At 44.9% G+C, this 72,089-nt stretch overlaps 3 protein-coding genes across 3 annotated transcripts; 2 read left to right on the forward strand and 1 right to left on the reverse strand.

The window, feature by feature from the left end:
* Nucleotides 1-17,961: 17,961 nt before the first annotated feature.
* On the forward strand, nt 17,962-19,660 carry LOC124698398 (probable serine/threonine-protein kinase PBL15). The gene is made up of 3 exons (XM_047230879.1): nt 17,962-18,473; nt 18,625-18,897; nt 19,004-19,660. The coding sequence occupies exons 1-3, from the start codon at nt 18,036-18,038 to the stop codon at nt 19,601-19,603; spliced, it is 1,311 nt and encodes a 436-aa protein (XP_047086835.1). The 5' UTR covers nt 17,962-18,035; the 3' UTR covers nt 19,604-19,660.
* Nucleotides 19,661-29,780: 10,120 nt separating this feature from the next.
* Nucleotides 29,781-37,190, reverse strand: LOC124702484 (stomatal closure-related actin-binding protein 1-like). Its single transcript, XM_047234625.1, has 13 exons — nt 36,962-37,190; nt 35,098-35,403; nt 34,876-35,004; nt 34,591-34,683; nt 33,365-33,505; nt 32,623-32,691; nt 32,460-32,543; nt 31,856-32,036; nt 31,368-31,484; nt 31,223-31,281; nt 30,792-30,926; nt 30,361-30,510; nt 29,781-30,254 (listed from the first exon to the last, which is right to left on the reverse strand). Exons 2-13 carry the CDS (start codon nt 35,383-35,385, stop codon nt 30,216-30,218), a joined length of 1,485 nt encoding a protein of 494 aa, XP_047090581.1. The 5' UTR covers nt 35,386-35,403; nt 36,962-37,190; the 3' UTR covers nt 29,781-30,215.
* Nucleotides 37,191-52,767: 15,577 nt separating this feature from the next.
* Nucleotides 52,768-55,727, forward strand: LOC124702485 (probable mediator of RNA polymerase II transcription subunit 26b). The gene is made up of 9 exons (XM_047234626.1): nt 52,768-53,558; nt 53,643-53,711; nt 53,803-53,885; nt 53,979-54,031; nt 54,143-54,264; nt 54,430-54,457; nt 54,555-54,892; nt 54,976-55,093; nt 55,279-55,727. Exons 1-9 carry the CDS (start codon nt 53,196-53,198, stop codon nt 55,413-55,415), a joined length of 1,311 nt encoding a protein of 436 aa, XP_047090582.1. The 5' UTR covers nt 52,768-53,195; the 3' UTR covers nt 55,416-55,727.
* The last annotated feature ends 16,362 nt before the right edge of the window (nt 55,728-72,089 follow it).

Raw genomic sequence — 72,089 nt, forward strand, 5'->3', positions numbered from 1 at the left:
TACTATAGTCCAACTTGGATCCTAAAGCTTCGTGTAGTTGCTTCCAGAATGCTGATGTGAACACGGATCCTCGATCCGACACGATCTTCTTGGGCACTCCATGCTTACTCACGATCTCTTTAATGTAAAGATCGATGAGTTTCTCTCCTTTATCCCGCTGATTTACCGCTAAGAAGTGTGCACTCTTCGTCAACCGGTCCACGATTACCCATATCATGTCCTTCTTTTTATTGGTCATGGGTAGTCCGGTGATGAAATCCATCCCTATTTCCTCCCATTTCCACTCGGAATAGGTAAAGGTTGTAACTTTCCTGCCGGACTTTGGTGTTCAGCCTTCACTCTCGCGGTGTATGGCATTGTGCCACATATTGTGCTATCTCTCTCTTCATATTATTCCACCAGAATAGCTCCTTTAGATCCATGTACATCTTTGTACTTCCCGGATGAATGGAGTATGGTGTTTGATGGGCTTCCCGGAGTATTACTTCCTTGATTTCAGCAATATCCGGAACACAAATTCTCTTCTGGAACCATAATGATCCAGATTCTCCGCGGTGAAATTCTGATGGTCTTCCTTCATCTATCCTTCTCATCTCCTCCATGATAAATGGATCGTCCAACTGACCCATCATTATCTCATTCTTCAAATTGACATTTAGCTCATCGGCTACTTGTAAAGCCGATAGTCCTTCATGAGCTTCTTTCTCCCAAAGTTGTATTTGGGCTTGGCTTATTTCCTTCCTCAACTCCGGTGATAACACTTGTTCCACTCCTCCAGAGTGCTCTTCCTACTCAAAGCATCTCGCTACAACATTGGCCTTCCCCGGAGTGTAATTGATGGTCAAATTATAATCCTTGATCAATTCTAGCCATCTTTTCTGTCTCATGTTGAGTTCCTTCTGAGTGAAGAAATATTTGAGACTCTTATGATCTGTATAGAGCTCACACTTGGCTCCATAAAGGAAATGTCTCCATGTTTTGAGTGCAAATACAACTGCTGCTAGCTCTAAATCATGTGTTGGATAATTCACTTCATGAGGTCCGAGTTGCCTCGATCCATAAGATATCACTTTCCGATCTTGCATGAGTACGCAACCCAATCCATGTTTGGATGCGTCACGCATACACGATGTAATCCTTGCCAACTTTTGGAACTGCTAACACCGGTGCCGTGGTGAGTTTCTCCTTCAGAGTTTGAAAACTCTTCTCACACTCCTCTGACCACACGAATGGTGTGTTCTTTCTTAATAGCTTCGTCATTGGTCCTGCTATCTTGGAGAATCCTTCAATGAATCTCCGATAATATCCTGCCATTCCGAGGAATCCTCGGATTTCCTTGACGGTCTTGGGTGCTTCCCATTCTAGAACTGCTGCTACCTTGCTTGGGTTAACAGCTATTCCATCTTTACTAATGACATGACCTAGAAATTCCACTTGATCTAGCCAAAATTCACACTTGCTAAATTTGGCATAGAGTTGATGTTCTCTTAGTGTTTGCAACACTAATCTCAAATGTTCAGCATGTTCGGCCTTGTTCTTGGAATAGATCAAGATATCATCAATGAATACAATGACAAATTTGTCTAGATATGGCATGAAAATCTTATTCATGAGATTCATGAATATTGCTCGGGGCATTTGTTAATCCAAAAGGTACTACAAGGTATTCATGATGTCCATACCTTGAAACAAAGGCAGCTTTCGGAACGTCTTCCTTCTTGATCTTTATCTCGGTGATAACCGGATCTTAGATCAATTTTGGAAAAGACTCCCGCGCCTCTAACTTGATCAAATAGATCTTGAATTCTTGGAAGTGGATACTTGTTCTTGATTGTGACATTGTTCAAATTTACGTAGTCTCCGCACATCCTTCTACCACCATCTCTTTTATCCACGAAGATTACAGAGTGATCCCCATGGTGAAACACTTTCTTGTATAAATCCTTTCTGTTCCAAGTCATCCAATTGCTCCTTAAGTTCTTTCAACTCCTTGGGCCCCATCTTGTATGGTGCCTTAGCAATCGGAGCTGTTCTCGGAATTAGGTCGATAGTGAATTCTATCTCCCTATCCGGTGGCATACCGGTAATTCCGCAGGAAACACATCCTGGAATTCATTCACTACCGGTATATCTTCCAATTTCACTTCCTTCATGCTGTTCAGCTGTAGCTCCACTTCAATCTGCGTATGTTTGTCGCCTTGGTAAATCATTCTACTTCCATCGGGGCTTTTCAACGATACCGTCTTGTTCACACAGTCGATCAATGCTCCATTAGCTTCCAACCAGTTCATACCAAGAATGACATCAATGTCCTTCATCGGTAAAATGAACAGGTCCGCGTCAAACGCGCACTTATTGATCATGATGACTTGTGTTTGTTTGGTATGGGTTACTACTATCGTTCCCCCCGCAGAAAGTATGGTTATGGGTGTATCTAACTTAGTGCAACCAATCCCATGTTTGATGATGAATTGTTGAGAAATGAATGATGTAGTTGCACCAGTATCAAAAAGTACTTTGCCAGGATGAGTGAGTATCTGGAGCGTACCTATCACCGCCCTGATCGGAGTTGACCACCTCCTCCAGACCAGGTGCGGTTCAGCTTGCCGAAGGGCTTCTTATTCTTCCAGCTCCCTCCGGTGTTTCCTCCTCGGCTTCCACCTCCTCCAGACCGACTTCCTCCGGTGTTTCTCTTGGGGCAGTCCTTCGAGCATGTGCCCCTCCGACGACAACCAAAGCATATAATCCTTGGTTTCTTGCAATCCTTGGCGAAATGCCCTGTGAGTCCACAGCTTCTGCAAACTATTTGATTTGCAGACTGGAATGCTTGGTTCTTCCTACTACCGTAGTAGTTGCTGTTGTTGTTGTTGTTGTATCTGGGCTTGAAACTCAAGCTGGTATTAGGCTTGTTACTAACAAACCTCTTAGGCTCAAACTTGGCCTTTTTCCTTTTCTCCTCCTGCAGTTGTTTGAAATCATCTTCCAGAGTGATGGCCGCATCCACCAACTCTTGAAACTCCGTCGCTCTCATCATACGGAGCTGTACTTTGAACTGGGGACTTAACCCCTCGTAAACCTTTTCTTCTTCTTGTCCTCAGTGTTGACTTCTTCAACAGCATACCGTGACAGCTTAGAGAACTCCCTGACATAGGTCAGGATGGCCTTGTCCTTTTGCTCGAGACTTTCAAATTCTCGATGCTTCAGTTCCACAATACTTTCAGGGACATTGGATTCCCTGAACTTCTTGGCAAACTCCTCCCAGGTAAATACCTTTCCAGCCGGATAAACGGCTACTATATTGTCCCACCATGATGCGGCAGGTCCACACAAGCAGGTGGGTAGCATAACGGACCTTCTCTTGGTCATTGCATCCAACGGTATTGAGCTTTCGCTCGGTATCCATAAGCCAATCTTCCGCGTCCATTGGCTCGGGCGCGTATGCGAAAGATATAGGCTTGGTGTTCGGAAGTCTCGCTAAGGTGACTCCCGGGTTCTCGGGTCTCTCTACCCGGTTCCGTTGCAGCAGCTCTTGAAAGAATTTGTTTTGCTGCTCCAACGTCACACGTTGTCGTTCCTCCACCAGCTGCATGTACTGGACGAAATTCTGCTGCGTCATGGGTGGTGGTGGTGGTGGAAACTGATTCCTGGCTGCTTCGTCAGCCTCTTCCTTTTGCTTCGCCTCGCGCTCCATGCGCTGCGCTTCGCTCTCCTCTCCTACCGGTCCCGACATAACCCCCTAGTTCTGCAACACAAGATGATACTCATAATTACTCCATGCGCAAGTTTTCTGAGCTCAACGTTGTGCACGTAACTAGTCACGCAATGGAAATCAAGAAGCAAATCCAAATCATACAAAACATATACCATATATTTACATACTTAAGTGGTCTTATTACAATACTCAAGTCGATGTGAGTATGCAAACTCACTTATTAAAGTATATGTACAAATTTCTACAAAATATTACACACTACAATACACGTGGTACTTGTGTATTGTAGTCCCGCTTCCCTTGGTAGTCTCTAGTCGATCTTCACTCCCGATACATTCCAGGCTTCCATCCGGTCGAACGTGTCGTTCTCCTGACAAAACCTGGAACATAAGGTCTCCCCGTTGGCTGGTAGTCGGAATCAGATGATGATCCTAGGGAGAAATCAGTGTTCACGAACTAATCATTCAGTGCATCGTAGTCCACCCATCGGGTATACTCCCCAGTACCTAGACCATAGGTATTTCCTACATTCGTATCCGACTCAACCTGTGTCGGATACCCTCCAACTTCTTCCTCATTTCACAGATAACTTTGGTGCTGGGTCGTGGCATCTTCATTCACCTCCCCGTCATAATACGCTGAGGTACTATGAGTTCCAGTATCAGACCCCCAACGCCAACCCGTGGAGTTCTCTATAGGAGTCACGGAACGCTGATTGTTTCCGGATTCCTCTCCGCCCTCATATCCCCCATAGGAACTTCCCAGATAGTTCCCATGTGTAACAGGTGTAGCTTCACGCTCAAGAGGATCTATACTAATGTAGTCACCTGCTGAGTAGACTGGTGTGTGCACCTCATTCTCCATAGGTTCCTTCCCCTTTGTCTCCTCCTTGGGTTCAGTAAACTCCTCCAGCATTGTATCAATTGCTTCCGCCAAATGACGGTTGAACTGAAAGAACAAGGATAGTAAGTTGCGGCTATTGTCCATGTATTTTGCTGCTTCTGCTGGTTTGCGTTTGGCATATTTGAAATGGTTAAGCATGGGATCATCGTCCTCCTCCATATGAGGAATGTGTGTGAATTTGGAACCCATAAGCTCTTTCGTCTTATGCTCCGAATATCGGTTATGGCTCTCATAACGGCTATATGGTAGGCTGTGTTCATAGTTCTGGCTTCCCCTGCTGGCATTACTACGCTCATTCCCAAAGATTCGGGAAGTCGTAGCCCTACCCTACACTTGGCCAATACGAGCACCATCATAGTACATGTATTTCTTTACTTGAATCTCGGGGATCACACCCGAATTCAAGTAACATGGCACGTAGAATATCCGCAAGTCCTCCTTCATATTCACTCCAGTGTGGAATCCATCACTTTCACGTTTCGTCCCGGACGTGAACTTGCCATTGTGGGCTGTAGATAATAGAAAGAATATAAGATTAGTAATAATGCATCATAATAGAGATAATAAAGAATTATCGCACTAAAAGATATGATTGTTGTATTCTCAATTGAATATACACCATATTTTTAGAGAATTCTTTACTAGTCCTATTTGACTCCTAACGTTCGGTCCCATTTACTAGGTTCCAACCTAAGGTCAAAGCTTTTGCTCGATACCAACCGTGGTGACCCCGCATACCACTCGCATGTTGTAGTATGCTAGTCGTTGATATAACATTCACGAAGTACCATTCCGCAAATATTACATCCCTCGAGTAGTACAACGAACATAGCAGGGTCCATAACTCATTCACTTATTATTACAAGCATCAAACATATATTGTCTTGGAGCTCCTCTTGGGTCCTAAGATGGATACCCCTAGGTTCGAGGCGAACCCACCTTAACTTACAATACGAAGTTTTACTAGGTTATACATTTATTACCACGAGCAGCTAAATACTAGGTGTTCCCACCGCTCGGCTACAACTACTACTTGGTGCTTCTAGGCTTGATCTCCACCGGAAGCCTCCCGGTTCCGTAGACTATGAGATAGTCTACGCCTTTAATACCTCCCGAGAGGTCCGGTTCTTCATAGCCGATGATCTCGGCTCCTTCGGGGTTGTCGTAGTTCTCCTCCGGACGATTCGGACAATCTAAGCAAGGGATTTAAGAGTGGGATGAGTACGAGCGTACTCAACAAGTTCATTATAGGAAAGAGGTGTTTAATGCACTAGCTACGATATTAGACCGTAAAGTCTAATACCAATGCAAGTTTTGTTAAACATTTCTTCAAGAGATTGCTTTTATTTCAAAGAGCTATGTCCGTCAGCCTTCACCGGTTTACTAGAACTTCATGGAGCTCCTTTCCGGCTGCGTTCGCAGTTCCTCATCCCGGAACAGGGAGTGACAGGTCACGGTTCTTTACACTCTGCAGAGGTGTGTTGCTTTACCCATAAGAGATCTTAACCTTGGTGCCAACCGAGTCTAGTTCTCGTCCACACTTCCTTTGGTGTGAGGCCCGGTATAAGGTCTAGCCAATCATGTTCCTCCGCTACCTCGAACACCCACCCTTTGTTGCATGCCCCGACCACGGGTCCACGCCGGTCCCATTATTCCTGTAGATTTCAAGGTGGACCCCGACCACGACGACGATGCTCGGGCTCTACCATACACTCCTACGCCGGTAGCTGCAACCCATCATAGACCGCAATACCGTGGGGACTTAGGAGTCCCCAGCCTCACCGCTTGCTCCTTCGGGCGACAAGTGTACTACGGACTATGCCGTGGGGACTTAGGACTCCCCAGCCTCACCGCTTGCCCCCTTGGATCACAAGTGTACTACGGTAAAGCGCATCCGTTGATGAACGAGAGGTGGAAACACTTTTGACTACTCCGTCCCACTCCGGATCTTATGGTTAACACGGTTATTACGGCACAAGAATCACTGGCGACATTTGTTGTTTAATCCTAGATGGATATAAACCCTTGCAATGGAACCTCCACCATATCAACACAATCCATGGTTCCATTTCCCACCACATAGTCATATTCATAGTTATGAAAGTAGTGGTTTTGGTTTTTATGCAATAGTGATAACCATAGTACTTTGCAAGTAATTTGATAGAAATACTCAAATGACATGAGCAAGTGATGAACTTGCCTGAACACTGCAAAGTTTTGCAGTTGGATGGTGTGGACTGACCCTTGTCCTCTGGTTTTAGGGTTTGTTCCTCCCTTCCGATGTCGTTGTTATTTTATGAGAGGGCAATGGTTAAAGAAGCAATTATGCATGATTCCAGTTTTAGGGTTTGTTCCTCCCTTCCGATGTCGTTGTTATTTTATGAGAGGTTAGTACTAAGATGGATTTGGAGATACTCTGTTTAGGGTAAATACAACCTTGAAATATTGTCAAGGTGTTTTGAAAGTCCAATTGCATTAATGGACTTATTTTCATTATTGAAAATAATATGTGTGATTTAAATCATTATTTAAATCCTCAAAATAGGACTTATTCTTAATTGTCTTCAAAAATTCTCTTTGATATTTTATTTAAATAGAGAATTTTATGCTGATCCTTTTTCATATTTTTAATTTATTTTTAAGAGCTTTTATCAATTTTCTATTGAATTTCAAAGTTTCATGTTTTTATTGAATTGTGAAAAGTCATTTTTGCCCCCGGGCCCACTCCGTCGGGGTGGCCCGGTGGGTTGGGCTAAACCAGCTCGGGTCCAACCGACCCGAGCGGTCGCTTGCTCACTCCCTCACCTCGCGCCGCTCGACCTAACCCTAATCCCCTCCGCTCTCACCGGCGACCGCGTCGCCCGCACCGTCGCCGGCCGATTCCGGCGGTCTCCGGCCGCCATGGCTTACGCCATGGGGCGCAATCGAACCGCCGGACGACGGCGATTCGCTCCCTCCGCGTCGATTTGGAGCCGACGCCGTCCCTCGCTCGTCATCGACCCTCACCGCCATGCCTAGGGTTTGGGATCCGCTAATCCCGTGGCTCCCCAAGCTCCGGCGTGATGGTGCTCGTGGCCGCCACGATGGGGTGGTGCTGTGGCGCTGCCACGATGGGGTGGTGCTGTGGCGCCGCCATGGCCTGGCTTGGCCTGGCGCCGCCGCGCCCTGGCGTGTGCCGCCGTGGCCGCCATGGTGGTTGGCCAGCTCGACCTCGGTACGTCCTCCACCGCTTCTTCTCTCTTATGTCCTCGTTCTTCTTCCTTTCTCGGCAGCTCTAGCCAAGGCGTTCCTCCTCATGGAGGGCCTCGCCGTGCTCGTTGCTGCCTGCTCCGTTGCGCCTAGCTTGCCGTGTGGCGTGTGCCGCTGTCGCTTGTGCTATCGCCATGAATTCTAGCTACGGTGCTGCCTCTATTCTGCTTATTAGTTAGGCTTTATTCTTGCTATCTTGATTGTGCACAGCTTCCGTGCATGTTTCGAAGCCACATGCTTGTTGAATCTTGCATATCCGGCTTGGATCCTTCCCTATGCCTCTGTTCTAGTTACTATTCTTGCTAGACACTCATGTGTATTCAATTTGGCTGCCCTGGCTTGATTACCATGTGTATTCCTTGCAATTTGCAAGTTCCAGGGCACTGGTATGTTGTCCCTTGTGCTCAATTTCATGTGTATGCTTGATTGAGCATTACTGCTGGTTTAACTGCATGATTCGATGATGAGCACCAAGTGCTTTACTAATTTATCTTGATCTAGAGGTTCATCCCGCCTTGGATGTGTTTCTCGGATACAATCATTTAATTATCTATTTATGTGTATGTGTGTGGCACGGATCGGTGTTGGTGCTTGCTCAAGCATCACTGATGCTTGCGGTGATCCTCCGGATCATTAGCATGTGTCTGTTTCATGATTTACTTGTTATTATCAATTATCCGTGTTGCCTTTATTGATTGAGTGGATAATTGATGTGAACTCGTGATACGAGTAATGATCAGCACATTTGATTGGCTTAGGCTAGATGGATGCCCACAGTGGTTGGGAACCCTAGCCCTTCTTTGAACCCAATCAGGGTGATGATAATTGTATTTGGCTTGTTGGTTTGGCTGTTCTAGGGTTTGAGGTGACCCTGGCAGTAGTCATATGCTGCCCTAGGGTAGCTCCCCTATTTGGGTGGCTTTCTGTGATGGATAGATGCTCACTGGCTAGTCACTTAGTGAATTTCTAGTAGCCTTGATGTTGATAAATAGGATAGGCACATGTTGCCTGTCAATCTGATGGTTTAGCTAGGCTAATGGGTGCTTTGTGAACCTGAATGACTACAAGGAGTAAATCCATGCCGGATTTTTCTCGGTTTTGACACTCGTGTTGTCACAACCAGTGTTCCCCGGTTTATTTTCCTTTTAGCCTTGGTTGTACTTGCCGGCACCAATTGGTTTAGTAACCAAATGATGATACACCCAGGGTTTTCCTACCCTTCTGTGCTCCTGTGATGCAAGCATGCTTAAGTATGAGCAAGATATGATCTTGCTCAGGCTCTTGTGTGGTATACCTCACTCCAGCTCCTAGAAATAGGTGTTGGTGTAGAGGATTGCTTCGTGATGCTTGGTTTGCTTGCCCTGCTCCTCCTTGCAAGCTTGTGGTGCTTTACTCCATCCGGTACTTGCTCACAGTCGACGCTTCTTGATGAATCTGTCCCCGGATGGTTTCCGGTGGCTTGTTGTTCTTCCCTGTTCTAAGTGTTCTTGCTGTTCTTGGTGAACTTACCCAGGAGCTTGTGTCGATGGAATGTTTGGGGTTTGGATGGAAAAAGGTTTTATATCATCCTCACTTTGCTCTCCCGGTCGACAGTCGAGCCCGGCACCATTTTGGTGACTCCCCCGGCTTGTGTGTGCTCGTTGTGCATGCACATAGCCCGGTGAGCTGCCCGGTTGTGTGTGTGCAAGTGCTGTGCACCTGGGCTTGATTCTATCTATGGCATGGACTCGCTCGGCGGAAACTTGAGCATATCCATCTCATTCCATTGTTTGCTAACCTGCCAAGTGGCTTTGCCACTTGGCTTAATACTTGTTTATTTGTGTATGTGTGCAGGTACCAAGTGCTGATCAGGATGAATTCAAGATCAGCAAGATCATAGAATTCATGAAAATCACTTTGTAGTTTAGTTTATTTAGATAACTTGTAATTTTCCTTTTCCTTTTTCTATTTATTCAATTCTTGTAATGTATTGTAATTCCATAATTCAAATCTGAATATTGTAAAGACAATGTATAATGTGTGTGATTATCAATAAAGCTCAAGTTTTCCTTAATGAGCTTTAAGTAATTGTTGTATTACTTATATTCTTGCTTAATGATAATTGTTTGTTAAATTATGTCAAATTTGAATTATGTGATAACCATTTAATGTTTGAATTTGAAATTCAAATTCAAAGTTGGTTTGAATTCATTCAAACAACTTAACTTGTAATTCAATCATGCAACTTAAGATTTTTAATGCAATATCACTTCTCTCTTCTCAAAAACCTAATTTTAGTCAAGTAGGAACAAGTTCATCGCACTCTCGAAACCCTAACCCTGTAAGGTGTCGAGAGAGAAACTTGTCCCCCTTTCGATGCAGTTTTTGTTTAAAAGCGCGAAATTTCCCCGTAAGTTACAATGCAATGCACATCCCTTTCTAAAATATACCCCTCGATCGTCTCTAAACCTGGGATATTACAGTAGTTGAGTTGACCAATTCATCTACTCCACTTTAGTCTAAACCTTTCATTGACATACAGAAAATAGACTTCGATGCCTAGCAGATACTTGATATGTTCCCCCTCGGGATACCATCTTCTTACATATGCATCTGTCTCTGAGGTAAGGATTAGATGTATAGTGTGGATGATGATTGTTTGCAGAAAACAGCAGAACAAGTATTGCAGTAGATTGTATTCGATGTAAAAGAATAGGACCGGGGTCCACAGTTCACTAGAGGTGTCTCTCCCATAAGATAAATAGCATGTTGGGTGAACAAATTACAGTTGGGCAATTGACAAATAGAGAGGGCATGACCATGCACATACATGATATGATGAGTATTGTGAGATTTAATTGGGCATTACGACAAAGTACATAGACCGCTATCCAAGCATGCATCTATGCCTAAAAAGTCCACCTTCAGGTTATCATCCGAACCCCTTCCATTATTAAGTTGCAAACAACAGACAATTGCATTAAGTATGGTGCATAATGTAATCAATAACTACATCCTCGGACATAGCATCAATGTTTTATCCCTAGTGGCAACAAGACATCCACAACCTTAGAACTTTCCGTCACTCGTCCCGCATTTAATGGAGGCATGAACCCACTATCGAGCATAAATACTCCCTCTTGGAGTTAAGAGTAAAAACTTGGCCGGAGCCTCTACTAATAACGGAGAGCATGCAAGATCATAAACAACACATAGGTAATAGATTGATAATCAACATAACATAGTATTCTCTATCCATCGGATCCCAACAAACACAACATATAGCATTACGGATAGATGATCTTGATCATGTTAGGCAGCTCACAAGATCCGACAATGAAGCACATAAGGAGAAGACGACCATCTAGCTACCGCTATGGACCCATAGTCCAGGGGTGAACTACTCACTCATCACTCGGGAGGCGACCATGGCGGTGAAGAGTCCTCCGGGAGATGATTCCCCTCTCCGGCAGGGTGCCGGAGGCGATCTCCTCGAATCCCCGAGATGGGATTGGCGGCGGCGGCGTCTCTGGAAGGTTTTCCGTATCGTGGCTCTCGGTGCATCGGGGGTTTCGCGACGAAGACTATATGTAGGCGGAAGGGCAAGTCGGGGGGCCACACGAGGGCCCCACACGCCGGGGCCGCGCGACCAAGGCCCGTGCCGCGCCGCCCTGTTGTGGCGGCGCCTCGTGGCCCCACTTCGTAAGTCCTCCGGTCTTCCGGAAGCTTCGTGTAAAAATAGGCCCCCGGGCATTGATTTCGTCCAATTCCGAGAATATTTCCTTACTAGGATTTCTGAAACCAAAAACAGCGAGAAAACAAGAATCGGCTCTTCGGCATCTCGTTAATAGGTTAGTGCCGGAAAATGCATAAATATGACATAAAGTATGCATAAAACATGTAGATATCATCAATAATGTGGCATGGAACATAAAAATTATCGATACGTCGGAGACGTATCAATGGGTAGCTAATCCATTCTTCCTCCTTTTGTTCATCACTCTCCTCTTCTTTTTCATCCAATGAGCTTTCAGGTTCATCAATTTCCTCCTCTTTTTCATCCAATGAGCTTTCAGGTTCATCAATTTCCTCCTCTTTTTCATCCAATGAGCTTTCAGGTTCATCAATTTCTTCTTCCACTGGTTCCTGCAAATTGTGAGTGCATTCTTGTGCATTAATGAGTCTCTCTTTATAATCAATAATATAAGGATTATTGCTGTAGCTTTCTATGCAAAAATTAAGGATAGAAGAGACATAATCTTTAAGGTCCTTACAAACAACACAAGTTTCATAATATTTAGCAATGAAGGATTCTATCTCAGAGGCTCCCATAAATATGACAAATTGTTCTACCTCTTCGAACCCAAGATGAATATAGCTATTCCAATTATAGTTCTTAATTAAAAATTCCTCACTAAAGCCACATTGAAATTTAAGATGTTTAGTATCCTGTTGAGAGCAACAGTTTATATCATGGCGTTTAAGCAAGATTTTAGCAATTGTATTTAATTTTTCTATCACAGCACTCATAACTTTTCCCGTTCTTGATTCTCTATAATTATTATATAATTCGATAAGCTCCAAATAGGTTGTAGGTTCTCCCATAATAGCAGTTTTTTAATTTTTCGATTTTTCAAATTTTTATGGATTTTCGGGTATATGAGGAAAATAAAACAAGACAAAAAGTAACTAGGCAAAAGTAAACTAAGCAAAATAATACTAGACAGAAATAAACTAAGCAAAAATAAACTAGACAAAAGTAAACTAAGCAAAACAAAATAAAATAAAACAAAAACAGAGAGAGAGGTAGAGTGTACTCCCCAGGTGAACTTATGAGTAGAGCTATGCCTCCCGACAACGGCGCCGTGAAAATAGTCTTGATAACCCACAAGTATAGGGGATCGCAACAGTCTTCGAGGGAAGTAAAACCCAAATTTATTGATTCGACACAAGGGGAGGTAAAGAATACTTATAAGCCTTAACAACCGAGTTGTCAATTCAGCTTGCACTCGGAAAAGCACTAGTAACAGGGGTGATGTGAAAGTAGCAGTGATATGAGAGCAGTAGTAACAGTAGCACATCAGCAGTAATAGTAATATGAGAGCAATGGCACCAGAAAATAGTTGATACTACTTCTAATGACATGTAGAACGAATATATGATGATGAAAGATGGACCGGGGTTCCCAGCTATCTACACTAGTGGTAACTCTCCAATAACAAGTGTTGGGTGAACAAATTACAGTTGGGCAATTGATAGGATTGAAATAGCATTAAGACAGAACATCAAGATCATTAATCATGTAGGCATGTTTTCCATATATAGTCATACATGCTCGCAATGATAAACTTGTACAACATCTTTTGTCCTACCAGCCGGTGGCAGCCGGGCCTCTAGGGAATCTACTGGAAATTAAGGTACTCCTTTTAATAGAACACCGGAGCAAAGCATTAACACTCCGTGAAAACATGTGATCCTCATATCTAAGCCTTCTCCTCCAGCTTGTCCCAATTTCGTCACTTTGGGGCCTTTGGTTCCGGACATAGACATGTGCATACAACTTGTAGATACAATCTAAGCAATAAGTATAGAGCTTAAATCTAAGATCATGCCACTCGGGCCCTAGTGACAAGCATTAAACACAACAAGATTGCAGCAACAATAACTTCACAACTTTATAGATAGACTAATCATAATGTAACAATCCATCGGATCCCAACAAACACAACACCGATTACATCAGATGAATCTCAATCATGTAAGGCAGCTCATGAGATCATTGTATTGAAGTACATGGGGGAGAGAATACCAACTAGCTACAGCTAGAACCCGTAGTCCATGGGGAACTACTCACGGAGCATGATGGAGGCGATGGCGTTGATGGAGATGGCTTCCGGGGGCACTTCCCCGTCCCGGCAGGGTGCCGGAACAGAGACTTCTGTCCCCCGAAACGGAGTTTCGCGATGGTGGCGGCGCCCCTGGAGTCTTTCTGGAGTTTCGTCAATTGGTATCGCGTTTTTAGGTCGAAAGGGCTTATATAGGCGAAGAGGCGGCGCAGGAGGGCGCCTGGGGCTCCTCACAATAGGCTGGCGCGGCAAGGCCTGGGGCCGCGCCGCCTTATTGTGTGGTGGCCCTCTGGCCCGCCTCCGACTCTCCTTCGGTGTTCTGGGGTCTTCCGGGAAAAATAAGATGTTGGGTCTTCGTTTCGTCGAATTCCGAGAATATTGCCCGAACAGCCTTTCCGAAACCAAAACAGCAGTAAAACAGAACCGGCACTTCGGCATCTTGTTAATAGGTTAGTTCCGGAAAATGCATAAAAACATTATAAAGTACAAGCAAAACATGTAAGTATTGGCATAAAACAAGCATGGAACATCAGAAATTATAGGTACGTTGGAGACGTATCAATGGGTAAAACTATGTATGTGAGATGATGTTTAAGACTATGTTGTAAGATGATGTTTAAGATTATGTTGTTAATTATTGTTTAAGAATGTTGTCAGTTGATGATTTTAAAATCGTCTAGATGGTTTAGATGATCTAAAATGGTCGAGACCTCTCGGGAAAACCTCGCGCCTTTTTTTATTAAAAAAACTAGATTCTTTAGATGACCTAAAATGGTCGACACCTCTCGAAAAAACCTTGCGGATTTTTTTAAAAAGCCTAAATGCTCTAGATGATCTAAAATGGCCGTGACCTCCCGGAATAACCTCGCGGCTTTTTAAAAATCCCTAGATGCTTTAGAAAACATAAATGGTCGAGACCTCTCAAAAAACCCAGTGGCTTTTAAAAAAAACTCTAGATGATTTAGATGACCTAAAATGGTCGACATATCTCGGAAAAACCTCGCAGCTTAAAAACCCTAGATGCTTTAGATGATCTAAAATGGTCGAGACCTCTCGAAAAACCTCACGGCTTTTTAAAAAACACTAGATGCTTTAGATGTCCTAAAATGGTCGACACCTCTCGGAAAAACCTCGCGACTTTTTTAAAAACTCTAGATGCTTTAGATGATCTAAAATGGTCGACACCTCTAGGAAAAATCTCGTGGCTTTTTAAAAAACAACACAAACTTTAATTAAACAACAACACACAGTTCAAAAACAATACAAGGTTCAACATAACAACATTGCCACTGCCCTTTTAGAAGTGCAAATTTAACTACACATAGTTCACAATACTTAGGGGTACATAGAGTTCAATGCTTGTGCAGTAACAATACTTAGGGCTACACATTAATTACCAGTACACAATACTTAGGGGTACACAATACCACTACACTATTACATCTTACCGATCACAGATCCGCTTGATCTTAACCAACTTGTCATTCCTAGCACTGCTCAACTTAAACAAATCATATAGCTGATACTCTAGCTTCTTCTTCTCCTCCTTCAACATCAAATTTTCTTTCTCCCACTCATTCTTCATCACCTTCATTTTTCTGTCATCAGCAATCTTGCCCTCCTTTAGCATACCCACTTCACCATTGACTTTCATCAGCTTATTTTCAAGTTGTGCCTTTATCTCCCTCAACTTTTCCTCCCCATTGCCATTCACTATCTTGTCATAGTTTGCCTCGATAACCTGCCTCTCAATATCATTCATGTACTTGGAAACATCAGCCATCAGGTTGGAATACTTCTTCTCCACCTTTATCTTATCTTTATTCAAATATTTCACAAGCTTGCCATTCTCAATCTTCTCATCTAGAAGTGCATTATGCATGTCATGGTACATTCCCCACAGCTTCAGGAATGTGTTCTTCATTGGTTGTGGCCAGTCATCATCTAGCCAAGAGTGGAAGCCACAATTCTCAATGTACTTCAAATAGCATGCAATTATTTCAGTAGTACTATGTAGCTAGCATGCAATTATTCAGAACTACAACAAATGAACATACATGCAGCGCTACAACAATTGAACATATTTGACCCGAAATTCAATAACTAAAATTCAGTCACTTGTTACCCACTATGTAAGAGTTCACCAACTATTTACAGAGCAAACAACTACCAACTACTCCTTCAGAGCAAGGTCACTGTTACAAACATACCCCTTGCACAGAACACATGCATGTAGAAGTGACGGCCGATGTTCGTGTCTTAAAAAGCGACGCGCTTCACCGGATCCTTCCTATGGAGGTGGCACACCTCCAGACAACCTGTCGTCAACCCGGTGAATGTAAGGTCATCCCAGGAGTATGGGCAGTAGTCCATCGTGGGGAAGTCCTAATTACAGATAAATGCATCTTCATTCCAGCTAAATCGACCAGAAATGGACGAGAAATCGAGTACAAATCGAGAATTCCAAAATCTGCCAAAACCCTAACCGTAGATGCAGCGATGAAAACGAGCCGGTACATAACCCTAGCTAGGAAGAAGCCATTCTCGACGACTCGCCGTCGTTCCAGCTGGGCATGAACGGACGCCGGCGGCTACTGGCCGAACAACGGCGACAACAGAGTGAGATAGAGTGAGCAGGCCGAGACTGAGCATGTCTGAGAGGAGAGAGAGGAATTGGTGCCTTTTGACCGGTCTGGCAACACGGGTGGGCCCTGCCATGGGTATGCCATATCGGGTCCGGAACATAGCCATCCCTGGTACGAAGCCAAGGTAGGAATAGAAGAAAGCCCACGAGAAAATCCAGATGAATCCGAAGATACTACGTTAGGAAAGTTAAGCCCATATCGGGTGAACCGACTTGTAATGTAACTCGATCTAGGTGGACTCTGAGACCTAGCCCGTTATATAAGGGTTGGGAGGAGCCACTGGGAGGGAACATATTCAATCAGACAAGACACCTTGTAACCCTAGTTCGACATAATACAATCTCGGCGACTCGCCTTTGGTCATAATATTCGTCGGCTGCCTAGTTTGGTTGACCGGTTTGTTGATTCGTCAGTGTCCTCCTTCATAGAAATCCAAGTACATCATCATGTGCATTGACAAGGTTGACTCTTTGTCAGGCCCTACGGCTGACTATTAACGGCTGTCACCGCCTTCCGTCCGGGCAATGCCACGTCAACATCTTGTGTGGGGTCTGCTGGTTAGAAATTGTGTCAATTCGCCTCCAATCGTCCATTAGCGCGTTCTGCAAAAAATCTGGCAAAATGTGGTGTTTTTTTTGTTCCGAAAATATAAAGTGGTGGTATATGGTAAAGTTTAACATTAAAGTGGTGGTTTTATGCTATTAACTATAGGAGTTTAGATTTAGGAGATCGATTCCGGCGGCCGAAGTTTAGTGGAGCAATTTTTTTCGTCGATAAACAGTGCACCGTTTTCTTCTCTAACATTTAGGAGTTCGGTGAGAGATGCTCTAAGCGCGGTCCATGGATGGCATGCTTACATGTTCTACTACTTCAGTGTACGGACGAGGGTACACATAGTTTTAGCACACGTGATACAGAGTATATTTTATACATACATCTAACAATAAAGAAAGGAAAACACTCAATAATTTAGGTTCTCGCATGCATCGATCACGTGTAACATGGTCCCGACACCTCACATATATCCTTCCATCTTTTTACTACTGAACTTTTCGTACGACCCATCGTAGATACAAATTCAGGCAGTGTACGGACCACTGTACACATGTGTTTTAGGACACATGATACATGCATTCTCTACATACTAGTATTACACGTAACAATAAAGAAAGGAAAACACTGAATAATTCAGGGTCACGTGTAACACGGTCCAGACACCTCGCATCCTTCCACCTGTGTACTACTGGACTTTTCGTACGACCCATCGTAGATACAGATTCAGGTGCGATCGATCGGAGATTTTTCGGTTTAGTAAGCGCGTTAGCGCTAACAAAACGTACGTTTAAAGGAAAAGACAAGCAGAACATGCAAAAGGCGAAGCTGGCGATGCCATAAGCCCGAGCGCGGCACTGTCAGTGCATCACTAGCCAGAGCCCAGAGGATAGCGGGAGTGGTTCGGGGCAGTTGGGTTGTGTGTTGGAACGGTTGGCCTCGCCTTCCCTTTTCGCCCGCGCGCGCGCCCCGCTTTCCTCCCCCGTACGTCGCCATTGCCACTCTCGCTATATCATCCCGACCTCACACGCCCCCCACCACAATCACAACCACTGCACATACTCCTCCATCTCCAGCTCCCCATCAAGCTCTTCGATTTCTTTTCTTTCCTTCGCTCTCTCTCCCTCGCCCGAAGTGTGACCGAGGAAGATGCCGAGGCCGTGGAGACCGGTGCTGGCGTCGGCCACCAGGTGCTGCACGGCCGAGGACGCCGTGGTGGCGGCGGGGGCCGGCAACGGGCTCGCGCGCTGCCGCCCGGCGCAATCCGAGTTCTCGCGCCGCCTCGCCTCCTTCCGCCGCTTGTCCTCCACGACCAACAGCCCCGCCACGCCGATGGACGGCAAGGACGACGACGAGGAGGTGGCGGGGGAGCTGGGCGTCGGCCCCATGCAGCTGCACTCCTTCAGCGTCAGCGAGCTCCGCGGCGTCACGCACGACTTCTCCAGCGGATACCTCCTCGGAGAGGGCGGCTTCGGCAGGGTCCACAAGGGCTTCGTCGACGCCGGCATGCGCCCCGGACTCGAGCCCCAGCCCGTTGCCGTCAAGCAGCTCGACATCGCCGGATTCCAGGGACACAGGGAGTGGCTGGTAAGCACTATACCTAGCTAGTAGTCTAACAACTCCACCTAGCTAGCTAATTTGATTCCTGCATGCGGAGTAGCTAGCTGCTACCAACTCCAGAGACTTAATTAGCTAATTCGATTCCATGTCCCCTGACCGCTCACGTGCATGGTTGCAGGCGGAGGTGATCTTCCTTGGGCAGTTCCGGCACCAGCACCTGGTGAAGCTGCTGGGGTACTGCTGCGAGGACGAGGAGCGCCTCCTCGTCTACGAGTTCATGCCGCGCGGCAGCCTCGAGAACCACCTCTTCAGGAGGATCTCCGCCACGCTGCCGTGGGGCACCAGGCTCAAGGTAGCCATCGGCGCCGCCAAGGGGCTCGCCTTCCTCCACGGCGCCAAGCAGCCCGTCATCTACAGGGACTTCAAGGCATCCAACATCCTACTCGACTCGGTATATACGCCTGCCTAGCTACCTGTTCATGTTCATTTCCGGTGTGCAATCAATCAGGGATCCATCGAATTTGTTAACTGATGGTGGATCAATGGATATCGAGCAGGAATTCACGGCGAAGCTTTCGGACTTCGGGCTGGCGAAGATGGGTCCGGAGGGGGAGGACACGCACGTGACCACCCGCGTGATGGGCACCCACGGCTACGCGGCGCCGGAGTACGTGCAGACGGGCCACCTGACGATGAAGAGCGACGTGTACAGCTTCGGCGTGGTGCTGCTGGAGCTCCTCACGGGCCGCCGCGCCATGGAGCACGTCCGGGGCCGGAGCGCGCACGCGGAGCAGACCATCAAGCTCGTCGACTGGACCAGGCCCTACCTCGCCAGCAGCCGCCGGCTGCGCTGCATCATGGACGTCAAGCTCGCGGGCCACTACTCCGTCAAGGGCGCGCGCGCGGTGGCGCACCTGGCGGTGCTGTGCACCAGCGCGCAGCCGCGGGACAGGCCCAGCATGGCCGCCGTCGTCGAGGCGCTCGAGCGACTGGAAGGGTTCAAGGACATGGCCGTCAGCGTCGGGATCTGGCCCTCCGCGCCCGTCGCCGGGAGGAACGCGCTCTCCGCCAAGTTCCGCGCTGAGATGAAGGGCGCCGGAGTCGGCGTCGGCGCCGTCTCGGGGCGGCGGAAGTGCGCCTCCGCCAAGCTGGCCTGATCGATCGAGCTTGGACCTGTCGCATACGCCTGCCCTGCCTGCCACGTCGTCTCAGTTAGCACACACATGCATTCTACTATGTGCGCCTGCCTGTTGTGTGTATATAGTGTAAGATCGATCGATTTACGAATGTTGCGTACGTGGTGATTGAGCAGTAATTTGAGGATCGGAGCTTAATCGTGGTTATGGAGTAGTCAGTCTAGGTGCATGCCATAGATCAGGCATTACGATGAAGTGTACGGTGGATTTCTTGTATTTTCGAGATGGATTTTCCTTTGCTTCTCGTGCCGTTCCAGTGGAGGACTTTTGGATACTTTTGTTTGCGTAGTCTACTCCATATCGTGCTTATCGAGTCTACTCGTACTTGTACTGTTCAAGGTCCCGACAAGGAAATGAGACATCGTTTGTTTGTTGTGTTGCGCTGCTCGCCGTTCATTTTCACGCCGGCCGGGAGCTTCGACGCAATGACACCGGAGCTATCAAAGAAGTCGCGGACGCGAGCTCGTCCACAAGACGATTATTCACTCGTGCGCGTAGGACTAATCTTCCTCGCCTGTAGATTCTTCACTCGTGCAAGTTGTCTGTACTCTTCTTCACCGTAACTTTCTTCGCAAATATGAGCAGCTTCCACGTTGTGGTGAATGGAAACGCTTCGTCCTGACCCTCCCGTCGTCCTCCGCAGGGTGACTCCGGGACGCCTAGGGTTACCCTTTGTTGCCGCCCCTCTCTAGCTCCCCTTTGCAGGCAAGCCCACACGGCCTACCGGTGAAGGTGGCGGCGAGGATCTGCCGTCGAGGGCTCCACAAGCCAAGGCAGTGGCCTCGGGTGGAGCGGCGACGTTGACCATGTTGCCAGCAGCATGCGCAAGTGCATAAATAAAGAGGATCAAGAAGCATCCATGGCCCATCCAAGGCCCAAGAACGTGACATAAAAAGTCGAAGCTCATCAAGTAGCCGACATTGGCATATGCTTATTTGTAACCGACCCGAACTGGACTCTGAGGCCCAACCTCTCATATAAAGAAGGGAGGAGCCAACGGGGAGGGCACCTTAGATTGATTCATACACAATCGTTGCAACCCTAGATTTGTTCTAGGAACTCGGCGACATTGAGCCTTCTGACAATAACATCGCACCACCTTGTTTGTCTGATAAGCCGACGAAATCACCATCGCACCTCTTTCCCTCAAACCCAAGTTCATAACCATGGACATTGCCGAGGTTATCCCTCATTAATTCCATCCTTAGATGCTCCGTCTGGGGTTCGGTGAGTCTTGCCATGGTTGGTGGCTATCTGGTGGCATTGTGGTTATGGTGTTTGTGGTGTCCTTTCAACCTGGATTCTCTGCATCTTTGTGTTCGGTGGCTGCTCCCAAGCATTCCCTTTTCGTCTTGTTGCCTACGGGTAGAAGTTGTATATGTGTAGGTGTGCACACCGCATTGAGGAGTTCTATGTGTTTGGTGGGAGACCGGTACGACTTATGGATTCACTGCGCACCACGATGCTATGTTCGTCGAGTGACACCGTCGTGGTTGGCTGGTTGCCATCCACCGCCATTGTCGGTGTTGCCGCGGGATGGGGTTCCTCCCCACGGGGCATGTCTGACGGCGCCGTCACCACCGATTTTGGCCAGAGAGTCAAACTATGGCCATGATCGGTGGCCTACGCTCGGGCTTTGTGGTCGGCGCACGTTGCATGCAAGGGTGTAGGGTATGTATTGGTGATGTGCAACATCCGCTAATGCACCCGAGCTCTAGGGTGAGCTCCAGCCGATAACTTTGCCTGATAAACATGTGCTCACCTTCTTCGGCGTACTTGTTGCCATCCTAAATGAGTGTACCTTGTCGGTTTGGTCATGCTTTGGCGATCTACCAAGGAGGTCATCGTCAAGCTATCCTTAGCTTTGTTGTGCGTTTGAGTTGTGCGTTGACGGGTTGTGTTGTAAGCCTTCAACAACACACATGGATCTTTGAGCCGTCGTGGTTTATTAATTTAAGGTGTGACTAGTTCTTAGTTGAATAATAATTAACTTAGTTCTTAGTCATGTGACATTATTTAATAAAAGACGTAACTCATATGGCTAGCATGAATCATGAAACAAATCCAATGCAGTCAGCATTTTATCAGTAATTTAAAATTTCAGTTGCAACCCACCAAATTAACAACTCATATTGCACGAATTGCAAATCAAATCCAACGGCGTGGAACTTTATGGAGCAATGAGTTAATAATCAGCTAGCTGAAAATTGGCGATTCCCTTACCGGTTGCTCTCTACATGTTATCTAAAAATAATTATGATTAAATAAGCCTTGTCAAAGCTAAAGACAGTTTTGCGCCACATAACGATCTGCCGATCCGTGGCACGCGCGCGTATACAGGCTCCCGCCCGGCGGAATGGGTCCCGGGCGCCGGCACCGCACGGTCGACGGCGGCGGTGACGTCACAAGCACGCCGGCGCACGGTCTTGGCGGAGTCGTTCGTCGTACGTCCGTGGTCCAGCAGCTTGCCTCCCCAAGATGGGGCATCCTGCGACTTGCGGGTCGCTACCGGCGGACGCCCGGCCAGCCATCGCCGTAGACGACGTCCGCGTCAGCGGCTCCACCTCCGCGGAGCCGAACGTGCAGAGAAGATGCCGTCCTACGTACTCCGGCTACGCGCGCGAGACGACGACGGCGGGCGCTGTAACGGGATGGAGAAGGACGCGCGCGGGACCGAGCTGGGACGAGACAAACTAGGAGCAGCAAGGCGACGAGCGGCAGAGACATCCATCAATCTGCGAGCGATTCTTGCGCGCGGTTTAGCATCGGGAGACGCGACAGATACTTGCTTTCTTGACTCGATCCCTGCGCGGACGATACCCGGTCGCCCCGCTCCAGTGCTCGACTGGTCGTCCGGCCCGCCCAGTCAGGGCATCTCCAGCGGCGCGCCACCGTGACCGGAAATGCGTCTGGCACCACCTCCAGCGGGGCGACGCAAAGTGATCGGGCCATCCGCGGAGACGCAAACCTGCAACAGGTTTGCGTCTCGGCGGACGCTGCGTGGACGCGGAAAATGTCCGCTCCGTCTTCCGCGGTATTACTTCTGGACGGCGCGCTGCAGCCTTTGCAGGCTGCGTTAATGGCGTGCCTCGGCTTCCGCGAGCGTGCGCAGCTAGTAGGCGTTGCACTGGCAGGTCATTGAAGGCGAGATGGCGTCGGAGCCTCTTAAAGAAACGCTGTTGGCGCCCATTTCCCCGACCAAAACCATTGGCAAAATCCCACGGTAGCCACCACACCGACGCCATGGGGAAGAAATGCTGGCCGTTCCGGAAGACGAAGAACGACCAGGAGGCTAGCGGCTCGCGTTCCGGCAAGAAGGCACGGGTCGGCCGGTACGTCCGTGTTGACCTCGCTCGGCAGCTATGGGAGGAAAACCGGCCGGTATCATGGCCGGATGCGAACTTGCCGGGAGGGGGCTGGTACCTGAACTCGCGGCGCGTGCCGGTCCCCCCGTGCCGCGCGAGGGCCGAGAGCGGCGGGACGAGGTGCGGCGCCGCCGCGCGGTCTTGCCGCCGGATCTGCGGGAGGATCCGGCGTACGCGCTAAACTCCTACAACTGGATTTCCTTCGGGAAGTGGGAGTTCGACGCGCGGCGCCGCGCTGCCTACCTCGCCGACGTAGACTACTTCGAGCGCGAGATCACCGCCGAAGAAGAAGAGAACGACCACGAGGACGCGGACGAGGACGGCGACGAGGACGAGGACGGCGACGTGACCATGCCGCAGTACGACCACGACGACGGTGGACCGGCGTGGGATCCGGAGACCCAGCCGCCGGACATTTCGGAGGAGGAGGCCATTGCCATGGCACCGGCCAACAGCCGAGCAGGACGAGCTCAACGAGCTCGCTTTGTGGGACGGGCTCGCAATCCAGCTCCGCGAGAGCGCTCGCGCGAGGGAGGCCGGCGACTCCTCCGGCCACGCCGACGCGTTCCAACGTCCGCGCTCCGCCCGCTGCTCCAGCCGTGGGATCCCCGGCCACGCCCTCCTGCCCGTGCGGCGGTACCTCCTCCACCGCCGGCGTACGAGCTTCCATGGCCGACGCCGCAGCTGATTGACCTCGTCAGCGACGACGACCAGTAGACAGCGCGTATTTTAGCACGCCTTTCTGGCTTTTTATGTCCCTTTTATTATCATGTAAATTATGGCGTATGAATGAAAAAAAATTATGCGTCGTGCCGCTGGAGCCACCCCCGACGTAAACGGACACCCGGACGGTTTCGACCATTTGGCCCGACGCAAACGGACACGACGCGTCCGTTTGAACGTCCGAAATGCGTCGCGCCGCTGGAGATGCCCTCACCCATCCTTCCGGCGGATGGTCTGGCCGTCAGTGTCGATGCGGGATGGAAAGGTTCCATCCGATTGCCTTGCACGGGACACAGTCGTCTCCAAATTTGCAGTTAATTCGAAACTTGAAACAGTGCCACAAAATACTCGGGGCGAGTTTGGTTGCTCGCTCGCGAAAGTCTTTTCCCGCGTATAGGGAGAAGAAAATCACACGTTTAGTTTAGTTGTCGCACGCGAAAAAGATTTCGTGCATTGCAGTTTTCATGAGGCACGCTCGATTCGGTTGTCTCTGGTGAGCCAACCTATTCTCGCTTTAGCTGGGAAATTTTTGCACCGAGCTCGTGAGAGGCATCTTCTACAGCCGCCGTGGCATGTCATATTTCACTGCCTCGCTGACATGCTGTTTTTCTCGTCCGACTTTCAGATCACTGTGAGCAACTTTGAATTGTACCAACGGTAATTTAGATCTATTAGTTTAGACTTGTTAGCTTAGATCTAATGTAGTTGATTTAGCAACTCTAGCTAGTTGCATGATCTAGAGCGGGGAAGAGGTACATCCATGTTTTGGGTGTGTGTTGGATGTGTGGTCTGATCTTCTTTATTGTGTAGTCCATGTGTAAGCTTGTAATGGTTGATACTAAGATTAGTTTTATAATATGTAGTCCTACTCCTTCTACCAATGTTGCGCTTATACATGGCGGTATGCAACAAAGGGCAGTTAGCAAGCTTCACAGAGTGTGTTGTTCTTCACATGACTTGTTAGAATGTCAGTGATTACCATTGTTTTTGTATTATGTGACAAGGGGTAACATTATCAATGCTCATGATTATAGATATGGGTTTTAAGGAAGGAGAATGCTGGCGAATCAATCAGACCGGTCAGCCAAACTAGATAGCTGACGAAAGTGTGATCAAGGGTAAATCGCCGAGATTGTATTATTCGAGATCTAGGGTTACAGGATGTTGCAAGCAGTTGAATTTGTCCCCTCGGTGTCTCCTCCTAAGTCTTTATATACTAGGCTAGGTCTCAGAGTTCACCTCGAGGTCTAGTTACATCGTATAAGTCGGTTCACCCGATATGGGTCTAACTTTCCTATTTACATATGCAATGGGCTCCAACTCCATGGCGGTTTCTTCATGGGCCTTCGCCTATTCCTTTCTAGACTTTACACCAGGGATGGTAATACTAGAGTACCCGATATGGTATACCCATATCAGTAGCCCCGAGACTCTACTTGAGTCATAGACTCGGGTCGAGTCTCAATCCTTCGACTTCTTCCTTTTCGGCATAAACTTAGTCGATAATTCATCATTTTCTTCATTAATAATTATTCTGACCGTAGGGATATTGGGAACAAGTCTGATGCATCCGATAGATTGGGAATTAGTTAATTGCCTGGGAAAATACAAGTAAGCCTAATTCAAACTCGAATCCCTGGATACGAATCTGGATAACTGGTGTAATTCAGCCCGGGCCACGGAGGACTTATCGGGTTCTGAATTCCAGTAAAAGTTAATCAAGGTACCTGATGCGTCCGTCGGGATTTTTCATCACATCGACGACGATGTGGATATTTCTAGCATACCGCAGTGTGTGGCGGTGCTAGGCCTCACGGGATGGATCCTGATGGTCTTAACTTCGTTCAAAAACATGGCTTCCACATATTTCGCGACGGACACGATTTAGGATTATTTATTTATCGAATGTCTTGTTTGGCTGTTGGATTACCCGAAGTTAGCGGGTTGAAAATACTTTGGACGCATGCTCTCCCCATGGGAGTAAAGGACAGAGTAATGTTCATTAATTATTTGCCACTTGAACATGTATTCGAAACTTTAAGCTGCTGCCACTTCATATGATTCATGTCACATTTTCATTTCTATCAGGTGCATGTTCAGCGTTTTCGATGGGAGTAGCACCTGAGACTATGCTCGAGTATGTGTACTCGATAATATGCTCGAAACCTGCATTTACAAACATAACAACTTACATAAATTAAAAATTGTACCTGAGCAATTCATTTCTATCGGGTGCGCGTTCAGTGCTTTCGATGGGACTAGCCAACAAGGCTACTCTCGAGTACTTGTAGTCGAGTTTAGGCTCGAAATGTTTCCTTCATTACTTCTTGATGCAAGCTTCCCAATTTTTCATTAGGTGTGCATTCAGCGCTTCCGATGGGAGTAACCCCGATGCTATACGCGAGCATATGTACTCGAGTATAGGCTCAGAACGCTCTTATCCGAGGATTTCTTGAATCGACGTGAAGTATTTCTTTAGCTCTTGAAAAAAAAATTATGATCAACCTTGAAAATAAACATATCACATATTAATTTTACAAAATCAAGTGGCCACCATTGAGCATCCAGGTTCACATTGACGAAGACAACTAAACCATGAAACATATGTTGGCCCCAGAATTCTATAAAATCCACTAAGAAAAAGAATGATCTTCACCCCCCATAATTAGCCAAACATGTTGGGAAGAGGCCTCCTAACCATGAAGGCATCAACCATCTCCTCGGTAACTAGAGCTCTATCTCTCTTGTGCCTTTCAACCATCTCGGATAGAACCTTAATCAGAATCTGCTTCACTTCACCGGTCAATAACTTTCCTTCCTTGTACTCCTTTATATTGTCGAGTCCATCATCATCTTCAAGGAAGAAGTTCAACCACTTGATTGAGACATCCACCTCAAGGTTAGCTCCAAGGGCAAGCGTGTGGCCGGCAGCGATGCTCCGGTGAAGAAGGGTTGTGCCAGCGGATGGGCACCATCCACCTTCGCCGCAAAATGATCTGAAGAAGCTTCTCGCCACGTTCTTCTCTCCACGGTGGTGGTCATCATGATGACTGGCAATGAAGCCATGCCGCGACCTGAACCAAGGTTCCGGTAATGTTCATGCAATTCCTCTAACGTGGCTTATCTTTTCCTGCCCACGAATTCCTACGCGGGCTTCTCTTTGTTTGCAATGTGTAGCTTCACCAGCTCACACCCAATTCGATCCTCCACATTATGTCTTTCATCACGCTCCGTGAGTGTTTTCTTGGCATTGACCCCCACTCGGGTCTCTGGCGCTGCCTCTTTTTCCTTTGGCGCAATGTATCGAGGTTTGCCGTCCATGATGTCGGCGGTGCTATCATCTCTACGAGGGCCGAAGCCAACTACTTCGACCTTCGGCTCCGCGATTCCATCTAGGACTAGCAGAAGAAGTGGTTCTACGTCAAGGTTGAGGCGACCGCTGACCATAAGTATGGGCTTGCGTCTTTCGACTCCACGGCCAAGGTGGAGAAACTGAAGACTTGGGACCTGCCCCTGACGAATGCCGAGCTCGAGGAAACTGAGCCCTTGGTCCAGATAATCAAGGCCCTTCAAACGGCCGAGGGTAAGGAATTATCTGGCCTCCAACTCATGGAATATTTCCTTCGGCTCCGCGTCCAACCTCCGCAAGCCAGGGTCTCGCAGATGTGGAATTACTCGGGTTCCTCTGATGAGACTCGAGTATCCAAAAAATATGTCATTGAAGAATAAGTAAAGACGATGGTCCGTCGACTGACGACTCTTACAACGGCCGATGATGTGCCTATCACTTGCCGCGCCAATGCTTTCAATGGGGACCATCCAACTCCCCCGATAATTACCGCTTTCATTAACTCTTTAATCACTTCAATTGTTCTGCTTTGCTTCTCTGATTCTTTGCCTACTTCTCAGGACCATCGCTTCCTGTCGTCATTGCCACCGCTTCCCGAGGGCAGCGTAGTTCCTGAAGCGAACCTTGTTACCGAGAGTGAAGCAGCTGAAACTGCCTCCTCACCTGAAGTCGAAGAAGAGGACGACGTTGATTCCGAAGCTTCTCGGCCTCTCCTCCCTCCGCAACTTCGCGCGGAGAGAAGGAAACTGAGAAGGAAAGGAAAAGGCTCGAGGCTGCAGATTCTGAATCGCCGGGTGAAACCCATCTGACGTTTATGATTCCTCGGGTGGCGGTGCCGCCTTCTTCTCTGGATATTGAGGACCCCTTCGATTTGGTCCAAGTTGTTAGCTCGTAAGTTTAATCCCCTATGTTTTCCTTCGTCTTTGTTTTTCTATTTTCTTTGTTGACTGCTAGTTGCAGCAGTAGCGGAGAATCGCCTCCCAAGCATCATTTTGAGGAAGACCCAAGCCTCAAGGATTTCGTCATGGCCCAAGTTTCGCAGTTGCAGGAAGACATTGCGGATTCGCTGAAGCCCGCGGGTCCTGCCGAGAAGCCAATATAGCACTTCTTTAAGTTTATTCACTAAGTCATAAGCTAGCACATGACTAAGAACTAACTAACTCTTTGCTTGTAGGATAACCCAAAGGACGTTGATTTCATCAACAAATCCATAGAGAACTATGGTCACATGAAGACCATCTTCGCTGGCCATGTTCCAGCAGCACCCATCTCTCTAAATAAGATCCATCACGCTCTCAACTACCTCATGGAGCACAAGGCACATGCCACCAGGTATCTTCTGATGAGCCCCGAGAGCATGATGAGCTTGTTTACTACCTTCGTGAGGAAGTATTATCTGTAAAGATCTCACGCATGGGGTACTTGCTGTTGTGCTTGTTCTGGTGATGATGATGAACACTGTGATGATGATGTAACGGTACAGTTGTACCTTTTAGTGTACAATTGTACCTGCTAGTGTATAGGCGAGTAGTAAACAGAGATACTTCATTATGCTACCAAATTTCCACTCCGTATTATTATTACCTTAACAATAGTCAAATTCAAATTACTACAGCAAAACCTCCCGCCTATCAAAAACAAGTATTTCACACACTGAAATATTTGGTACGCGTTTTTGAATTGGAGTACATGGGAAACGATTTTGGTTGTAATTATGACTTAATGTGACACTAGCCCTGAATTCCTGAATAGAGGCATTCTTGATAAATGATGGTTTTCCTAAAAAGGTTTAAGCATTAGACCTAGTGTCTGCGTAACTAGGATGCACACATCCGCTCAAATCCAAACGCATCAACCAAAAAATGAAAGGTGTAAAAGTAATTTTCTCAAAAACTGTAAAGGAAGACCCAGAATATTTGGTACGTGTTTTTGAATTGGAGTATGGAGAACATGAAAAATGATTTTGGTTATTATTATGACTTGACGTGACCCTAGACCTTGCCTATATGTATGCTGTAGTGTAGTATGCTGAACTTATGAACTTATATGTGTCTATGGGTGGCTTTTTATCAGGGTTTCAGCTCTTGATGTTCTGAGGGCATGGGATGCCTCTATTGCTGGTAAGTTGGGTGGGTGTTAGTGTGAACCCCTGATTGTTAGTGTGCATGGACATGGGATACCCATGTAAATGCAGGTGTTAGCAAACCTATCATCTAGCGAACTTTTACAATACTGTAAAGTCATCATCTAATATGGCTGTTAACCATGTAAGTGATTTAGTTATCTATGTTGTCTATGGTGTTGGCATTTAAAGTAAGTAACCAGATAACCAAACGCCTCCTAGTTTGCATTTGCTCTCAGCCAAACCACATATATAGGCAAACAAATAACAGACAGAAAGTGCGCCTAGACACAACGCAGACAACCAAATGTAGTGCAGACATAGCCCAGATCTGTTTTCTTGATTCATGTAGTTTCTAGCGGGCTAAAACTGAAAAGGGAGAAAAATACAAGCGAGCAACCTAACACGTCAGGATTCTCGTTCTTCCTTTGCCTTCTTCCTCTCGCCGCCGCCACTCATGTCATGTCATCCACTCACCCATGTCAGATGGCACGAAGATGGACACGCCCTAAGGCTAGGAACCAGTTGCATTCTTGCATTACTTCTTGATAATCTCCGTTAGACAACTACGTGATAATCTGTAGCGTTAAACACACCATGCGTTAGATTTAGTCGTGCGTCCACCAGTTACAGTGAAAATTCACCACAATTACAGTGCAGAAAAACTAGCACAATCAGATATTTAACACGTCAAGCTTAGCTCACTGTCATGGCATGTATCAGACAGAAAGAGAAACGCTTAGCTAACAGATCATGACGCTCTCGGAAGTAGAAAAAGCAACGTGGGAAGGATGTCAGAACAACACCAAGGCGGCTAAAACAATGCCCACGGTGCCGACTCTGCCACCACCACAGCAACAACTACAAGAAACAGAGCCCAAACAGACTACACCATCAGGGATGCTGACTCAACACACTGCGCACGGTAGATGTACAAACAACATGTATGGTCTGCACGGGTCGCCGACCGGACCGGAGGTGCAAGCATCCAGCACCAGTCTGTGCTGTCCTTCTTCACCAGGGAGTCTTGTCGCCTGGACCCGCAAGGATGATCTGAAAAATACAAAAATGGAGAATAAGAAAAAAAAATCATGCGATTCGGGTAGTGTGGTGGTACCAAACCAAGAACATTGCATGTTGGTGGTGGATATGCACATACATTGCAATCTATGGCGAACCGCCGTGCCAACATGATCGCCGTGTTCCTCTCTCTCGCTGTTTCAAAGGCAAGGGCTAAGCTCAGGTCACTTCGAGGCCGCCAAAACATTGCTTGCGAGGCTGCTTCGCCACCCCCTCGAACACCACATAACTGAAACACAACAAGAATGCTGTGAGAGGCAGACCACTGTTACGCCAATACCAACTGATCACACAACTGAAAGTATCAGGAAACGTAGTAAGTGCTGTATGCTTATGCCAACTGAACTACTGGTAACAAAAACGTTACTGAAAATGTTGCTGTAAACCTTGAAAATGAAGATGTGAAAACATAAATGATGTCAGAGCAGCTGCTTCTGTAAGGAGCACTGTTATTGGTTTGCAGGTACTGTATATCTAGCAAAGAAAAGAAGCGGAGTTGCTGCACCCTACCTGCATTGACGAAGAATAGAATTCTTTGGCCACCACTGCCTTCCCTTTACAAAGTCTCATCCGCAATCTCCCGACATTGAGAACGTGAACAGACTCTTTCGGCTGATCAATTCCATTCAACTGGAGCACAACTACCTGCAATGAGACCCAAAAACATTGGGAACTTAAGATACAATAGTTCAAGATAATCGCTTTACAGTTTACTCTGCTGAGATAAACTACAAAAAACCCTCGAGGCACCAGATGGCACCACAACAAGTAATGCTATGTGGTAGAGCTTTGAACTGGTATATTGCCAAACTAGTCATGGCAATACAGATTCATTATTTGTAGAAGTTAAAACACCGCAAAGATTTCTGCAAGCTGAAACCCCTACATTGCATATAGTTCGAATAAATACAACAAAGTGGGAAAGGATAGTATGGTCATACATTGAACTCAGTTTCAGGTTTCCGTACGAGTGTCTCTACGTATTCAACCAATCCAGCATCTGCTAAGAAACAAGCTTATGTTAGTCATGTAATAAACAAGAGATGCAGATACTTTTGCGTGATAGATGTGTTCAGTTAAACAAACCAGGGTCAACAAGCCCAGCTGTCTTCGCTATTGCAGTTTCATTTCCCAAGCTGATTTCAGCTTGCACGTACCGCCCGACATCCTGTGGCTCTGGAGCGTATACTAATCTTGTGGCACCTACATCAGTTCCATATCAACAGATGTTAGAAGCACTACGGTCCTGAATTTGAGTTGAAGATTAAAATAGTTGGCCGATATAGCAAACCCAAAAAATGAAGTGACCAAACTTAACAATCATAATTGACCAGGTAATGATTACCAGTTCCCTTCTCAATAGCTTATGGTACCAAACATTGGCGATGCTAGGACCAAAATGTTGTGTTGTCAAACTCATATCATTTGTATATGTTTAACTATTTTACAGTATTTATTTGTGATTTCTCTCATGTATATAGTTGGTTTGCTAAAATCCTGTGTAGTCAAGTGACTACACAGAAACCCCTTGGCACTGCCACTGGTAACGAGAGAGAGATAGAGAGACACTACACCTGAAATAATCTCTTTGTTGCTTTCTTTTGGGTGTATCCGGAACCACTGGACCGAAATATTTGAAATATCAATGGCAGCACCATTCTGAGAAACTATGCGTAGTATTGAACCTAAGCATTGGAGACCCTCCAAATCGAACACAGGAATGTTGTTTCCTTTTCGTCTTTTATGCAGCTCCAACTGGTAAGAAAACAATTCCAAATCAGTAATATAATATATCTGTGTATTCTGCCATAGTCTGCTTCGTTTTGTGCCCACTGGAATAACTTCAGATGATGAAACTTGGAATAGAAGAGTTTGAGACTGCTAGCCACATACATAACAACAGAGCCAGGCCACTGTTTAGACACACAACAATCGTTTTTCCGTGACTAGTCCAAGTAATGCCATAACAGTTTCACCAAATAACAGAAATAATATATGTGTCATACTTAACATTACAATATTAGCTAGCCAATATATTTACTCAAAAATAATTTTCATTGAGTTAGTTACAGCTTTTATGATTTAGCCATTGAACATGAACATGCTTCGAAACTAGCATAGCCATTTAGATGTAGAGTAAGTACAAAAAATCTTAGGGCCAGCATCGGTAACACATACCTCTTTCAAAAGATTGACACAATCCGCGGACTTATCAGTGAACGTCTTACGTAAAGTTTTGATTTCATTTTCCAGATCCATTGCCTGGAGAAGTACTAACGTGAAAAATAATTGACAGACTCAATTCATGTATCAAGCTGTGAATATTTATAATCAACTCTACCTTGCTAGGGCAATGCAGCATTTTTATTCTCCGGGCCACTCTAACTTCTTTTTTTAGTTCCTCCAAATCCTTCCAAACAGAAAATAAAAGTCAATTCTCTGATAGATAATGATGAGTTGAAAGCAAAGAAAATGAATTTTTTGTAATTTTATAAATAATATCAACTTCTGAACAATGTTTAAAAGAGCATATAGCAGAGGGAGCAAGCATGAAGGCTTCACAAAGTGAACCAAGATAAATAATGGAGCAACAAACTAAAATACAGTGTTTCTCAAAAAGTAAAGTGCTAAGCGTAGTATGCTGAGGGTAGCTTGTTGAACTATAAATATATTGCCTAGGCCCTTTCATCTTAAACTTGACGGCTGCACAAAAAGTAGCTTTCACTCACTTCAAATTGTATGGTACTGTTGTATTGCTACAAACATAGGAGCAGATCTTCAGAACGGCTAATGCGGATTATGTATGGTGCAGCAAAGAAAGTAGCTTGGCAGAGCAGTACAGTATGTGAGCAATTAAGCAACAACAGAAAATGAAGAACCAGTCAAAGAACAGTTAAAGTAAATAAATTTCACTGCATGGATTAGGTTGTAGCCTTGAAGTAACTGGTATTACCCTATTCCAAAATATAAGCCTTTTTAGAAAGCTAAACCAGCTTTCTAAAAAAACTTATATTTTGGAATGGAGGCAGTATGTAACAACTAATGAAGGCGAGAAACTTTTAAGTAAAATAATATCTACGTACTTGCTTCCCAGTTTTTTCCGATATCTTTTCATGCTCCTGAAGTGCTTCTTGAACTCTTTGCACTGCAGACCTAGCACTTTCTACCTCTGTATGGGCATGAGCTCTTTCTTCTTCAACAATTCTCTTGGCGTCTTCAGAAGCCTATAAACAAGATAAACATACCTTTAAAACTATAAACAAATAACAGTGTGCAAAAGGTGTATACAGCAGCTCAAACACCAGGAGAATGGGAGCATTTATAATTGGAATATCGTATTTTTATATTTGTGGCAATAAAACATGATCCTGCTTGGACAATTAGTGTGATATTATCATATTGCATATTTCTGCCACATACAGGAAGTCAGGTTAAAATCTTGAGAAATATCCATCACACATTTATGCAAGCCACCATGGACTATGAAGGGCTAGAATTACCAGGCCCTACTTGTAGGGGAATACACACGAACCACACAGAACCATGGCATATGCCATCTATTAATGTGTATTTACTTCCTCTACAGTAATCAAGACGCATCGACACAAAGTTCTCAAGCATTCTAAGATAAAAAAAATATCTAATAAAGATAGGTGGCTAAAACATTATGTTTCTTTAGTACTGAACGCCCTATAAACTTTTTTTTTATCAATGGGTATACTCCCTAACTGAACATGCAATCTTTCTGTGTTATCCACAGACCTCCAAAATTACAAAACTTCATTAGTTCATAACTAAAAATTATTTAAGAGATTTCCTTAACTTAGGGCTAAGCAAGAGAAGTAGCTATGAGGTACTTTCCTGAAGACTTCAGAGTTTAACCAATAAAGTGCAACCAATTGCAGGTCTTGCGCATCTCCTCTCCAGGGCTCGTCTTCAGAATCGAAGCTGCCGGTCTCTCCTCGTAGAGCCATCTGTTTGGCATATGCCGACTTGAGCTTCGCCTTTGTGTGGCTTTTGTAGGTAGCCAGGGTGGCTAGGTGTGCCCCTTGTGGCGGAGTGTGTGTGGTTGTGAGTGTGGCTTTGACCCGATTGTTGATGGTTTTCGCCTGGTTTTCTCCTAAAAACTGAGCACCTTCTACTTAATTAATGAATGAGGCAAAGCTTTTGCCTCGGTTTCAAAAAAAAACCAATATTGAATGATTTATGATGCTAAAAATTTACTACAATATTGAACACATCAGCTCTCGTGCTGGTAAAGTTTATTGCTACAGCACGGCAAAGTGTAAACAGACAAATCAGAACATACCAGTTTTAATGATTTCGCTAATTTTGTGACCTCTGTTTTTTGTTCAAGTAACTCGGCTTCTCTTTTGGAGAGCTGAACTGCAAGAATCTCTACCTGGAAAATAGCATAACTCTAATTAAATATGAACATTAGAAAGGAGAGCCAGCTCTGCAGATAGCTAGAACTTTCTAGGGAAAATAAGTGAAAGGATAAATCAACTTTACGAGGGAGATTAGGCTATTGGAGTTACGGATGTATAAATACATGTCCATAAATGCCTGGAGTATAGGATATGAGGAAACCAACCATAGAAATAGACTCCTCGATTTCGTCCTTAGTTTTGCCTGTAACTCGACCTCTCAGTGACTCCAGAACACTCTTTAGATTCTTCAGGAGAATGTCTCGCTCCAACAAAGCCACTTGTCTCCATTTAACCTGAAGGTTTGATCAAGTCAAACATCACATAAACACATGGGTAAAATTGATTGGCATGGACGCAATCATGCACTAATTGTATTAGGTGTCAACCTCTTTAGACAACAAAGTGGCAGTGTTGAGTCCCTTCTCAAACTTCATTGCAAGCTCACGGACTGAGAGGCGCTGACGACGATCAAGCAGATCTGCAGTCTCCTTGGCAACAGCCTCCTTAAGAGCTGGCACTTCTGGGCCATCGGCCAGCTTGATCACTATACCGTTTGAACCATTCTTGTAGGTAGGAAATTTATTTCTGATGATATTTGCTGGGCGCAATGGCCCTGGCCGTATGTCCACATTCTTTGTCTTGCGACCATAATCAAGAGTTGCTGACCAAGTCATCTATAAAGTACAAATACCCTGCAATTTCCACACAAACTTTTTAATTAACCGCAGAATTCAACATATTTACTGCATTAAATATGACACATGCATAACCGATTAACATTCGAGAATTTGTTCCTGCTAAAAGCATTAAACAACAGAAGAATGACACGGAGAGGAATCAAAGAATGCGAAGGTGGAAACAGGCTGTAAAGCAATAAGAATATGACCTAATTATTCCTTAGAACCTACAGCTTTGTTTGAAGCTACCGGTAAACATAAGCTGGTCTTATCTTTCAAGGGACAAACAACCAAGAAAATGAAGGGGTTGAAACATCTACTATTCGCAAACAACAACAAAACAGAGCATATGAATGGGATATGACAGAGAGACTAGACCCTCACAAGGAACCATATGGTTGATTACACACCAGGAAAAATTTGGGGGCACAAATAATTGGAGGTGGTTGGCAGGCTCATTCATGAACCTCCCATTAGTACCATACCGAGGAGCGAGGACAAACCCCTCCAGAGGAAAATTGCACTAGGAATGAAATTAAGATGAAAGCGTAACGAACTGCTTTTCACAACACTTTCTTGAATTCCACAATGGACCAGTTATTAGAGGACGGGGAGAATGCAGCTTTATCAGCGAATGAGGCAAAGCATTCCACTTTACAGTTGGAGTGGTCCACCATTTGTTGGTTAGACTAATGGAAAGCTACAGAGGAGGCTCAAAGCGGCAGTGCAGCATCTGAATCCGGTTGATTAACCGTGAAGATAGCGTCTAAAAAAATTCTGAAGATAGGAATTTTCTCAAGTGACAGAACGAGAATGGCAAAGCTAAGCTACGAGTACGTGGTTGTATTGCCGCCTCATTTACTCCACATATAGAAAGTCAAACAAACTCCGCGATTACCTGGATGCTGAACTTTTGCAGTCGCAACCTCAGCTGTAGAGATATTTTTCTTGAAACAACTAGTACTAGTACTACGTTACCTGGCATGCACTGATGCACTTAGTGTTTTAGAAAACATTAAAGTTATTTAGAAAACAAATGCAGCATCTTAGGACTAGGATCCCTTGGACCCAAAGATAAGATCATACTTTGGACCGAAATAAAAAAAATATAGCGGGAGCTGAGCTTACTCCTACTCGCAATGCAAGTATTGCAAGCTCTGCACGGGCCCCATTATTATCAGTTTATCACCAAGGCATAAACAATCCAACTACAGCTGTATTACTCCATTGTTTTTGCACTCTACACGGAACGCCATTTTCTTTTCTCAGTTGCAGTACTAACCGCTCAACTGCTCCACGGAAATTAAGGCGAGCCCACGGTTCGTAGCAGAGACTCGAATCCTGCAACGGATTGGACACCGTCTAAGCTAATCCGTGTCCGTCCAAAAAACTACGGTTGAAGAGTGCGTGAAGCGAAGAACTCTAGCACCAAATTCCACCCGCAAGCTAGTTCAGCGAGAAGATGCAAAGGTTTCCATCCGCCGAGCAAGCGGCGCCTCAAGAACAGCGGCGACAGGAAAAAAAAAAGGACGAGAAAATCCACGGAAGAAAGGGACGGGGAGAAAGAACTGACCCCGCAATGCGCGTGCTTGGATGCGAGAGACCTCTTCCGCGCGAACCGGCCGATTCGGCGGCGCAATGGGGCTGCTCCGGCGAGGGGATTTGGGGATCTTGTCTTGCGAGGAGGGGTTTGCGGGCGGCCAGGGAAGGGGAGGGAGGAAGGAGGTAGTTTTGTGCGCGGGGTTTGCTCTCACTGATATGGCCTTCTTTTCTTGAATGGGGTACTGCCTGGTACAGCGGCTGGCAGCTTTGAATGGGGTTCTCTCTCTCGTTGCTAGGTCCACACGGCGACGTGCATCTTCTTTTGTTTCGTCCTGGGCTCGAAGGACCGGTGCATGCATGCGAAACGGAGGAGCAAATAATTTTTAGGGTATATTCTGGCCTAATTTGGTGGAGTACGTGGATATATTTTCCACATGGATAATGATCCCCACGTACGTCCTTGTATTATTTGATTTTGACGCTTCTTGACTTGCTACAGCCGGCTCCATGATTAGTTCAAAACGGAGCCGTCGTGACAGCAGAGACAGTTCATGTATGATGTAGAAATGTCCTTTTTAGAACCATCCTCTAATTGCTCTTTTGGATTGTTGAAGTTTTAAAGGATTCTTGTACAATTTCATTTTAAGTCTTTTTTCCCTATAAGTGTCATCCATACTCAACTTATATGGAATGAATTTATATGCCTTAATTCCATAAGAATTTTAAGTTCCGCACCAACACCATTTCTCCACTTCTTTGTATACTATGGTTTTCATATTTTTCATGTGTTCCATCTGTATGATGGTTCCTATAGGTTTCCTGGTGTTTTGCAATTCCCAACATTCCTATCGTATGCCTATGTCTTCCATTCTCGTACGAATACACCAATGTGTAGAGTTTTTGTCAAAATGATAATAAAAGACAACACTTACACATTTCAAGTAGAAAAGATACCATACCACCTCCATCAGACGTTGGAATTTGGATGCTACGTGATAGAATGATAAAAACATTCGAAGGATACTCATATTAAGGATTGTGCAAAAATTTATCAATGAAGGAAGACTCAGTGGGTAGGCTAACAAGACGGAGACGGCTCTACAAGACAAGTTGTACTAGCTAGCTCTGTTAGGATACTGACCCCAACTCAATACAAGATATATTTTTAATCATAAGCCGACCGTGCATATAAGATCGGCAACGATCTACCTAGAGGGCAAACCCAATATCGTGCCCGTCAGGTAGCCCTAGTTTGAGATCTTAGCCTTGTAGTTGACTTACAATCAATCTAGTAAATGCAAGAGTAGGTCTTAATTTTCCTCTAGAGAGAGTGGCCGGACCTAGGTACACGGCGTGTACCAATCTGGTCCTTGGATATTTCACGTTGGCTAGCTCCACCGTTTGTAATCCACTCCGATGACTAGTGTGGTGACTCTCCTACGACAGTTACAGTGGTGATGAAGAGCCAAATACCAAGGTGCGATAAAAACATAGGTTTTCTGCTTAATGTTGGGGTGGATTATTTCTCTCATAGAACATGATGTTTTTCTCTCGTAGTGGGGCATATAAGGCATATGCGAGTAGTCAATGTCATATATATTCTAATGGCGGGTCACATGCGTCTCGTTGTTGACAGAAATGTCGCTTCTCACTGAAAGAATAATTCATGTGTTACGAAAGACCAAAGTAACAAACATGACGTTTCAACTATGGTGGTGGACTGAGGGTAGCCGTTGCCCTCCTAACCATCCAAGGTTGTTTCTCACGTTTTGACAAGCCTAAATGCCTTAATAAAACTTCTAAAATCTTCTCCTTAATCAATGAAAATGGCAAATCTTTTGCCTTGTTTTTTAAAAAAATGCCTTAATAAAATGTCTCAAAAAAATGAACGGAGTGAGTACTATGTGTTTGGCTGTCAAAAATAATTTTGCGTGCAGTTGTATTTCGAGTGAAACAAACTGCCTTGTTCATCCGGTGGGTAAAATGCTTTTTTTGCGAAAAAATGGGTAAAATGCTTTGGGACGCGAAGTTTTACTACTCTTTGCGCAAAGCAAAAGGTCCGACCAATTACTGTATCCGCTCGCATCCGCTGCCGCATCCTCACTCTGTAGCCATCCGTGTGTGTGCCTCGCGTGGCGCTTCCTCACATCACATTCACGTCGCAGCGGAATCCCCTCTACGTCACTCCCGCAGAAGATCCAGGCTCGGAAATCAAGGACGCGAGCAAAGCAACATCGTGGGTTCAAGACAACTGCGGCCGGTGCCGCAAATCTCGGACCTGCCGGGCCCTCCAGCTGCAGGCGCCTCCCAGCCGCACGCTCCCGATCGGACGGAGGAGCACTCGGTCAGCAGGCCGCGACCAACGGATGCGCACCCGAAAGTGGCGCGAGGGCCACCACGGACGGACGCGACGTGCCAGGCCGGTACCAACCGTTAGGAACTTTTCCCGTACACCGTTTTCCTAATCACTTTATTACAACCATGCCCCTGAAGAGGGTGAGAAAAATAGCTCGAGGTCGACTCGTATTTTTGCTCGACTTGATATTGCCTCGAAAAGAAATAAGAAGCTTACGAGTATCTTATATAGCCCAACTTGGCATTGCCTTGAAAACAAATTAACCCGAGTATGATTAGCTTATGTAGCTCAACTGAAGCAAGATGATCTTGAGCCAACGGCTACTCCAATATGGAGGCGCATGGGGAAAATTTATGCTACATATTAAAAGTAAATAAGACAACTCATTACTTATATGTTGTGGGTGGACTTTTTTTCGTTCTACTAACGATGAAATACAATTACTACTTTTCGGCCCTATATACTTATCGCGGATATAGGAAAAATATAAGCTAAGCTCTCTCTAGATTCATTAAACCTGCGACGAGTATTTAGAGCCCTAGAGAGTAAGAAATCTTGAGGGTTAGTTTATTTATTTACTATGTGGTGGATTGGATTATTTCGTTTTATTTGCAAAAAACATTTTAAAAAACACTATTTTCATGCCTCAAAGATAGCTCAAGATCGTTACAATATTTTTAAAGCTTTCGTTATAATATTTTCCCTTTAATATCCATGAGATCCTTACGATATGAGGATGGACTAATTTTTATGGGCATGTCTAGATCTTAGGCGGACTTAACTAAATATCAGTCAAGTGATATCAAGTCTCTGTTACAACTTAGTTGTAACTCATGTGCAACTCATCGGCTAACACGAATCTTGAAGCAAATTTAGTCGTGTTTATGTTTTTTCTTCGTTACAAACCGCTTGCAACTAGGAAAACTTGCAACTAGGGATTTCAGTTGTAAATGCAGTTGCAACTAAAAAAATCTTAGTTACAGCACACTTGCAACTATCATATCGGCACAAATCACGTGGAAAATCCAATGGCTAAAGAGTCCAATGCGACATAATAAAAATCAGACGGCTAGTTTCTAGCAAATACCTAGTTTTTAGCAAATACGAATTTTTATAGCTCAACCTTTTACCTGATATCCCTCGAATTTTCTTATGAGATGAGCTGAACGACTGAACCTAGGTAACTCCACTCGTTTGCAGACATATACACATACACCAAACCACGCGGCGAGTGATTGGTTGTACTCCGTATTATCCAAACCAAAAAGCTTAACAACGACTAGTCTAGAACGAGCGTGTATTGGAGCGGCGTCGCTGTCGAGGATGGATGCGCTGATCACGGATGGACTGCCAGATTGGTGGTTAGTTGCGTGCCCCGCCGCGGCTGAATGTGTACAGTACAGTAGCCCAGCAGAGTGCATTCAGACGAAACTTCAAACTCGTACTGGAAATTTCGAAATGAAATGAATCCACTGCCACGTTATCTGTCGGGTTCGTGTTATGTTATGTTGGTCGACGGAGCTATCTCGACGTGCTCGCCCATGCTAATCGGATTACGGGCGCACAGTAATTCAGTTTCGTGATGTTGAGGCCGGGTGTGGCAGTCACATCACAAACCCATGGTGTCTGATGATCACCGGCTTCATATATAAGCAAGGCAGTACTCCAGCGGTCCAGCCAAATTATCCGATGGAAATATAAAAAAAGGGGTTAATTAGCCGAGGTGACAGGCTTAAGGACCCCTCCTCCCCCTCCTCCCGCACCCCTCCCAAACCCTAAACACACCCCGCCGCTGCCGCCGCCGCTGGTAGCGCCTCCGGGCAAAGGCCGCGGGGCGTGGCGGCGGCGGCGGCCTCTCCTTGTTGCCGCGCTGGGACGGCGACCGGGATCCCTCGACGCTCGCTGCGGCCGGTCGGATTTGGTGATGGGCGGCGGCGGCGGCCGGACCTCCGCGCGACGGCCGAAGCGGCGGCCCCTTGCCTTCCGCCGGATCTTCACCGCGGCACGCCGGAGGGCTGGTGGCGGGCAGCGGCCGAGCCATGATCCGCGCCACTCCCCCCCGCCTCTCGGCCGTGTGTGGAGGCGATCTCGGGTTTCTCTCGCGCCACGAGGTCGCCGGGGCAGCGGCCTTGGGTACGACGGTGGAGGTGGCCATCTTCTTCGTCGGAGAGGGTCGGCCTGCGGTTGGTGGTGGTGGATCCATCGATCTATCACCGCTTTCCGGCGGCATGTTGGAGGAGCTTGGAAGCCGGCGTCGGTGTCGCCGGTGGTGGGTTGGAGTGGCCAGCCCGGGATGGTTGCCGACGTGGGGGTCCGACACCGAATAAAGGCGGCGGTCCTAGGGCCTCTCTTGCGTGAAGAGGAGGACCTACCGGAGGCTCTGGACTCGTGATCTGGCCGGATTGTTGAGTTCCGGAAGGCTCCGCCGATGAATGTAACAGTGCTTTTGCCTGAAGTTTGTTGGATCAGAGGTATTCGGTCGTGCGCACCCATGTTTTTATTCCGACCGATTGGTTCTGGAGGGAGCGGCGCGAAGCTCTTTTTCTTTGATTGACATCAAGTGACTATGGATCCATGATGAAAGTCGGAAGAAGAGAATTTCATGAAGGCCGAGAGGGAGGACTAGCTAAGGGAGGTTCAAGTCTTTGCGATGTTGAGGGACTTGCTTGGTGTTTCGGGCTTCACAGCGGCGGTATGAAAGTGGGGGCGACAACACGGGTGAAGTGCGAGTCCTACCTTTCGGGTGAAAACCCAAGGTACGGCGCTTAATTGGTTGTGCCTGGCAATGTCCTTGGTGGAGGCATTTGTTTTGAGAGCGGGGACTAGTACGTAATTCAGGTGTTGTCTTGGCGGTGGATGTATTCTTGTTGTTAGGCCCGAGATACTGTAGCGGGACTTTTATTTCTTAGTTTTCTTTTCTTGTTTTTGGCTGTGTGCATCCGTAGTGCCATTAGGGTGATGCGTTGTTGCAGAGGCTGGGTGTAATTGGTATCTTCTTGATATTAATATATTCCCTTTATCGAAAAAAAATTAACTCTCCAATATCAACTAACACTCTAGCAGCCTAAGGCTGGCCATAGTGGGTAGTATCATATAGTAGTATCATGCATATGATACTTTTATATGATACTAGATCTATAATGCATAGTATCATAGACTAGTATCATAGTTTTGCTATATTAATTGATTTGTAGAATCCCAATACAAATTTGTGTACAAGATTTATTTGATACTAACTTTTCTCGTGATGTGCGCTATGATACAGTATCTACCTATGATACTCTAATCTTCTCTCTCATCCATAATTACCTGCCACATCAGCATTTTTTGTGGAGCTAGGATGCATGATACTAGCTATGATACTAGCACTATGGCTAGCCTAACACTAGCTGCTAGCTGTGACGAATTGACGATAAAGGTTCAATGGTGCTGCTACCTAATAGGAATACAGGTGCACAGTAATACAGTTCCGTGATGCTGAGGGTGCATGTGGCAGTCACATCACATCTAAACATATGGAGAAACATGTCCGGTCCAAATATCTGACGAATTGGTATCGAATTTGGGAGTCTCCATGGCTCAGGTCCCCTTTAGTTTGTAGGATAAGAAATAGGAAAAGCATAGAATTTAGATATCATGCCTATTTAAATTTTATATAGGAACATGAAATGTGTTTAATTTTAGTAAAGTAATTTTTTACGAGGTATGACTTAATGTTTTTCTATAGGATTTACACTACAAAATTCGTATAGCCTTACTTCGTATAGCATATGTTTCTATCAATCAAACAATCGATGTAGAAAATTTTCTCATAGAATCTAAATCTTACATAATTCCTATACAAATCCTGTGAACCAAACGAGCCCTCGATAGTTTGCGGTCAAAGGGATATTGCCCCTCTCATCTTCGAAATATCAAAAAAAAGAGAAAGCGCAATGTGATAAACCTTTGGAAAAAGATTGTTGGGTCTCTCCAATAAACATCAACGGCCGAGAGCACATTATTCAATTCACCAAACTATTGAAAAATGCTTCACAATATTCACTCGGTTGATGGCATCCCAGATAAGATCTCTTGAAACTTTACAAATAATGGTTCCTACTCCACAAGGCCGGACTACAATTTGCAATTTGTGGGTGTGTGCTTTCTCTTCTATGCCTTTCTTTGTTTGGAAACCTTGGGCATTCCTAAAATGCACCTTTTTTTTTTGCTTTGGTAGTCCTCCAAAACTGTGTGTGCGAGGCGAATAGGCTTCAAAAAAAGAAGGTGGCAAAATTGCGGGCTATAAAAGATTTGCAACCAAGTGCAAAAATTGTCCAACCATCTTCTCTTCAAATGTCGCTTCTCCGTTAGATTGTTATCCGCTTTGAAAGATGTTCATCCGAGGTACTGGCAACGCTTCAACACCGTTAAAGATCAGTGGATTGAAGGGATCCACAATGGTGATGGAGCTAGGTAGGCTGTGGCTTCTCTTGCCCTGTTAGTTTCATGGGTGATTTAGAAGGAGAGGAATGCCAAACCGAGCAATAACATCGGTAATGCTTATTTCAAAAATTAAGGATGAGGTGGTTACGTGGTGCCTTGCGTAGGCAAAAGCGTTAAGTAATGTAATACCGAGAGAGTATACTTGTGGTTTGGTCTTGACTTTTTTGGCCAAGATTTGATGTTTGTAAGACCTGTAAAAAGCTTCTCCTTAATCAATAAAGATGGTAAAACTTTTACTTGTTTGAAAAAAGATCGAATAACAGAGAGTTTAGCAACAGTCTCCGATGTCAACTAACAGGCTAACGCTAGCTGCTAGCTGATCACTAATGCTAGGTAGGGCGATAAAGATTCGTCAGTGCGTGGTTAGCTAGTCCTAACACAAAAGCTGTCCTTCGAGATGAAATTAACAAACGGCAGTGCGACCCATGCAGAATGCTCGCCATCATTGCTGGTGTGGTGCAGTGTGGGGATGATATCTTCGGAAGAAAGCCACAATTAGAGCAATTCCAATAGTATAGCCAACTGTTGGCTATAACAAGATGTCATATCATTTGTAGTCATCATATAGCTAACATGTACAGTAGTTGGCTATAAGAATGTAGTACTCTACTAATATATGGCCCACCTTTCACTCTCATGAGTGCTTGCTAGGAAGACGTCAAGAAGTCTGTGCTATGTAGACAAGTAGCTTCACCTCCTTCTCTCTCCTCCAACTCATCTAAAATATATTATTTAATGTCTTATAGTCAGCTGACTGGACTCTATTGTACTTGCTCTTATACGTGCCACGGCCGGCGCCAGTGCCCTAGCTAACTTCTAAGCAGCAGCGGTAGCTGGTTAAGTTACCCGGCTGTCTGGGCAAACGTCGATCATCGGTGATTAATTTAGATCGTCGTTTCTGGTTTGTCTCTTTGGACTCGACACAATCATTCCGACCCAGCGGCCACACCCAGAAGGGCGTACGTCGACATCATACCTAGCAGGCACCCATCTGGTAATCGTAGCGTTTCCCTCAAATCTCCTACTGAAAACAAGCAGCAACCTAGCTATCACCCTTTTAATCCGTGGCAGAGTTTCAAACTCGTTAAAGTTTACACATTTCTGGTTTTGGAAAGATCAAAGGGGAATCGGAAGCTTAGGACAAAGCCCGGTAACTACATGGTACTATTTCACTAGGTAACTTAAATCCATGCCATTGACATGCATATACCAATGGACAGATTAAATGGTTACTCCCTTTGTCCTATAAAGTATGTCCTAAATGTATGTAAATTTGTATGTATCTCTAGACACTAGAGGAAGTATTTATTATGTTTGTCAGACAGTCCAAACCACCAAGCGCGAAAATATTGAAGGCCTCGAGAATCTACTTACACCATTGTCGATGGGCGCCGAGTGTCCCTCGTGTAGAATGTAATCAGATTGGGTCGGAGTTTGCCGTTACCATATTCTATACCATATTTTTTCCAAGGATTTAGATCGGATCAGATAATTACCGGTTGTGGATTCAAAGATGGACATACGATACCATGGGTTCAAAACAAAAACAGAATAGACTCGGAGCAGAAACAAAATTAGTCAAATATGTAGGCGCATAAATAGATCGGCAAGATAAAACGAATTTAACAAAACATTCATAAAATAAACAATGTAACACAACAGAATAAATAATAAATATAACATAACCATGTGAACAAAGTAGATTCATACGGATGCACTACACAAGGGCTAGGATAACACCGACACATCTTCAGTAGCCTAGTATCCTAACAAGTTTAGACTCGATATTTGATATATAGGGTAACTATGAAAGTGAGATATTATTTAACGGATCAACTCGGTAACTCATTAGCTACTAAATATGCTCTATTAGCTTTGACGTTTTGGATCAAATTTGGATTACGTGGATAAAAATTATCGGATAATCCTAAATAATTTTTGGATACGGATATCCGGATGCTACTTCTTATACTACTCTGCTGTACTCGGTGCCAAGTTTAGAATCGGATATCTTTATCCGTCTGATTCTATCAAACTAGATACGGATTCTCTAAAACGGATTTAGAAACAAATCCGGTGCTGAAATTATCCTATCCACCTACACCTCTATCGCGGAGGACCTCAAGTAACAAACATTACTCGCCATAATCTCTCCTCCTAGGGACCGATCTAACATTCAGAATGCACTTGATCTAGGTACAGCTACTCTTCAACTAATCTGCATAGTCACCTGTTATTGGAGAAGCCCCGGGACAAGATGGATGCATGGAGAAGACATAGTCCGACAAACGCACTGTTACATTCTGCAGACAACGGATGAATGCATCATTAACTTAGCCCTCGGCAGCCTTTCTAGTAGGTGAGATCCTCACTAATTCGCAAAAAAGAAAGAGAGATCCTCACTTCGTCTCACACTTATCTGCGTACTGTCGCCATCGGCGCATCCCCACCTCACGTGCGTGCGTCTGAACATCTTCAAAGATAAGTCGGCCAGTGTGGGCGTTCACCACTGTAACGCAACAGAGGCCAGACAGATCGCGAGAGGATCATACCTTGCATACAGTGTTACACTATTACTCAGTCGATTGGTCGACCTGAATCTCGGTAGATCGGCAATAATAATCAACCCATCTTGCACCGCATGCATATCGTTCAAGGCCTTTGATCGCATGCAATTGATGGCCGTGTTATTTATCACGGCAGCTAGCGCTGGTTTTAAGTTTGCAAATGCAGGGGACTAATTCACCGATCAATCGGCCCTCCCAGCACTCATTTATCAGGTAGTTAGATATAGATGCTGATGAATGATGAGCAGCCGGTAATTCATTCATCCAATTCTGCATGATCCAAGATCTTGCTGAGTAAAACATAGATCATCACGATTCAGTCACCGATCCTTTGAAATGTCAATAGGAGGCTCGGCAGTGATCCAAATGGTGGCTACGATGCAAGACTATGCTATCATCTTGATCTGAACTCTGAAGCGTTGCAACGCACAGCATGACAGACTCCTCTCGTGAGTTCAGAACCGAACTATATGGTGGTCTTCTGTAGTCTGTACAAACAAGATTGAACATAATTAGTGCGAATAGTACGAAACCCTTACTTAGTCTCTTAGAGACACTGTTGCCAAGATTGAACATATACTTCGTCTCAACGCTTTTCTGCAGGAAGCTGGAAGTCGGATCTTGTTTGGTCATGTCTGACGACGTAACAAATTATAATACTAAGAAGTAACATGGTTAACTAGTACAACTCTGTGCACATCCACATCGATCAAAACAAATCTGCGAGTGTTAAATACCCACGCTGCCACGCAGTGATAACTGATACAAACAACTCTTTCTTTTTCGTTCGAGAAGGCACCATCTCTTTGCCGTCATGTGTAGGATAATCTACTTACACGAAGAGGAGCCTAGGGCGTGACACTTAAAACCGATACTAATAAGGAATCCAGATCATAGTTGGTGCACCTGCAACAGCACATCAGAAAATTTGCAGCTGCCGGCCTGCAGCCAGCTCTTTTTTTTCTTGAGAATTGCTCTGCAAGTGCTCACGTCATTCCTTCAAGACTGTTGCCTCAGAACGGGCCTCATTCTACTTTGGAGAAGGGAAAACATTAATGGGCCGGCCCAGCTAAAATGGCACCGATGACCAAAGCAGGAAAGAGGGGGCGAAAAAACCTTTATCGCCCAGCTGCGGGCGGATTAACAGCGAGCGGGCTGCTGCCCATCTGTTTTGGTATTCCGGTTTTACGAACTTTCTAGAACTTTTTGGTTGGGGCTTTTTATTTTCAATTTTTCTTTGGTTCTTCTCTTGTTTGATCTGTTTTATGCCGTTTTTTTATTTTTTCTGTTATTTTCTGTTTTTCGAACATTTTTTATTTTAAACTTTTTTCAAACTTGTTTTTTAATTTGAACTTCTCAAATTTGAACTTCTTAAAATTTTGAACTTTTTTAGGTTTGAACTTTTCCAGATTTGAACTTTCTTGAAATTTGAAATTTTGAATTTTAAACCTTTTGAAATCTATACAATTTTTCAAATCTGGATTTTTTTCCAAGAAAATAGAAAAATAAATATCAGAAAAAGAAACATCGGAAAAAGAGAAGAACTTGGAGAAGATGCCTTACGTGGGTTGACCCACCGTGGGAGCCAATGCAGGCTGATGAAGCCACGCCTACTTGCACGCAGGCAGCCAATAGTGGCACGTAGGAGGTATAGCCGTATAGCACACCCTCCTACCCGGTGGTGGTTCAGCAATAATCCTAGACTTACGGACTGCATGGCCTACGGAAACTCTACGGATGGACGTGACCTGGTTCGGTTGGTTGAAATTTTATCCCTACCTTAAAAATCGGGGAACGGTTTGCACTTCTACTCATGTACGTATGCCAGTTGTGAGTCCGTAAGTGATTTCTGTAAAATCTGTCCGTACGTGTAGCATTACTCGTGGTTCAGTGGGTCGCAGGCTCGCAGACCATCACGTAAAATCTATTTTCTTACTCTGTTTATAGTTTTGTTTTTAAAAACTAACATTAAAAAAATGTTGACATTATTTTCTCAAATTGTAACTATTTTTAAATCTATTTTTAATTGGTTTTTAATTTGAACATTTTAAAAATTAAATTAAAATATTTTTGAAAATCCATATATTTTAAAATTTGAATATTTTTTCAAACTTAAGCATTTTCCAAGTTTGAACATATTTTGAACTTGAACGTTTTTTAAAGTTGAACGTTTTTCAGATTTAAATATTTTAAAATCTACACATTTTCAGAAAAATATATTTTTAAGTACTAATTTTTGTTGAGTCTTACAAAAAAACTAAAATTAAATAGAAAATAAAAAGAAACAAAAAACAAGAAACAATATTAAAAAGGGGACATAGCGCCTAACTTGAGTGTGCAACCCGTGGTGCGCGCCGACCTGGTCGGCATATAGCATCTGCCAAGGAAGGGAAGGTTTTCTGTAAAAAAACAAAAAGGAGTGTCCCATCTTTCTGGTTCTCGTCCGTGCTTGGTAGTTGTGGCGATTGCAGTTTGCAGCAGTACAATCGTTTTTATTCTCTTTGAGTTTTGTAATTTGTATATGTAGCAACTTTGTAAGGTTAACTTGTATATGTAGCTATGCCGAGGTATGAGAGTTAAGTGCATTTGTATTATTTGTGGTAAGGAGAAAGAAGATACAGCGCATGCACTATTTTCTTCTTTGCATGCTTGACAGCTATGTGAATCAATGAGAGGCGTTTGGCTTCTCCCCTCCTCTGAGTATGCAAGTCAATCCCTTTGCATGGTTCTCCACAGTTATTATCTAGGCCCTGTACAAATGGTAGACAACATTCTTTTGGTGGCTTGGCGTGCATGGCATGCTCGCAATGAAGTCACGCATGAGAAGCCGCTGCCATCCATTGAAGGCTCGAAAAGGTTCTTATGTAGCTATCTAAAGTCTGTAAGAAATGCTAGAGAACTTTCACCTGAAGTTATTGTTAAAGGAAAATATGTTACACTTGAAGTTGCTGAAATGAGATCTTCTAGCAAACTGAAGAAACAAGAGAATAAACCTTGGTGCCCTCCTCATGGATGGGTCAAGTTAACAGTTGATGGTTCTTACAAGGAGGAGGACGGCACACCAGGAACGGGAATGGTTCTTCGAGACGATATGGGATTTGTTATTTTCTCATCTTGTCGCAGTCTGGTGCTATTCGGTGATTCATTGGAAGTTTTTTTTTTTTTGAACACAGGATGGGCCTAGAAGGCCCCAGTAACTGCATTAATTCAGAGCGGTGGGGTTACAAATTACACAGAGGGGACTGCAGAAGTAAGAAAATTACACAAGTACCCTCTAGTTTTTCAAAAAGGACCCTAAAAAGAACACTGGAAACGCCATCGAGTCCTTCTCCACCGATGTTGACGAACAGCTCGCCGCCATGGCCACCCATGCCGTCTCCGGTGACGAAACCACTTGGGACAGTGCAGGTGATGGACGCCTTGATGGTGCTGAGGAAGATCTTCCCCTCTGGCACTCTGGCCTGTAGGAAGTAGAAGAGGTAGCACTGGCAGATTGCCGGAGCCAGCGCTCGGAGCGGCCGCCCTTTGGCCATGAAAGTCGGCGGCAGGACGACATCAGGCCGTCGACGAGATGCCGCCGAGTGTGTGCTCTCGACTGCAGCAGCTGCTGGACGATCCTGCTCAGAGCCAAACAGATCCGGCCAGATCCCATCGCCAAAGCTTCTTCTCGTCACCGAGACGACAAGAAAAAGGCTAGGAATCTCCAGATCTTGAAGCTCTTGGGACATACCGGGCTTATTTTGTGTGGAGGGGAAGGCGTTGCTGCTTTTCACCTTCGGCTCCGTCCACCGGAGCGCCGTGAGCAGAAGAAGCACCACCCCCAATTGCCGAGCGCCGCCCGTCGACCTCGGCCACCAAGACTCCACCGGCATCAAGCCAAACTGGGACATAGCCCAAACACAACTAGTACTAGATCTACTATATACAGTCCGGCCTCCTCCCTCACGCCACCTCCGGCCGGCGAAGCCGCCGGAGAGGAGGGAGGGAGGAGCCGGGATCTAAGGAGGGCCTCTCAAGGGGACGGGAGAAGGGAGAGAGGGGAAGGGGGGGGGGGGGAATGACTGCTCTATTCATTGGAAGTTGAAGTGCGTGCTTGCCTAGAAGGGATTAAACTGGCACTCCAATATTGCCAGTTGCCCATAGTCATCGACATAGATTGTGCCCAGATAGTGTCGGCGGTCCAAAATCGACATCTAGACCGGTCTCCCCTACTGAACTTAGTTTCGGAAATTAAAAAGGTGTTTTAGTTTAGATCGTATGTGCAAATTTGTAAGAGTGGATCGTTCACAGGTTAGTGTTAGTCACTGCCTTGCAAACTTTGCAAGAGTAGAACGTCAAAATGATGTATGGCTCGGTTCAGGTCCTGATATTATGTTTATGGAATTGGAATTGGAGCATTCAAGAAGGATAAACAATCTAATCGGTCTTGTAACCCTATCTGATTAATGAAATCCCCTTTTACCCGCAAAAAAAAAGAATACAAGTAATGTATATCTACAGGCATATATCGTCAAATATTGTATTACCACACCGTGCACCCTAATTGTCTTGTGGGCCTCGCCCACTATGTTTCCTTTTCTATTTCTGTTTGCGGCTAGTTCACATGGTAAATTAAATTTTGTCAGTTGTTTGTCCAGGTATTTGGCATGATTTTTTGCATTCATGGTTTTTGCCTTTTTGTTTCACCTTTTCGTTTTCCCCATATTTCATTTTTTGTTGCTTCTATTATTTCCTTTTTGCCTTATTCTTTTTTTTTCAACATTCTCCTTGTACATGTTAGCTTATTTTTCTTTCTGGTTTCCATTTATTATTTTTTCTTTCTTTTTTATTTACTTTTTCACACCCACTTTTTTATGACTCTATATTTTTTTGTATATATCACGAAATATTCTTATGATTTACAAACCAGATTTTAATGGTTTTTAAAAATTAATTCATGTATTTTAAAATATATGCATGGGTTAAAAAAATCATGGGGCAAAAAAATCATTTATGAATTAAAAAATGTTCATTGTTTCAAAAAGTTCAATCCCGATTTCAAATAAGTGTGAGGGGAGTTCTTAAAAATATTTACGATTAAAAAAATCGTGTGTTCAAAAGTTACAATAAGAGTTACAAAAGATGTTCACCGGCTTGAAAAGGTATATTTATTGATTCATAAATTTTTTGTGGGAGTTCATAAAAAGATTCACGATTCAGACAAAAAAGTGTTCACGGGGTTCAAAATAAGTAAACCGGTGAGTTTCCACAAATCTTGACGGGTTTAAAAATATGTTGATCGGATTAAAAAGTTCAAGGTAGTTCACATGCTATTTAACTAGTTTAAATAAAAATCATGTTCATAGTTTGAAAATACATTCGCGGTTTGGCATGCGTGCATATTTTCTTGGAGGACAATGTATTTCCGATTAATAAGCTGATGTTTAGAAATAAATAGGAATTTTATATGATTTTCGAGATTTATCAAAAGAATCTGGAAATTTTTACACCTTGTGCCATTTACATTACAAACGCCATATTTCAAGTTCATATAAGTTCTCTGGCAAAATGCTGAAAAAGGCAATGCAGGTAACAGAAGGTACGGAAATAGTCGAACAAGGGGTTCTATTTAATGCTTTAGGTGTCATTGAATGCGTTGGAGTGCACTCCACCCCCGTTAGGCCACCTGCAGCCGCCACCGTGGCTGGCACCGCCTCCTTAATGCCTCGCTACGCCGCACTCCTCAACCGCAACTCACCGCATGTCCAACGACGCCCTGGCCTCCCTTTAACCTTCCCTACTCCCTCGTCTCCGCCGCCGGTGAACCCTCCGTGCACTCCACCCCCGCTAGGCCTCCTATAGTTGCCACCGTGGCTGGCACCGCCTCCACGGTGAGTCACTACGCCGCGCTTCTCAACCGCGGCTCATCGCAGGTCTAACGCCGCCCTGGCCTCCCTCTAACCTTCCCTTCCCTCTCGTCTTTGCCACCGGTGAACCCTCCGCGCACCCAAACCTTAAAAATTCGTCGGTGCCGAGTTCCCATCACCCTAACCTTAAATTTTCTTACTCACCTCCGAGGCCAGTCATGTCGTCTTCTTCTCCATCACCGTCTATGGTGAGCTCTAGGCATCGCCTCGCTGGGGACGTTGCGGCTAGCCGTATCGTCCCCATCTCTAGCAAGGGGGCACCCGGTCTGTTTCTTCCTCTCGGGCGACCTTCTCCTACCCGGCCACACCTAACCGGGCCAGCCCAACTACCGCGCGACTAAAGGAAGAGGGGTATGCGTAATGGGCTCTGAGAGCGCAGCCAGACGACACAGCAACCGGTCAGACTAATTTGGGCCAAGCCCGCTTGTCGGAAAGGGGTATGCGGTGGCGCCGCGAGTTGCCGCTAAAGGCGGCATCTAGCATCCTCTTTCCTGGTTCGCACCCGCTTCGGCGTGGCATGCCCATCGGAATCCGGATTGGATTGGATTGCATTCCCCCATTCGCACCCCTCGCTCGCGATCGCAATCGCAATCGCGATTCTTCTTGTCTCTATCCACCCTCCTCCTCCTCCCGTTCTCGTGAGATTTATTACGAGTAGGTTTCGGTAAAGATACAGCGCCGCAATTGCTGCTACTAGTACTAGTAAAAGAAACCGCGCCGCCCGCCCAGCAAGATTAAAGAAACCGCGCCGCCGTCCCAAGCAAATCTCGTCGCCCCTCGTAGTAATTTCTCGACTTCTCCATCGAGTTCGAACCGCGAGATCAAAGAACAGATGTCCCCAAAGCGAGCTACGACCTCGTAGTAATCTTGGTTGGAATCAATCTTAAATCAATAAGTGGACAAGGATCTTTTTTGACTGATCGGCCGTCCGGTCGCCGGCCTCGGGCACCGATGGCGGCGCCGGCGCCGCCGCTGGATTACTGGCGGGGCTTCTTCAACGGCGCGCGCGCCAGCATCTTCGACACCATCGACGCCGCCATCCGGGTCGCCGCCGCCGACAGCCCCGACGCCCTCCGCGCGCGCCGGGACGCCATCGCGCATCGCCTCTTCACCGTCCTCCCGCCGTCCGAGGAGCCTGCGGCCGCGACGGCGGCGGTCGCCGGGCCGCCGCCCACGCTCCCCGAGGGTTCCGGTAGCGTCCCCAGCCTCTGCAGCTCCGATGGCCCCGCCGTGCCCCATCGCCGCGACGGCCAAGACCCCGTCGCCGCAGAGGTCTTCCGCGTCAAGGCCGCCCTTTCAAGCGACCAACAAATGGTTCTCGCCGCCCCTGACATTCGTGTTGGTCTTACCGAAATAGTACTGTTACTGATTGTATTGCCTGCGTCTATTTTCTTGCAGTCGGAGGACGAACTGCTCCAGCTGCTCTTGAAGCTGCAGCAGTTGAAGCTCACGGTGGACACAATCAAGGTAAGATCGGACGAACCTTTTTTTTTTGAGGTGCTTGATTACTTCCTCCATAACTCTAGTTGTTCACATATATGAACTGAACTGATCATAGGTTACTGAGATTGGCAAGGCCGTGAAACACCTTAGGAAGCACAGCTCAAAGCAGATTAGGCAACTCGTGCGATCCCTCATAGAGTAAGTTTGTGTTATTCTTCTCTCTTCTTTAAATTTTTGCTAAGTTTCTATTATTTTTTACATCTTCAGTCTTATGCTTGAGCCTCATTGCAGAGGTTGGCAGACTATAGTTACTGAGTGGATGAGCAATGAAGCTGCCATTGTAGGTGAGGATTGAGTAATGCGAATTCGAAGTTCTTTCCTTATAATTTGAATCCATTTAATGTTTACTGTCGGCGAGGAGCTGCCTAACATGATCTTGCTGAAACAATTCACAGATCATACTCCGCAATCGATGGATTCTTCTTGCCTTGAGCAAGAAGAAGGAGGGCTTCCTTCCCCTCCCATGGATGAGGCAGCTCTTTTCGACACACTGTGTGGTTCCATTGAGCTATCTGAGGTACCGACCATTTGGACATCTATTTCTGTTTCCTCAGGAAAACCACCAGCTTGTTAGTTGTTACTCGTTTCGTTTAGTGTTGTTGGAATTTCATACGGCTATGTGCGCGATCTGACGAAACTCCCCATCTTTGCTTCCGCTTGGAAACTTGGTTTGGTTTCGAAGTTCTTCGATGAAATGGATGATGATGGAAGTGAGTAAATGCACTTCCTCGATTCCATCCTATCATTGTTTTTTTTTTTGTTATGCATTGTATTAACATAGTTGCTGCCCTGTAACTTTCTCTGCAGACATTAAAACTGATGCCAAGGCGGGCGAACAGCAATGTCCGGCAAACCAAGAGTCTATCAAGAAGGAGCTTCCTGTCAGCCAGCAGTATGATCCAGTGCAGAACTGGAGGCTTGATCAGTCTGCGGTGAGGAATTCACGACTGTGTGGACCTTCCGGTGGGCAAACAGGGCAGCAATTCGTCACCGAGGCACAAGACAAGCCTTCAAATGCAGCATTTGGGCCAGGCAGACCACGTATGTTGCATTCTGAGACGATTGGTTCTGAAATGAGGCCTAAGCAGCTGCAAGATATCTCGGTGGCTCAAACTCGAAGAAGGCCAAAACCAACTACGCCTAATGTAAGCATACTATGTTTCTGAACAGCTATATATGCAATCATGTGATGTGTATGCTTTTGTTCTGAACATTTCACTGGTTGTAGCAACCGTCGACTCCGCATGATCAAAGCTCATTCCGAGCGAAGCTGGAGCTTGCAAAGAACGCCAAGCTCGAATCTACAAAGCGAAAGCTTCAAGAGGGTTATCAAGATCTCAGTAATGGTACGCGTGTCTTCTATTCGAAATCTTTGTAGCACTGTGAAAATTTACAGCATAGCCTAATCTTGGGTCCAGTTTTTTGTAGTATGTCTTTTTATATGGATGAGTATTTAGGATCAAAATTGACTTGTCGGTTGTCATTAAATATCCATGTGATTGGTACTTACACTAATTCAACACAAATGCAGCAAAGCAGCAACGAACAATACAAATGGTGGATCCACAGGACCTGCCAAAGCAAGGTAACCGAAGCTTACAACCCAATGGCAAGGCAAGGAACAACGGCACCGGCAACATCCGGAATCGGCCTGGAATTCGTCGCTGATTCAGTCAAGCTCCACTAAGTGTGGATGTCCCCATCTTCAATTCCATCAGGCTCCACTTAGTGTGGGTGTTACCTGTCACCTTTATGTGCTCAGCACCGAACATGACAACAGTAATGCTTCTTCCCAAACTTCACATTACCAGGTAGAGATGCATTATTGTCGCGCCCTGCCTTGGGACATAAGTGGCTGGGTAAAGTGCTCAATTAACTTGTAGGGGCAGCACATGATGTAGTTCGACATGCTAATACCTACCTGATATGCTACAAGGTTGCTGCTCTGGATGCAAATGCTATATCTTTGATCCGGTTGCAGATGCTGTTCTTTGTGGAGAACAGGAGACGGTCAGCTCCCTCCTTTCCTATCTGAAAGGCGTTTGGCCTTTGGGCTTGGAGTAAATCCTTTGACTCTCATGGCTCAATGGTAGTGCCAAACAAATGCATGTTTTGGAGGCAAGTATTTCTTGTGCAGTTCCATTCGAAATTCTAAAATAGGTGCTAGTCAGCTTGACTGTTCCTTTTAGCGGTCGGCTTCACAGTTAAGCCGCGGCCACCGTATATGATGTGGAGATGGGAACACACTGAACCATGATTCTGCCCAACTAGGCAAAGTACCATTTGCTTGTCAGTTGTCGCCGTGTATGGCTATGTTTGTGCTGTCGCTCTTCAGTGGTACCCGATGGCACCTGGCCCATGCCGTGGCACCTGTGGTCCACCTACTCGTACTCGTGAGAGACGCCAGTCTCGTCTTCGTGGCTCACGTTTACCCGTGCTCGGCTCTTTGATCCCACTTTAGGCCAGGTACATTTCAGACACCAAATATATTAGTTTGGGTTGAACCGTGAATATTAAATTAGTTACGACATGTTCAGCGGCTGGTCCATTTTAGACACCAAATATATTACTGTAGTTTATTAGGTTGGACAGTGGATATTAAACTAGCTGTCCGATGCATTTGGTTTCGCCTGACCATTTTGAATTTTTGACTCTATTTTTAACTCGAATGGCTCATATGTATTAGGAAACATAATGTTGCAATCAAATAAATTTAAGCAGCCCGACATCCGTATAAACAACATAGTTTAATTAAACAAATAAAATATGATGGGATGACTACTTTCCGTTGCCTGCAAATGGCCACTGATGCTCAATCAATCCACCTGAAGACGATCGTGAGTATGAAGATCACGAAGCTCAGTGTGCATATGGAGGAACTACTGAACATAGGCTGTGACTTAACCAACTTGCCCTGAAATTGTCATCCTTAGTCATGGAGGCGTGCATCATCACGCTCTTGCTCAACGATTCTGTCGTGCATGGTCACACATCCCATGGTCTCAAGGCTCAATGTTCTAGCATGGTGACCAACAATATCCCACTGATATTGAAGTGCACCAAATACGCTCTCCACATCTTTCATGCAAGCTTCTTAGCAAACCTTTTCTTTTTCTCTATTGGAGGATCGCGGATGGTCTTCACAAGTGTGGCCTAATCAAGATAGATACCATTAGTTAGATAATATGGTTTGCCTTGCATTGCCATTGATCTCATAGTGAACCACTCTAGCATTTCCTTCTACAAGTCTGGAGAATATCGGAGCTGAAGCATGTTGATGCAATTGTGAGAAGCCCTCATGCTAAAGAATGAGTGCCAATCCATAGATTATGTGATGCAACTACCTAACAATGATAGTGCATCCCTTATCATGTCCGCTATACTGTCATGCAAATAGACAATTCTTCCTCTCCTGATGCATGCAGCATATGCTTCTGATCATCCCCGGAAACCCTCTTGCCTCGTTGATTGAAAATAGTCGGGCAGTGTCGGCAACCCATGATTCTCAAATAAACCTTGCCAAAACCAAAATCACAGCTTTGCGGAATATGTACATCGACTCGAGGTAGGTGGTCTTGCTCATTCGCAAGTAATCATCAATGAGAGCACCTGACACTCTATTGTGGGTATACTTTATGGGTATGCCAATGACATGGTCTAGATCCAGCAAACCCGGGTGGCTCAAAGATGGTGGTGGTGGCTTATGACCCACCGGGCGGTCCAGTTGCTGTTGATAGAAGACGGATGAAGTACAACCCAGGAACATGAGCCGGATCTCAACCGATCTATGCAAGTAGGCGGATTCATGGAGGCCCATGAAGTATCCGGGTCCATGACGACAAGTTAGATCTAGGTGGATCCTTGACGTGCGTGGCAATGTATATTCCGTAGTTAGGCATCTTGTATTCCGGCTAGGACTCTGTAATATCCCAGGTATTGGGGTTACAAAAATAGAGGAAACAGATATGTGCATTGCATTCATGCATAGAAAATCTGGGGAATTTTCGCGCTTTAAAGTAAAACAGTCACGATGAATCGAAGTTTCACTTGACCTTGGTGGAATTGAAGTAGCTCATCAAGTCAAGCGCTATAAACCTCAACGTGACTTTGCCAAAACTTTGTTTTGGGTAGAGATGATTTGATCTAAGGGGTTAGATCAAATGGAACTAATAATCAACACAACAACATCGTACTCAATGATCAACTACTTGATCTTATAACAGATCATAATATGGTAATCATTGCCATAACATAAGAACATCTGTTTAAGTACCAACCAAGTAACAATAAAATGGAGAAACCATTCTTGACTATCTTCTCCATGTCTTAAAATTAAACCATAATCCTACCATGAAACCTCATGGTATTCATTCCACTTCAACATTGGAATTATAACAAGAAGATCCACTCCAGAAATAGATATTCTTCTCCATTCCAAGTCATCACACATCAAACCTAGGGAGGTGAGAGTTCTATAATATTTATTAGAGAAGCAATTGAAAACCTTAAGCTAAAACCTTGGATATACATCCATGTATTCCAACCATCACTTTGAAGAGAAACCCTAGGATATTATTCAAGACAATCCCTAGAGAGAGAACCCATTTATGTTAAACATAGATATTGATGATCACACCATTCTCTATGGAGGATAACCTTAGGTTAGAATTGAAGTCCTTCCCAAATGAGAGAGACCATTCATACTAATCCTAGTTCTGTTTATTTCAGAATAAAGGACAACCTTTGAACTAAAGTATTAGGTTGTAAACCATTTCCCTTGGAGTGGTGAGATAACCTAATATCTCATAGAATAATAACATATCCATGAATTGATAAAATAAAGAGGAGATTAATTCAACCAAGATAGCCAAGTGGAGTTTTAGACTTGATATCTATTAAGATATGGTGAATACACCATAAACCCTAGAATAAACCATTCCATTAGAAATACTTTAGGAAGCCAAACCTTGAACAATATAAATTAAGTGATGATCATAAACCCTAAGAACTTGAGGTAGAGATATTAAGAACAAGTTGATCATGCCTAATCCATGATCATGCTCTTGAAGTATGTGAGGATAAGTTAAACCCTAATAGGATAAGAAGATATCATTAGCCACATGAAATTATAAGGAGATCAATAATAAGCAACCCTAGGCTTAGATCCCAACCTTAACTTGTGAACCACTTGGTGATCACAGGTATAATTCTACCACATTTACACTCCACCTATTCTTCACTTAAGAACCACATGAAAACCTCTAGAGTCAAACAATATACTTTATATGGTGAGAAACCATCCATCCTTATGACTAAAGTTAACTATAAAAAGAACTATAACCAATGTAGTTACTTTAATGATAAATTGAGGATACTAATAGAAGTTTGTGATAGAAGATAAAACTAAATTCTCAATATCTTAAAAACTAAAGGAGAACATAAAATGTTAATTAAGCCACCACCTTATCATGGTTAGGGGAGATTAACCCTAGCACATGCAATATGGTGTCATCTCATCTCACAACCTAGAATTAAATCTCAACCCTAGTTTATGTATCACTATGGTGATCATAATACAAACCAGGCCATAGATGACATTCAAACCAATTGCCATTAGGTGAATCTCATTAGAACCTTAGAAATTGCTCACAAACTATATCTTAGGTTTCAATTATGAACCAAAGATTAACCTTGTGCTATATTTTATAATTAAAACCCATAAGTGGTGATCAACCACTTATCATTAGAATCAAAACCAAACCATGATGAGAGTAATACCTACTCTAAGTAATTCAAGGTGTTATTAAATATAATCCTAGTGCCACCATTGAAATATGGATATAATAAAATCTACAAAACCTTCACAAGCAAGTGCTCACATAAAATTATGTACAAGTGAAAACATTCCCAAATAAGAGGTCAAATCCTTAGACACATTTTAATACATGAAATCATGCCATTAAAGCCACCTTCTTATTTGCAATCCAGTAATAAAAATTACCATGAAATTGTTTCTTGCAAAGTAATACCAAATAAAACCTACATATCACTAAGTGAGAAAAATATCATTGGAAAATAATTTGAATATGTTTAAGATGATATTCAAATTCAGGTCCATAGGAGCATTTAAATACAAATACCCATAGTAATTAAGAAACCAATGTTTTTAGTACATATTAAATTTGTTAATACACCACAACAATCTTTTAAGTGCTTTGAATGTATTCCAGCAGTAATTCAAACCAGCACATCCTACAAAAGAGATTGAATTCAAAACTGAATTTAAATAAGCAAATACAAAACAGAAAAAAGAAAATAGAAAAGAAAATAAGAAAAAGAGGAGGCTTACCTCTCGGGCCACACCAGCCCAGCAGCAGCCTGCAGCGCAGCCCAGCACCACGGCCCAAGCACCAGCCCAACAACAGCCCATACCCCTTCGTTAAAATATCAACGAGGGAGGGGATCGTCCTCATCCTCTCCTTCAGCATGGAGGACAGCACGACGACGTGCTCTCCTTCTCCCTCGCGCTGGCGCCTCCTCCTTGCTCGACGGTGTGACGAGGCGTGCACCCGCGCGGTATAAAACCCCCTGGATGAGCCCTAGTCTCGGATTTCTTCCTCCTCTGCTCAATTTCACTCATGCCCTAAACCCTAGCTAAACCGGCCTCCGACCATCACCGTCGATTGGAGCACCCTCAAGCATCGCCGTGAAGCCCTGGAGCTCCGCCTCGACTCCAGCAACCTCCTCGTCGACGCGCGCATGCCGGGAAGCCTGAGGTCGTCGAATTGCGACATCAAGTCCGCACCGGTGACCATCAACCGTCGCCGTTCGCCATCGACTGCGACCTCCCCAAGCTTCGCCGACCACACCAAAACGCTCCTGGTGAGCTTGTGGCTCTCCCAGTACCCTCGCTTCACTTGATTACGCCCTGCATCGTCGCCGCGCCGCTCGCCCGTGTCCGCCGCCGCAGTACCTCGACGTTGAGCTTGCTCCGGCGACCAAATAGGGGCGGTGCTGGTACCGTTATGCTCACGGTGGAGTGCTCGTTCGATTGATGCAAGAATCTCGTCCGCCCGAGCCCTGGAACGGCGGCGCCGTCACCGGCAAACCGCCGGCAGTGAGCTTCCAGGCCACGTCCCCAATTTTGACTCAGTCGACGCCTAAGTGGCGTCTGACGTGGACATTGGCCCACTAGTCAGTGTCATGCGGGTAGAGTAGCCGGGTACTGGTAGTATTTCACGTGTTTTTCATTCAAAATCCATAATTGCTGCAACTTCAAATAAATTTAGAAAATCCAATTTAAGTCAGAAAAATATAAATGAGATATTAAAATTCTTAGAAAAGAAAACTCTATCCAATAAAAATATAAAATGAAATTTTTATTTTTAATAAAAATTTAATTATTTAATACTTGTTAATTAAGCCTTTTCTTTTAATTCAAATTGCAATTAAAATTCAATAATTAGTAAAAACTTTTCAAATTAAATAAAAACCAGTAAGGTAAATAAAGAAAACATTAACCCTAATTTTCTTTATTTGTAACTTATTTAATCCTTAATATTAGAATTTAAACCCTAATTAATAATTACCCTAATTATTAATTGTTTAAAAAAAATGCCAAATTCAATATTATTCTTATTTCCAAGTTACTAATAACTTCATCTTTAAAATGAAGTTATTAATCATAGAACCATATGGTAAATAGAAAACCCTAATTCCATATGGAATGATATTATAACCCTATCATTCCATGTGAAACCAAAACCCTAATTCAATTGGGAACCCTAGTTCCATTATTACATGTGAACCCTAAATTGCTTCTAACCTCAACCCTAGGTTAGCACATGTGATCATGGTACCTTCTTTCAAAGCATGGAACCATAGTGGCAACTAAATAGTTGTCTTGGCCACATGAAATGTAGAAGACCTATCACTAATATATGGGTATCCCATGTGTTCATCTTCATCAGACCTAAATAATCAAGTAGGGTCAACCAAGTGTAAACCCTAAATCCTATTACTCAAATTCATCATTCTTATTCATTCCTATGTAGCATCACATCAATGTGATGAACCTCAGGAGCAACTATGCCAAATCTTGAACATTACCTAACCATATTCCACTAAACCCTACCAGGGTTGGATACTTATCCACCATCCTATTTAGGATCCAATTATTCCTTACTTAATAGAACCAATAGTAAAACCTAAACCACCTCAACCCTAATTGATATACTTCTTATTACTTAAAGAAGTATGTTCTTCAAAAGTTATTCTTTTTGAAGAAAATAAGGAATCATCATCAACCCTACCTAACAGGACCTATAAACCCTAGCTAGCTATCACCAATAAGTTGAACCAATCCTGATAGCAACCTTGAATGAATAATTGCTTAGAATGCCAGGCTTAACTCAACCTTACAAGCCCTAAGTGTTGATGAATCCAACTAGGTTGTGATCCATCTACTACTTACTCCAGAAACCAATAAGAACCATAGAAAACCATAGAACTCCACAACCCTACTTATCATACTTGTTCTTTATCAAAGAACATGTTGTTCAAAAGTTATTCTTTTGAAATATATAATAATTAATCATCAACCATGCACTATAGGACTTAAAAGTGACAAACTGCTCTTTACTTATTATACAACTACTATTCCTTGATGTGTATGATTATTACTATACGCTTTACCACCTCGCTTATGATTCTAAAACAACACAAACCCGAATAAGAACCTTGTTTGTGAACCACCCTAAAAGTGCAAGACACACCTAAACAAATCATTACCACTCACTAATCCTAAATCATCGGGGTTAGGTCATGCTTAGAGCGATTGCATCTCATACTTATGCATTATTGCATCCTTGGCAATCTTTTAAACATCGTCCTTACCGGACGATGATGTTATATCAGAATTTGGAGTTATTGCGTATCAAAGACCTTGACTGCATAATCTTGTAGTCAAGAAAGGCAAGTTCATCGCTTGCTCATTCCATTTGAGTATCTTTATCAAATTACTTGCAAAATACTATGATTATCACTATTGCATAAAAAACCAAAACCACTATTTTCATAACTATGAATATGACTATGTGGTGGGCAATGGAACCATGGATTGTGTTGATATGGTGGAGGTTCCATTGTAAGGGTTTATATCCATCTAGGATTAAACAACAAATGTCGTCCAGTGATTCTTGTGCCGTAATACCCGTGTTAACCATAAGATCCAGAGTGGGACGGAGTAGTCAAAAGTGTTTCCACCTCTCGTACATCAACGGACGCGCTTTACCGTAGAAACTTGTATCTGTCAGGGGCAAGCGGTAGGCTAGGGAAGCCTTAAGTCCCCACGGCATTGTCCGTAGAAACTTGTCGCCCGAAGAACAAGCGGTAGGCTGGGGAAGCCTTAAGTCCTCACGGTATTGCGGTCTATGATGGGTTGCAGCTACCGGCGTAGGAATGTATGGTAGAGCCCTGCATTGACGTCGTGGTCGGGGTCCACCCTGAAATCTATGGGAATAATGGGACTGGCGTGGACCCAGGGTCGGGGTATGCAACAAAGGGTGGGTGTGCGAGGTAGCGGAGGAACATGATTGGCTAGACCTTATACCGGGCCTCACACCATAGGAAGTGTGGATGGGGAATATGCCCGGTTGGCACCAAGGTTAAGATCTCTTATGGGTAAAGCAACACACCTCTGCAGAGTGTAATGAATCGTGACCCGTCACTCCCCGTTCCGGGATATGTAATCGCGAACGCGGCCGGAAAGGAGCTCCATGAAGTTCTAGTAAACCGGTGAAGGCTGACGGGCATAGTTCTTCTGAATAAAAGCAACCTTTTGAAGAAATGGTTATGAAAACCTGCATTGGTATTAGACTTTCTGGTCTAATGCTGTAGCTACTGCATTAAACACCTCTTTCCTATAATGAACTTGTTGAGTACGCTCATACTCATCCCACTCTTAAATCCCCTGCTTAGATATGGAGGCATCGAAGGAAGATCTACAGTGCAACTCGAAGACCGAGAAGTCAACAACTACTTCAAGGAGCAGGAACCTGTCAGAAGAGTCAAACACCACATCCAATAATGATAAAACCTAGCTTAGCAATAGAAAGGAACTAGTTTCCTAAACCTAGCTCCTATTTAGCTAGAATCTATTCATAGCCTCTATAGCTAGTTAGATACTCTACAGATAGAGTTCGTGATAGGATTAGACCACGAGTCGTTCTTCTGGAGTTTATTTGCAGTTTTACCTCATTGTAAAGTAGGAGGCTGTGTGGATCTATTGTAAAGAGTCTGTGTTGTAATTCTATAGGCATGCCTTGGACCCGCATATGTTTCTGTTGTACCACTCTGAGCGATATAGTACTAGTGGAACGGTGTTTCATTGGTATTATATCAGACTTGCATACTACACCATGCAGTGGTATGCCGGGTCACCACAGACTCTCCATGTAAACCCTCGATCCGGGCGCCTTTATAAGCCAGATCCTAGGAGCCCTAGAGGCACAACCACAGCTCATTTTAACAACGCAAAAGCGCCCAGATAATTCTAGACAAGCAGCAGTAGGCCCTGTCCTCGAGCAGGTGTTTCGAAGCTGGGTAAATCGCGTACCACCGTCCCGAGTGCTCTCCGCCCTATGGCCCCCACTTCTTCCCCCCTCCGTGAGGATCCCTCCTTCGGGGTATTGTCGAGTAGGCAACGACAGATGGCGCCCACCGTGGGGCCTGCGGCGTCTGGAGGCCGGAACCGGGAGGGTTCTGCCATGGGAAGCTTCAATGACTCCATCGCAGTGGGGCGTGTTCTGTACGCCGGCAACTTTTCAATCGTCCCTCAAGACGAGTGCTGGATTCCGGCTAGGACCGACCCCGTCAAGCTCTCCATTCTCCCAATCAACGGGATACACATCTTCATCGGCGAGACCGTCGATTCCGACGAAAACACACTGGTAAGTAAGGCAGACGCGACCGCCGCTGAGCAGGACGCAGTCGCGAAGATCCGATCTGAGACGCAGGAACTTCCTGGGGAAGATTCCGCCTTAGATCTGAAAAATTCAAAACCCACCCAATCCGCCCCTGAGTAGGAAACTACGGTGGAAGACCAATGCATATCCGCCTGGGTTTTCCAGGTGTTAGAGAAACAACGGTGTCACTTCGTGCACTTCCTCGCACACACCGCAGGAACCACCCCTCCTCAGGATGGAGCCGGACCTATGCAGGTTGAGGATGCCGGAAACAACAACGCTCCGGACCAGCAAGAAGGTGTCGGAGACACAAAGACTCGATACTCGAAAATCTCAGCCCATTATCCGGTGATGCATCTTCCATGGACTCGGAAGAGTACAACCGTTTGATGAAAGAGATGGAGGGCAAGGAAAAAGCTGAAGCAGAATCTGCCCCACCCAAGCAGGTCCTCGCGACGGTGACTGGGTTGGATGAAGGTATTGATTCAAAGAAGACTCCGCCCAACGTTACAATTTTGGGCCCGTCCAATCCGGGTGCACCGCATCGGGTTCGTACTCGTACAACGTCAGAGCCCCGACAAGGACGGGGCCTTGACTTTGGCGAAGGGATGTCAATGGAGAAGCTCACCAGGATAGCAGGCATGGATGGAGAGAATATCACGCACAAGGCGATCCTCACCAATCCATTAATGGCGGAAGAGGCCATAGATCTGGAAGCTTTCGAAGCTAAAAGGAAAGAACTGCTGGGTAAAGCTCAGAGGGTGGTCAAAGTCGCAGCATCAGTCCTTCAGGACAAGATGGAGACCGACCATATGATGGAAGCGGTCGCGGAACAAGAACGCAAGACCGAAGTGCACCTGAACAAGGCCACAGAGCTCCGGGATCGATGGAGGAGGACAGTCGATAAAGCTCGCGAGGAGGCAAAAAAGCTCCGTCAGGAAGCTATTCGCCCTCGGAATATCAATTTCGATAGCCCCATCGATCACTGGCCGCTTGCGACTCCAAAGGATAACATGAAGATGGCCGCAGTGCTCCTGGCAAAAAATGATGAGGAAATCGATATCGGCCACCTCCGTACACTCGTCGCTACAATAATGCAGCAACAGAGTAAAGCGGATACTTCGCGCTGGTTGGAGCCCAACCCGGAAGTATGCGTATCCACCGCGCAGAAGAACACCTCGGGGAGGGAGCATCGTGACAAACAATCGCGCACCGGATCTATGGAGCACCGAAGGAAGACCAAAGAACATCCAAATCCAATCCCCATACCTTCGGATACCCCTCCAACAGGGAAGAACAGGGGAAAGGATGCGATGTACGCCGGCAAGGACAAGTACCGGAGCCCATCTCTGCCCCGAAACCAGCACGCTCCTCCACCTCCTCGCTGATGAAGTCCCACCGGATAGGCCAGACCCCATGGGCCTGGCGGAATTAATATCCGGGACAACGTTGAGCCTCAGAGAAGCCGGAACGAGGAACGCGCACCTGAGCCCCGCAGAAGCCGGAATGAGGGAGGCAGTCGTCGTGATGGCGAAGGCAGCCACCGCAGCTGGAGTCATCACCGCCAAGAAGGACGCGAAGATTCTGATGGCGGAAGCAAGAAACCTCACCGTCCCCCGCACGGATCTCCATCACCGCCACCCAGTTGCGGAGGTGGAGGCGGAGGCCGGAGGTCACGCTCCCATTCAGAATCCCCTGGTCATAGGCGGAACTGACGCGACGCACGGGAACGTCTCAACGAATGCAGAATTGAGTACATTGGCCCAAAGTGATTTGGCAAGAGGATCCGAGAGGAGAAAACACCAAAAGGCTTGAACCTCAAGCTACCCGGAAACTTGAATCATTATGATGGCAGAGAGAGGCCCGATACCTGGATCGATGACTACTTCAATGCAGTCAGCTTTGCTGGAGGGACTCCAAACATGGCCTGCCGCATGCTTCAGTTGTACCTTGTTGGTCCAGCCCGGACTTGGCTCAACGATCTCCCGGAGAACTCCATCTTTTGTTGGTTTGACCTTAAGATAGCCTTTGAGGGACACTTCAGGGGAACCTACAAGAGACCTTCCACGCCCAGTGATCTACATGCTTGTGTCCAGAAGAAAAATGAAACCTCTCGAGAATATCTTACTCGGTGGTTAGATACCAGAAACGAGTGCGAGAACGTAGACAATCACACATCTATGCTAGCCTTCATGGGTGGCCTGCAGAGGGGAGGTTTGCTCCGGTACAAATTAAAGTGCATGTACAATGACCAAAAGCTGACCCTAGACAAGATGATTTCCATCGCCAGCACTCATACTGCCGTCGATGACGATGCATGCGGAGAACTGGCGGCCACAGCCTACCCCTGCAGCACGAGAAGAAGAACCGCGACGACAACAACAAGCGGAAGAATCCCTCCAAAGACCAGAAAAGCGGCGGATCCGACATGGTTGCCATGACGTTTCAGCGTGGCGGTCAAGGAGGCGTAAGAGGCCGCGACCAAAGAGGCGGGGCCAGCAGCGCGCTGACGAGGTCACCGTTGGTAGATTCTGTGCTCCCCAAACCTATGAAGAGTACATGGATATGCCGTGTGATACGTCCAAAACGTATCTACTTTCCCGAACACTTTTGCTATTGTTTTGCCTCTAATTTATGTATTTTGGATGCAACTAACACGGACTAACGTTGTTTTCAGCAGAACTGCTCTGGTGTCTCGTTTTTGTGCAGAAATCCAACTTTCAGGAAAATCCTCGGAATTTATGCGGAAGGTCCTATTTTCCCAGAATATTGACGGAGCCAGAAGGGCAAGCCAGGTGGGGGCCCGAGGGCCCCACACACTAGGCCGGCGCGGCCCTAGCGTGTGGCGGCCTCGGCTGGCCCCCGACGCCCTCCTTCGGACTACTTATTGCCTTCGACCTAAAAATGCACGGGGAGAAGTCGGAAATCGCCAGAAACCATCCAGTACGCCGCCACCGTCGCGAAACTCCGTCTCGGGACCAGAAACTCCGTTCTGGCACTCCGCCGGGACGGGGAATTGGAGGAGATCATCGCCATCATCACCACCGACGCCTCTCCATCGACCAGCCATGTTTCCCCCATCCATGTGTGAGTAATTCCCCCGCTGTAGGCTGAAGGGGATGGTAGGGATTGGATGAGATTGGTCATGTAATAGCATAAGATTGTTAGGGCATAGTGCCTAGTGTCCGTAATTGGTACTTTTATGATATTGTTGCAACTTGTTATGCTTAATGCTTGTCACTAAGGCCCGAGTGCCATGATCTCAGATCTGAACATGTTATCAATTCATTATGATATTCATTGCTTTATGATCTTACCCGCAAGTTGTATACACGTATTGCTGTCCGGAACCCGAGGCCCCAAAGTGACGAAATTGGGACAACCGAAGGGGATGGCGGTGATATGAGGATCACATGTGTTCACGGAGTGTTAATGCTTTGCTCCGGTGCTCTATTAAAAGGAGTGCCTTAATTTCCGATGAGATTCCCTAGAGGCCCGGCTGCCACCCTGCTGGTAGGACAAAAGATGTTGTGCAAGTTTCTCATTGCGAGCACGTACGACTAAATATGGAACACATGCCTATTGATTGATTAGTACTTGGATACCGTTTTATTATTATCTGCAAATGCCCTGCTTTGATTGTTACATGAGTTTCTCTCATCCATGCAACGCCCGACATCCATCCATGTGCCTACAGTATTTTAATCCTGCTGTTTACTATAATCACTACTGCTGTCTTTGTTACTCTCGCTGTCGTTATTTCACTATCGCTATCTGCTATAAAACTGTTACTACTGATAAACTCTTGCGAGCAAGTCTGTTTCCAGGTGCAGCTGAATTGACAACTCTGCTGTTAAGGCTTTCAAGTATTCTTTGTCTCCACTTGTGTCGAATCAATAAATTTGGGTTTTACTTCCCTCGAAGACTGTTGTGATCCCCTATACTTGTGGGTCATCAAGACTATTTTCTGGCGCCGTTGCCGGGGAGCATAGCTTTATTTGGAAGTTCACTTGGATTGATATTGTTCGCTGCAAATTCTCCATCATGGGTAAACCTCGCGATCCTAAAGTCGCCATATTACCATCCACTACAAGAAAAGGTACAACTCGAGTACCTCTGCTGCTCTTGATTCACCATCCGTGATTGATAAACTTGTTTCACCACCACATGCTTCACATGCTCGGTACTTCTGCTAGATCTGAAAATTCTTATAATATTGATGATGCTTCTGCTGTGCTTGATGATAGTGGTTCATTGGGATCTTTTCTAGATGCTACAATTGCTAGGTCTAGACAAATTGAAAATGCTGAAACTCCTAATGAAAATGCTGCTACACCTGTTAATTCACCTGAGTCCGTTGAATACTCTAGTGATGATCTTGATGAAGATTATGTAGAACTTGATGATGATTTTATTGATAAATGCAATGCTACTACTGATGCAAGAAAAATTAAAAAGTTGCTTGCACAATATACTGTTAGATATAAAATGTCTCCTGATCCTAAATTTGCCACATCTCCTATAAACATTAAGGATAAGGATTATGTTTTTTTCTTGATTTGTCTCATATATCTATTGTTGAGAAAACACCTTTTTGTGGTACTGAAAAAGAGAGTGCTGTAGAACACATGATTGAGCTATCTACTCTTAGTAGCTTGTTTTCTGATGATGAAGCGTACTTATTTCGTTGCTAAAATTTTCCCTTTCTCATTAAAGGATGATGCTAAAACTTGGTACAATAGTTTGCCACCTGATTCTATTAATATTACGAAAGAATTGCTTGATGTTTTCTTCCAGAAATACTTTCCTGCTAGTGCTCAACATATTGCTTTGCAGAGAATTTATAATTTTGATCAGGAAGATGGAGAGAAATTGCCTGAGGCTTGGGCTAGATTTTGCTCTCTTATTAGAGCTCGGCTGACCATGATTTGGAAAAGCATGATTTACTTGATATATTTTATAGTGGACTAACCATTGAGTCTAGGGCATACCTGGATAGTTGTGCTGGTTGTGTTTTCAGAAAAGAACTCCGGACGACGCTCGAAGAATTATTGGCGAGAATAGGCCGGAATCATGATGATTGGTCTACACCCGAACCAACCCCGACACCGATATTGAAGAAGAGGGGTATGATTAAATTAAATGATGAAGATATGAGGGAAGCCAAGAAATCTCTTAAAGAGAAGGGTATTAAATCCGAAGACGTGAAGAATTTACCTCCCATAGAAGATTCATGTAAGATCACTACCCCTTCATCCATGATTGAGGTACACTCTCTTGAACGCTTTACTAGAGAAGATATTCCATATTCAAAACCTCCTGCTCAATGCTTAGATGAGTTTGATAATTATATTGTTAAGCAAAGTAATTTCAATATGAGAGTAGAGTATCATTTAATGGAAAATTCTAGAGTTATTGGTGAATTGCATGGTATTGTGGAGAGAACCTCCAATGATGTTAAGATTCTTGTTAAACATTTTCAAATGGTTCAAACTCAAATTGATCAACTCACTAAAGTGCAAAATGACTTGTTAAAAGATAATTCTAAAGAAAAACATGCTTATGAAGTAACAACTAGAGGCGGTGTTTCTACCCAGGATCCTCTATATCCTGAAGGGCATCCCAAAAGAGTTGAACAAGATTCTCAACGAACTGAAACTAGTGCTCCATCTAAGAAAAAAAAGAAACATAAAACTGTTGTAGAATCCTCTGAGCCTGTTAATGATCCTAATAGTATTTCTATTTCTGATGCTGAAACTGAAAGTGGTAATGAACATGATAAAGATGATGATAAGAATGATGCTTCTGATAAAGAAGAGGTTGAAGAAGAACCTGAAAAGCATGCTAAAAATAAAAAGTATACTAAAGAGAATTTTATTGCTAAAAAACATGGTAGTGAAAGGGAACCTTGGGTCCAAAAGCAAATGCCTTTTCCTGCTAAGAAACTAAAATCAAAGGAAGAAGAACACTATAATAAATTTTGTGATTGGATGAAACCTTTATTCCTGCAAATACCTTTAACTGATGCTATTAAATTGCCTCCTTATTCAAAGTATATGAAAGATATTGTGTCTAACAAAAGGAAAATTCCTAATGAGGAGATTTCCACTATGCTTGCTAATTACTCTTTTAATGGTAAGGTTCCAAAGAAGCTTGGTGACCCAGTTATACCGACTATTCCTTGTTCTATTAACAATAATTATGTTAGAACTGCTTTATGTGATTTGGGAGCAGGTGTTAGTGTTATGCCTTTCTCTATTTATAAGAGACTTTATTTAGATAAGTTGATACCGACTGATATATCCTTGCAAATGGCTGATAAATCTATCGCTATTCCTGTTGGTATATGTGAGGATGTTCCTGTTCAAGTTACTAATAACTGCTTGATATTAACTGATTTTATTGTGTTGGAAATGCCTGAAGATGATAATATGTCTATTATTCTTGGGAGACCTTTTCTTAACACCACAGGGGCTGTTATTGATTGCAATAAAGGAAAGGTTACTTTCAATGTCGATGACAAGGAGCATACCGTTTATTTTCCCAAGAGGATTGAGAAAGCATGTGGACTCAATACAATTTCTAATGTGAGAACTATCAAAGTGGGAACTATTGATTGTCCAATATATGAGCCTAAAGAAGAATATCAAACTCTTGTGATTGGATCCATATCAATACAATACAAGGTAACATGATTGATTTGAGGTTTATTTCTTCATATGTTATGTAAAATTTATTTGCTGGCAAGACTTGATCAACCTTGTTAACAAATTCATTTTATATGCATAAGAGGAATTAAGCAACATCTCTTTCTCCCTCCACTTGATCTACTTGCTGTAGCACTTTTGTTTTTGCAAAGTTCTTTAGTTAATTAGAGATTTCAAAAAATTTCCTGCCCGGTAATAATAATTTTGGCACCCAGAAGTGTGCATTTTTCAAAGTTTTCAAAAATTCACAAAAATTATACCATTGGTCCTATTTTTCGACGAGGCACCTGGGAACACCTGGGGATGACCAGTGGGGCACCCCAGGGTGGCACCCCACAGGCCGGCGCGGCCGGCAAGGGGAGCGCGCCACCTCGGCGTGTGGGCCCCTCCTTGCCCCACTCCATCATCTCTTCCTCCCACTCTCTTCTCTCTCCCGAAAAACTCGCACTCAGGTTCCTCTAACTCGCGTTTTTGCTCAAGAGCTCCGCATTTCTCGATCTCTTTGATCAGCCCAGATTTCCGTCCGAAATTTGGCACATTTGCTCTCCGGTATGTGACTCCTCCGATTATCCAAGTAGAATTTTGTTTGGTGGAGTATATCTTGAATATTTTGCTGTTGTAGGTAACATGTTTAGTGTGCTTGCATACTTGTTCTAAGTGGTAGAAACTAT

Source organism: Lolium rigidum, chromosome 3, assembly GCF_022539505.1.
Source record: "Lolium rigidum isolate FL_2022 chromosome 3, APGP_CSIRO_Lrig_0.1, whole genome shotgun sequence".
Lineage (NCBI taxonomy): Eukaryota > Viridiplantae > Streptophyta > Magnoliopsida > Poales > Poaceae > Lolium > Lolium rigidum.

Coding starts and splice junctions, on each gene's coding strand:
- LOC124698398 (XM_047230879.1), top strand. CDS start 18,036: ATGCCGAGGCCGTGGAGACCGGTGCTGGCGTCGGCCACCAGGTGCTGC. Junction 18,474..18,624: donor AGGGACACAGGGAGTGGCTG/GTAAGCACTATA, acceptor GCATGGTTGCAG/GCGGAGGTGATCTTCCTTGG. Junction 18,898..19,003: donor CCAACATCCTACTCGACTCG/GTATATACGCCT, acceptor GATATCGAGCAG/GAATTCACGGCGAAGCTTTC.
- LOC124702484 (XM_047234625.1), bottom strand. CDS start 35,385: ATGACTTGGTCAGCAACTCTTGATTATGGTCGCAAGACAAAGAATGTG. Junction 34,684..34,875: donor TCGAGGAGTCTATTTCTATG/GTTGGTTTCCTC, acceptor GCTATTTTCCAG/GTAGAGATTCTTGCAGTTCA. Junction 30,255..30,360: donor GGTTCGCCATAGATTGCAAT/GTATGTGCATAT, acceptor TGTATTTTTCAG/ATCATCCTTGCGGGTCCAGG.
- LOC124702485 (XM_047234626.1), top strand. CDS start 53,196: ATGGCGGCGCCGGCGCCGCCGCTGGATTACTGGCGGGGCTTCTTCAAC. Junction 53,559..53,642: donor TTTCAAGCGACCAACAAATG/GTTCTCGCCGCC, acceptor ATTTTCTTGCAG/TCGGAGGACGAACTGCTCCA. Junction 54,265..54,429: donor GTTCCATTGAGCTATCTGAG/GTACCGACCATT, acceptor TTGGTTTCGAAG/TTCTTCGATGAAATGGATGA.